The sequence below is a fragment of the Amborella trichopoda genome, chromosome 3 (assembly GCF_054954075.1).
Source record: "Amborella trichopoda isolate Santa Cruz 75 chromosome 3, AtrichopodaSantaCruz75HAP2 v2.0, whole genome shotgun sequence".
Lineage (NCBI taxonomy): Eukaryota > Viridiplantae > Streptophyta > Magnoliopsida > Amborellales > Amborellaceae > Amborella > Amborella trichopoda.
In genome coordinates, this window is record NC_142338.1 from 39,217,465 (window position 1) to 39,280,000 (window position 62,536).

At 40.2% G+C, this 62,536-nt stretch overlaps 1 protein-coding gene across 1 annotated transcript; it reads left to right on the forward strand.

Moving 5' to 3' along the window:
- Window positions 1-28,770: 28,770 nt before the first annotated feature.
- LOC18422615 (bifunctional dihydroflavonol 4-reductase/flavanone 4-reductase) lies at window positions 28,771-54,570 on the forward strand. Its single transcript, XM_020668105.2, has 6 exons — window positions 28,771-28,922; window positions 41,713-41,882; window positions 48,911-49,105; window positions 50,665-50,824; window positions 50,991-51,183; window positions 54,229-54,570. The coding sequence occupies exons 1-6, from the start codon at window positions 28,805-28,807 to the stop codon at window positions 54,404-54,406; spliced, it is 1,014 nt and encodes a 337-aa protein (XP_020523764.1). The 5' UTR covers window positions 28,771-28,804; the 3' UTR covers window positions 54,407-54,570.
- Window positions 54,571-62,536: the final 7,966 nt, after the last annotated feature.

Here is a 62,536-nt window from a genome sequence, read left to right on the forward strand (position 1 = left end):
GTTCCTCGATTAGTGGTATGACAGACTCACCATCCAAGGTTGGTGTATTAGACTCTTGCAACTCGAAAAGAAGCTCTGGGGTATGCATGAATACTAATGAGGCCTTTTGTGCCTTGGCAATGCTGCGGGTGACATGGGGTTGGCGATGACCTGACGATGCCTGTTTGCTTTCTTCGTTAGCAGCTTAATGGTAGGAGGTCCCTCATTAGATGGGAGGGACTACATATCGTCAAACTCAAGAGCGATCTTATCCCCCATGGGTCCTTCCTCTGTATCGGGGAATATCCCAGCCATATTACATGGCCAAACTTCAACAAATCTCTTTAGACTTTATGTTCATGAATCTCGTCAACATCTCAATCAGGGAACAATTGTTTGGTCAGTTGTCTATTGATGCTCTTTCGCAAACATATCAGTCAAGGACCTCACGCCCATGTTTAGAACTGCCTTGACATGCAACCTTTGAGCTCGCATGTATTTCTTTGGTCGTGATTTCGGGATATAGGGAGGCTCACCATCATTTCGGATTAGATTACAAAAGTCCAGGTCACGGAAACAATCAACGGGCATGATCATTGCACAGACTGAGCCGGTTGGTGTTTCGTGGATGGGCAACAGCCAGTCGAAGTTGGAGTACCTGGAACTGGGAGCGTTAATATCATGAAGTCGGTCAATAGTTAGTGTATGAGTGAAGCACCGCGAGCTGATAGGGTTATTATCACAAGGAAGACTAACTGTCAGTTGATGGTTGAAGTATTTCGAACCAGAAGTGTTGACGTCATGAAGACATTCAACAACCAGTGTATGAGTGAAACGCTGCGATCGGGTCAGGTTAGTATCCCAAGGAAGACTGACCGCCGGTCGATGGTTGAAGTACTTGGAACTAGAAGCGTTGACATCACGAAGACTGACCACCTGTTGATGGTTGAAGTACTTGGAACCAAAAGCATTGACATCATGAAGACTCTCAACAGCCAGTGTATGAGTGAAACACCGCGAGCTGGTCGGATTAGTATCACAAAGAAGACTAACCGCGGGTCGATGGTTGAAGTACTTTGAACTAGGAGCATTGAAGTCGCAAGACATTCAACATCCGATTTATGACTGAAACGTCGATAGCCAATCGGATTAGTATCACAAGGAAGACTAACCGTCGGTCGACGGTCGAAGTACTTGGAACCGAGAGCGTGGGCATCGCAAAGACATTCAACAACTAATGTATGAGTGAAACCCCGCGAGCATGTCAGATTAGAATCACAAGGAAGACTAATTGTTGGTCGATGGTTTATTTGGAATCGGGAATGTTGACATCATGAAGACATTCAACAACCAGTGTAAGAGTGAAACGGCATGAACCGGTCGGATTAGTATCAAAAGGATGACTAACCGTCAGTCAATGGTTGAAGTAATTGGAACCAGGAGCGTTGACATTGTGAAGATGTTCAACAGTCGATGTATGAGTAAAACACCACGAGCCGATCAGATTAGTATCACAAAGAAGACTAACCACTGATCGATGGTTGAAGTACTTGGAATTGGGAGCGTTGACATCACAATGATATTCAATAGCTGGTGTATGAGAGAAACACCGCGAGCCGGTTGCATTAGTTTCACAAAGAAGACTAACCACCGGTTGATGGTTGAAATATTTGGAACCAAGAGAGTTGACATCGCGAAGACATTCAACAGTGGGTGTATGAGTTGAGTCGAACACCATGAACCAGTCGGGTAAGCATCACAAGGAAGGCTAACCATGAGTAATAGATGGCGAGCTAAGCGAGTTAGAGTCATGAAGACACCTAACTACCGGCCTATGAGCAATAGAAGGCGAGTTGAGCATGTTAGAGTCATGAAGACTCCTAACAACCGGCCTATGAGAATTAGAATGTGAGCTGAGTATGTTAAAGTCATGATGCCTAACTGTCGGACTAATGAGCAGTCGAATGCGAGCCAAGCATGTTAAAGTTATGAAGACTCATAATTGTCAGCCTATGAGTGGTAGAAGGTGATTCGAGTATGTTACACTCGTGAAGACTCTTAACTGCCAGCATATGAGAATTAAAAGGCGAGCTGAGCATTTTAGACTTACGAAGACTCCTAACCGTCTGGCTATAAGCAATAAAAGGCAAGCCAAGAGAGTTGGAGTCATGAAGACTCCTAACTGCCAGTCTATGAGCAATAGAAGGCGAGCCGAGCATGCTAGAGTCATGAAGACTCCTAACTGCTGGCCTATGAAAATTAAAAGGCGAGCCAAGCATGTTAAAGTCATGAAGACTCCTAACTGCCGGCCTATAAGCAATAGAAGGCGAGCCGAGCATGTTAGATTCATGAAGAGTTCTAACTGGCGTCCTATGAGAATTATAAGGCAAGTCGAGCATGTTAGAGTCATGAGGACTCCTAACTACCGACCTATGAGCAGTGGAAGGCGAGCTAAGTGAGTTAGAGTCATGAAGACTCCTGATTGTCGGCTTATGAACAGTAACTGACGAGCCAAACAAGCTAGAGTCGTGAAAACTCTTAACCGCCACCCTATGGGTAGCAACTAACAAGCCAAGCAAGCTGGAGTCATGAAGACTCTTAACCACTGGCCTATGGGCACCAACTGACGAGACAAGCAAGCTAGAGTCGTGAAGACTCTTATCTGCCAGCTTATGGGCAGCAACTAACAGCCAAGTGAGCTAGATTCTCGAAGACTCTTAACCACTGGTCTATGGGCCACAACAAACAAGATCTTGTGGGCAAAGTTCGCCTTACTCCTGCCAAGACTGTGGTTACCGCTCATAGCTTGTCGATAAGAACTGTGACAAGTCAAGACAACTTGAAGTGGCCTACTGCTCAGGACACGGTCGACTTGCTGTCAAGACAAGTGCCTCAACTTGGCTTTGGATGGTTGCCGACTGCACTTGTGCGTTGACGCCTCTCTTCCCATTGTACTAAGGCTAGCCAATGCTTCACCGAAGGAGGATTGACGCTTGGGTGCAAAGAATGTGAATGGTACTTCCATGGTCCCAACCATGAAAGATGTTGCAACAACAAGCATAAAAAATGGTACCTTTGACGACCTGTGTAAAACACAGGGGATCGATTGTCACGGTAGAAAGAGATCAAAAAGAGAGAGAAAGAGAGACTAATTCGAGAGTGATTGTCCGCAAGGTGATTCCAAGAGAGAAACTATGTATCTTCCTAAACCCTTTGAAGGGTGAACTCATCCCCAGTGGAGTCGCCAGAGATTTGGATGCTCCGAAAAGTGAATTGCCAGATTTAATCAACTAAAAAAACAAGGTTTTAAGAAAAAACAAGACTCCTGGTGAACAACCACAGAACAACACATTCAGGGCTAATTGCGCCCATGCATTCCATGTCACAAAAAAACATGATCTTCATATATCATATAATGGGAACGAATAAGTTTCAGATGTTTAATCCTCTGTTGCAATTTACATCAGCTTGACTTAGTCTGAATACCCCTGATTCAGACCTTGAAACCTATACATTCAATTCTAAGAAGGACAATATACATTCATACATGAATGAAAACAATACCATGGGCATATAGGCTCGTATACCTGAACTTAAACACAGGGGTACAATCGAATGATTTGCTCCTCTTTGAGATCGAAATTCAAATGGGTTTGTAAAACTATAATATCTCTCGATATCATAAGTGACTGAGGAAACAGTCATAGAAGGGAATGATTTTGGTTCTATAGTCACTTTCTCTTTCACACACACATTATCACGTTGATTCAATCCTCTAATTCCAAAAGATTCGAACCCCCCTCTTCATTAAGGAAGGAGTTTTATATAGATTTGTCAAATCTCAACCATGAAAAATTCAATCCTTATCTATCTACTGGTATGTATCCTCAAAATCACGAAGTGATAAGCATGAAAAGTGTGATCCCCCCGAGTATCCTTTGATCGTACGTCTTCAACTTCTTAATTCAGTCTTCAAAGTGATAACTATGTCTTTTAAATGCTCGTACAAGTGTCTATTGATGACAATCACAGATATCAGCTAATGCTCATCTTCAATCTGAATTCACGGATCCCAAATCTAGCAAGGACACCCCATGAGAAAAATCAGGGATTTTGTTATCTCTTATTCAAATTAAGTTAAGCTACTGCATCACAATTTCGACATGCCTTCGTATTTCTTCAATTACTTTTAGATGGTAGATCCATTTATCATGAAATTTGGAGAGATGAAATAGGACTCATATATAAACACAACGATCTAAATTTTTCTATAAATGGATCGCAGATGAGAGAGATTTCATTTGTCAAAATTAACCTATTTTTGTTGGAATTTGCGTCAGCAGAACCAGTATGATACCAACAGATTACGGGTGCTACCTCTTCTAAATGGGAAGTCCTTTAAATTTTAAATTTTTTAAATTGAAAGAAGACTAAAAAAAAATGCACAATCCAAGTCTTACTTTAAATTGATCACAGATGAGAAAGATCTTATCCGTCCAAATTAACCTATTTCTGTTGAAAATTACGTTAGCAAAACCAGTGGATTTCAGGTGCAACCGATTTTAAATGAAAAATGCTTTGAATATGAAATTTGGTGAAAAGATAGAGCAATCATATATAAACACAATAGCCCAAGTCTCACCTAAAATGGATCTCATATGAGAAAGTTATGATCTATCCATGTTACTGTGCTTTTGTTGGAAACTACATCAGCATAACCAATGGATTGCGAATGCAACCGCTTCAAATGTACAAGTTAATAAACTTTGAATATTTTAAATATGATAAAGAATTGAATCATGAATCCAACGGTTCTAGTCTCATGAGAAAATTCCTCATATCGAGAGAGAAATCCCAAATTTGGTAACCAGGTACCATCCTAGCATGCACTGGGGATAAAACTTTTAAGGCTTCAACTGTCGGGTGATGTGAATGATGGGTTAAGCCACCTCCAATGATTATGAAACTTCAAGGAGAGGGTTGTAATACCTCCAACATGGGTCCTTGAGAGTCTCATCTTAATTCTAAAACATGAATATTTGGGGGTATCAGTCAAGGCATATCTTAACTGACGATGGATATAGACATGGGTTAAGCCATGTCCAAGTATTGCCAAAGTTATATCACTCCTGGACTCTAAGGCATATGAGGCCTTAACATATATTTGTTCAGGGGACATGAATTAAGGCAAATCTAAATATTTCCCAAGTTATAATACTCTTGGACATTAAGGCATATGAAGTCTTAACATGTATATCTTTAGGGATTTACTTCAATATATCAACATGTGGTGAGGTTTCCTTTATGCTATGTCTGTTAAAACCCCATATTTTTAACTGAAAGGTTAAAAAAGTCACATCACATCTCACCCAAAACTCCTCCAATATTGAGTAGAGAGGCATCCATGTACTATGGGAGTATATGTATCCCAGAGTTTGATCTCAAATTGAACCATCTTCAAGATCTCTTGTCGTAGACCATATGTTATGATGCACATGCATAACTAATGATGGATTTAAGAAAATATGTATATCAAACCGCATCAAACTCCTCCACGTATAACATGGATAGGCGTATCGGGCCTTAGGAGTATATGTATCTTAGAACTTGTCTCATTATGAGATGACTTTCATATCTTCTATCATCAAATGTAAGTTAAACTTGAACATGCTTAACTGACGAGCTATCATATCTATTATTGGTTTTAAGTCCAAACATATAAAGGCTGACTGACGCATCAGGGTTCCAAAGGAATATTGGGGCCTTCATGGCACAAATCCTAAGTATATCATATCTTCATATCATGGGGTATATCTGAACAAGTGTTATCAAGACCCGTACTCGTATCTTATCGACCTTCTTTTAAGACAGTTATTAAGTGTGACTTAGAAACTCTACTTTATATTGATATCTTCAATCTATCAAGCGTTTGTTAGAACACACTTAGTTTCATATGTGACTAAAAATACACCCAACAACTCTATGCCACAATGGTTATGATCATTACAAGACGACCCTAAACTATATAGAACTTTCGGGTCATGACACTCAATACAGTCATCCAAAAGAAATAAAACAATCTAAGCATGGGGGAAACCCGAAAGGGCCCCATGAGTAAAAGTGGAAAGAGAAATGCAAACATGGCCATGAAGCTACAGGTAAAAATTCCTAGAAAGAAGACTCGAGGTTTGAGAAAACCAATTTAGGCACATTCCCCAAGGACTCATGTGAAAAACCAAAAGGGTATCCATGTCATGTAAAGTGATGTGAGGTGAGAGCGCTAGACAAAGACCCTCCATCACTCCTACCCGACTTGAGAATTGATCGTTTGAAGATACGGTCAGAGATGAACTGCTTTAACTGGGCACATTCATCTTTCTTCATATCCCCACCTTCCATCTTCCCCCTCTTTCACCCTTTCAACCTGTAGCCTAACCACCATACCTCTTTCTCTCTCCTCCCTCTCATCTCTGTCTCTCTCTCTCTATTAATGACCAAGCTGCCAGTCCCTTCATATTAAACTGATGGTCTAACTATCAATCTTCTCCTCTATCTCTCTCTCTTACTCTCTTTGTCCCCTCTCCTATCATCGTCCCATCATGTCTCCTCGATCTCCCTCTATCAATAGCTTAACCTCCAATCGACTCTATCTCTCTCTTCTCTCCCCTTATCATGTTGCCTCCATAACCAGCAATTAAACTGTTAGCCGCCCACCCTTCCTCTCTCATCTCAACTTCTACCCCCTCGATTCAAATGCAATCAAACTCTCTCAAACCCAAGGAATTTCTCTCATCCCTCTCATGAATAAGGGATCTTTCCCATCATTTCTATCTCCCCATAAAAAATAAGAAATATTAAAAAAGAGGGAAGACATGGCCACAAAGTCACAAGTAAAAAAGCTAAAGATGTGATGCAAATCCGAAAGGGACATTATGAGTAAACATAGGAAAAAGGTAGACACAACCATGAAGTCATGGGCAGAAGAGCCTAAATAAAAGGGAGTTGGTGAAAACCATCCTATGGCACCACTCCGATTAAGTTTAGGTGAAAACCTAAAAGGGCACCTTAACAAATAACAGGTTGATGTCAAGCCCATCTCCAAATCAAGATTGCATCTGATAACTTCAACCCCAACAGGGCAGGGCAGGAGGTAAAGGCCTAAAAGGAACCCGACTGTTGGACCCAAATCCAACAGTAGCAGAGCAGGGGGGACCCACTAGGGCACCTGATTGTTGACAAATAATTCACAATCCCAACATAAGGGAGGTAATGTCCCCCAAAAAGTTCACTGATTGCATAAACAAAACCAATTTGAAGAAAATTTCCAACATACCAGGTTCAGGCCCTCAAAGGGCCTCTGAAAGTCAATCAAATCCATATCATGGAAAACCGTGTCTTGTCCTCAAAGGGCCCCCGAATGTCAATCAAACCCAAAATTCTAAAAGAGCGGATTACATGCCCTGAAAAGGCTCCTAACTATCAAACTAGCTCATAATCCTCACTAAGCGGGAAATACAACCCACAAAAGGCCCTCGACTACTAATCATGCCCTGACAGAGCAAGAAATACGCCCCATGATGGCCGCCGACTATCAAATATGAGCTCTGGTAAAGCGGGTCACATGCCCTAATGAGGCTCCCGACTGTCCACCCGATTTGAACCCTCACAAATCAGGTCAAGTGCCCCAAAGGGGCCCCAACTCCCAACCAAACCTTAGTGTTGGAATATATCATAATGGGGACCCCGCTCAATAAAGCCTAGCAAACAGTGGAAATTTTGACAGTCTCAAAATATCCCCAAAACTGGCCACGATCTTCATAAGGACTCTCAAATGCCTCCTATTAAGGTTTGTCGCATTCTAACATATCAAAGGCAATGCAGACTGAGAAACAGTTCTGGTAGAATCAGCCTTTACCACCCAGAAATGGATCTTGTAACTAGACTTATCTTTACGATGTCTCAATTTGCTGTGGGACTACTGCCATTAGGTGTGGCATGGTTGATAACCCATAGGGGTCAAATTTCAACTTAAATGGACATTCCAAGAAGACCTTATAGGCAAAAGAGCAAAACAGGAGGAGCCGCATGCTATTCCCATGCGGCCACCCTGCAACTCCACACCATTAAAGTGACAGTCATGAATAGAATTTTTTATGCTCATATCTCACTCGTCCCAAGTCAGATCATGCTCAAATTTAGTGAACATGTTCGTCTCGTCAAGACGAGCATTTCGATTTGTGGCACGCCTCGTGACAACGCCCGAGCGAGAAGAAAAGCTGGAGAGAAGTTGATGATCTGTGAAGAAAGTGCAGAAAATTTAACAGTGTCGTGCCTCGCTCGAGTGGCCAAATCACGCCGTTCCCAACCCCGATCGATACGAAACTAGTTCCATCACGTGCGTAAGGTCTCGGGCTATATCTAACTCAAATGTCGTACATGATGAACAGTCAGATTCCGCACACAAACCAGATGAACTAACTGTAAATTCTACAAAATTCTAAAGTTGCAAAATCTTCGTCCGGGTACGGAATCGAGCTGTGTTTGTTGCCCCGTGATCATAACGGCATGCTCAGTGTGATTTAGTGAAGAAATCACATAAAAACATTAAGGAACAAGCACACTATTGATCTGAAGTTTCAAGATTCATCTAAAATTTAATTCACATGATCGTGCCTTAAAAACACGATCCATGGCGAAAAGTTGTTATCAAATCGATCATCATATTGAGCCCTACAAGAAAACAATCATCTTTCGATCAACGGGGCATTAGAACAACCCTGGATCAATCATGAAAAATCATGCATGTTCTAGAGCAACACAGGAACTGTTTTGAAATTCCATAAATTGTTAGGAAGGGGCAAATTTATCATTTTTCACCCTATTTTCTAATTTATTTTAATTCAATTAAATCTTAATTTCCAGTAATTAGGTTTAATTTTGATCAATCCACCCATGTTTGGGAAAAATTCTATATATACCATGTACCATCATTGTACGTACAAGGACTCAACCCTTTACAAAAGAGAGTTTTTACTGAATAAAGTTTCTTTTTCTTCTCATTGTTGGGTCACGTTTGGAGAGAGAGAGTAAGGACAGAGAAAATTTTGGTACCTCTAGGCTCAAGGTAAATCTTCTCTCTCTTCCTTTTTCCTTTCTTCTTCTCTCTCTTCCTCTCTTTCTTCTTCCTCTACTTCGTCTGAGCTCCCCTCAGAGGCCATGCACGGCAGTGGCAGTGTCATGCATGCCTCCCCTACGGTCTCACAGGTCGCGCATGGCGATGGCAGTGTCATGCGCGAATTTTTTTCCCCTTCTGTTCATCCATCTTTATCTCCCAGTGAAGCTTATAGACGGCGCTGCTCATCGCCGTCCTTAGATATATCCTTTTTGTCTCAATGAAGAACACAGACAGTGAAACTCGTTGCCGCCCGCAGGGGTTTCCCCAAGTTACACCCCTATCGCAGACGGTGATGCCTATCGCATACAGTGATGCTTATCACCACCGGCGAGAGGTCTCGGCAATACCTATCACCGTCTGCGAGCTTCCTTCACGTGCATGGCACCTATCGCCGTCCGCGAGCCTCCTTCATGCATTCAGTGCTCATAGTCATTCCTCCTGTGTCCCATGCCTATCGCTGTGCACGTCATGAGAACTACCGCCGCACGATTCGTAAGTAGCTATCGTTGCGTGTTCCACGAGAGGCTATTGCCGCCTGCACAGGGGTGCGCTGCCTTCTTGTGTTGCCAACGGCAATGCCTAGCACCCTCCGTAGTTCATTGCTCACCCTCTAGCCAAGAGCAGTAGAGTCTAGCGCCATCCAAGGGTTGTGACACTGCTACTCCACGGTCGTGGGTGGTAACGCCTAGTGCCATCAGGACCCTATCTCTTCTTCGTCTCATGCCTTCATTTCATTATCTTTTCTTCTCCCTTGATTGAGGGTTGACTCAGTCTAACACCACTATATCAACGTCGATTTCAAGTAGTATTGCCGTCGTGCTGGTCTTGAGTACCATGCCCATCTTGCTATCACTCCGAGTCGGTCATTATCCACATTCGAACCTCTGTTTGAACCTTCCCCTTCATCACCCTAACCTCTCACATTCTTAGCCACACGAATGTGCAGTGCCCTAAGACAAGGGTGGGTTCCTCGGCCCACTTGTTTTGCAAATTAACCATAATAGTGTTCTGCAGAAAAACAAGGAGATTGCAGGCCAAGAGAGGTGATTCCGAACCAGCTAAAGCAGCTGGGGGGCTTTCTTCATGGTCTAAGAGGGCGCCCACGCAAGCCAACCCTAGTCAATCTCGAACCCACCTTAAATTCCTCTCTCATCGGTTGGTATACCTTCCCTTGTTCTTAAGTAAGGTTCTTGAGAGAGAGATCTCAAATCCCGGATTCACTAGAAACCCAAGATACGTGCCACCAGATCATCTAGATCCGAAGTGCGAGATCGAGGCCCCTAGCCAGCTTGGTGACTCCATTAGGGACTTATTACCCCTTAGTTGGTTCACTCTTGTTTGATCAGTATCTCCTTTTACCATCTGCATTACCTTCTATGGCACCTGGGTTATTCAACGCTTTCATCTGAGTTGGGGATTTTCTCATCCCTACACTCGCGACCGTCTCAGGGAAGCGAACTACTCAAGCTTCCTTCCCAATCATCCTTCTGAGTCACGACTCATAGTCCGGCTCCCAGGTTCTTTCCTGGGTTATTGCGAGAGGGGACTTAAAGGTCCCTGACTCCCCGCTTCCTCGCCCTAGTGGACGTTCCACCAAGGCCGATTGCATTGGTAGCACATCTACTACCACACACAGCACGCACCCTGCTACTGGCAAGTCCCTTGCCGGCCAGATTGCTAAGGTATGCCGGAAGGCTACCCCAATCGCTTTCGTAAAAGCCAAGCAAGTTGTCGTCGCTCCTAAGGTTTGTCGTAAGGCAAACCCCCATACTCATTTACCACCCCGAATCTCTTCACCTAAAGGCTCGGCACACCGAGGCGGAGACCCTGCAGCCACCACCTGTCACACACATCTAAGGCTCGTGGTCTAACCACTCGAGCCACACCTCGGGGCAACTTCCACGCTGCCTCGAACTCATGTCCAGGACTAGGCCTTCTTGGGCCAAACCTTGCACGTGACATACACTTACATCCCACAGCTCGGGGCAGCGCTAGCTCTTTGCCACCTCGAGCACATGAGGGTCGACCACTTCGTCCTCCCTCCCAGCACACATAGCTTCACCCTGTGTGAGAAATGCTTTTACTCGATCCCTCACAGACACAAGCTTGTGGGTCTCGACCTCCCAAAGTCGAGCCAGTTGATCGAGCCCGGCCTGACCCCAAGTCACCTAGACAGCTAATCCTAAAGGTGCACACGCACGGACTTTGCGAGTTCCTCCTCGCTCCTAACTCAGGAGGAGTCACAAGCTGATCCCTTCTTCTGTCGCTCTTCCCTCACCGGGTAGGCACCTTGAGACCTAGTACTCAAAGGTCATCCCTAAGAGTACCATCTTGAGCCAGCCTCAGATCAGCCGTGCACCCGGGCCCCACAAAGGAATTTGAGGCAACGACCCGATGTTAGACAGAGGTCTCCAGCCTCCAAAGCAGAAACCCAGGTTGCCTCTTGTCATTGGACCCCACTATCTGCTCTAGCTCATAAACATGGCCCTCTTATGCTCAAAGAAAGCGGGGCAGCCCAGGGCTCAAGTTCGGTTCTAGAATGAAGTCCACGGTAGCCTCAAGATTAAGCAGAAGAGAGGCATGCAGATCCTGACCAAAGAAGCCTCCAAGGTAGTTGACGTGACCATCTGCTCATAATCCCTTTTTCCCTCTTCAAATTTCAGAGCCTGAGCAGGTCCAGGAATATTGCTCAGTGATCACTGCCCAAAAGCCACGACCCCATGACCGTTGAGAACGGGGCCTCATCATGTCGGAATACAAGGCTCGAGTCCAGTCGAGGTAACCTGAACCCCTGCAGACTGACTTACCACGCACGACTTGCCAACTTCGACAGTCCAATGTGCCACCTGGCTCTAACCTTTCAGAAGAAACGGATAATGTCATGGTGATCAATGATCCAGATAACGCCCAAGAGGAGCGGATGAACCCGTTCGAGGTAACGATGCAATCCATCCTCGAAAAGATGGAACGTCTAGAAGCCTCCAGGTCCCCTTCTTCTCGCTATGAGACCGATTCCCCAATGGTGAGGACACAGTTTCTAGGCAAACTCCCCCACCAGTCTCCCAAGATAGCTCGGCCTCCCGCACAATCTCACAAACCGACACAGATGCCATGGTGGCCCATAGTCTCAAGAACATGGTCCAAGGCATGCAAGAGGCCCCACTCTACTAGAAGTTGTACCCTTCGTACATTGACCACGTATCATTTCCCCCAAACTATCAAAAAGGGAAACTCCCCCTGTTCAATGGTATTATGTCCCCTCACTAACATACTGCCCAATTTCAAGCTCTCTGTTGGGAGACGGCAACTAACGGGCGACTTCTCCTACGTCAGTTCGTCGAGACTCTCGAAGGGCCAGCCTTCCAGTGGTATGCTCAGCTGTCTCTGAATTCAATGCACACATGGCAAGAAATGGAGTAGTTGTTTTACCGATGCTTCTATGAAGCCTAGAGAAATGTGGAGACCATCGAGCTCCTCACTTTGACTCAGAACCCTAGTGAGCCGGTTGACAAGTTCATCGCCCGATGGAGAGAGCTGACGACCTTTCATGCCACTCCCATGGCTGAGAAGGAAGCGGTCTAGACTTGCATACGAAATATGCTTCTCAAGATCGCCCTGCATGTCGAGGCCTCCAATCCACCCTCCATGTCAAGATCTCCCTGCCTGCCATCCACCCTCCATGTCAGAGTTCATCTCTAAGGCAGTTCGTATTGAGGGATTGTCCAAGCACCATGGAGGCTCTCATCAACAACCCACCGGCTCAAATATTCGCTCCAACAATTGGGGCAACTAGCAAAAGGCGATGATCAATGCAGCTGTCACCGCGACCAACACTAAGAGTGTGGCCCCTCAAACCCTAAATCTCTCCAAGGCACAGATGCCTAAAAACGGAGGCCAGCAACAATCCTATAATAAGGTCCCGCCTCCTAAAAACACTAATCGATGAGACTTCTAGGTCCTGCACCAAAACAAGGTTTACCCCTTCGACAAGGAATGGACTCCTGCACTGCTTCGACTGCTGCTAGAATAGAACATGATCCAGCTGTCAGAGGTCAACACCGCAGAGCCAGCTGGGTAGGAGACAAATGAGAGGTACTGTGTCTATCACAGGAAAGTAGGCTACCCCACTCATGACTGCTATAAGCTCAACGACACTATCAAAGCCTTTATTAACAAGGGTCAGAAAAAGCTCGAAGATTTAAAGAAAGCATTCGAGACAACCGAGGCTTCTCACATAGTGACGATCCAAGAGGGTGATGAGGCACCCGCTATCCTCCATTCATTTCTCTCCATAATGCTCGAAGAATGACTTGTTACTCTCAAGCTGACAAGGCAACCCAAGTTCCTACCTCCAGGAACTGAGAACCTCTGGTGCGTATATCACCAGATACAAGGCCATGACATCAGCGAGTGCACTGGCTTCCATGAGCTCTTGGCATAGAAGATGCAGCAATTCCAAGAAGTTCAAGGTAACCCAGAACAACACCCTCAAGTCCCTGCTCCACCGATGTCAGAGGACCTCCCATCACAAGCCCAGGGAAACACTGAACAAGACCCCCTGCAAGCCCTCTTCGAGGTAATGCTCCAACATGGCCTCATCACTCCTAAGCCCTCTAGGCAGCCGAAGCATCTTGCCTATGGAATGGAGAAACTATGATGCCCATATCACCAAGTATGGGGCCACGAACTGAAAGAGTGCTCCAGGTTTGAGGCTATAGTAGTAGAGAAAGTCCAAAAAGGCCACATTGTTTATGCGATCCTCCTAGAAATTCATCGCTCCCATTCGAGAGGAAGCCCCACTACAGGCCCCTCACGAGAATATGCTAGACCCCCCAGAGCCCTCAACCTCTCAGCCCTGAGAAGTCTACCATGGGTAAAGTAGGCTCAAGTCCCTGACATGTGAGGGAGTCCACCAAGCTAGGGCTACTCACTAGCACGATAGGGCAGTTCAAACACCCCCTCAGGGATCCAAAAGGAGACGACAAGCACCTAGGTCAGCCCGCCGAAGGAATCCCATCCCTCGACCACCAGTCGACGAAGAATTTCTCAGGCCTCTTCCCCCACTGCCAACCTTGCAAGACTTCATCCCAAGCATAGCTCGCCTTATTCTTTCGTTCAATCAGACGGACGTCCCTGAGACATCAATAGATCGAGAGTCCTCCAATATGGGTGACGACGCTAAAAGCACCCGACAATGGTCAAAGCCGAGGAAAGACCTAAAATATCCCGTGCACACGTCCAATTCCGGTGACGACGTAAAAAGCTACCTGGAATGTTCTAACTCTTCTTCTCCTCCCTCATCTTCTATTTTATCCACAAAAGCAGCTCGACAGTGCACAGACTTCGACACGCTAAACAAAGAGTTTGGAAGCACCAGCCTCACCAAGTCACAGCAAATGCGCCTCAGAGAGATGCTGACCCAGGCGGCTGGATTCTCGACGATCATTGGCGCCTTGGCAGCTCGAGCCAAGACCGAGTCATCTTTGAGCTCCTATTACAAAGAGGCCTCCCACATGGTGAAATTCTTGGAAGTACCATCCAGCACGGGGCAAATGAGTCTAAGATTGAAGAAGAAGCTACAGGCCACACCTCAAAAGCTCAAGGTCCTCAAGTTTCCTGATCCTTCACTTTTCCCTAAGCCTAAACCTCAAACCACTATATCCCTATTACAAATCCCCATTACTTCCCGATCAACCAAGACCGCACTGACTGAACAACAAAGTCAGTTAGTGCCACAAACCAAAACCCAACCAAAGCCTGTTCCTAAACCTACCCTACCACCTACACCAGTGATTGGATCAGGAACACAGAAGACTAATGAGAATAAAGTGAAATATGATGTAATTGGGAATTTGAGAAAGCTTTCAACCCTTTTAAGTATCTATGATGCCCTCTTGCTATCTAGAGACTATCGTATGGCTCTCGTTCAAGCTCTTTCTAACTCAGAGGTATACGAGACCGAAGTGGAGCCTATTGAGGTTGACCCAACCATCCTAAGTAGGTGCTTGGCAATCTCCTTTTCCAAAGACGACCTACAATTGGGAGGTAAATTTCACAATCGCCCCCTCTTCGTGAATGGTGAACTACACGCCTAGCCATCAATCAAATCGTGTTGGATGGAGGGTCAACAGTCAACCTGATCCCAAGAAGGATTCTCACTCAATTGGGATTACGATCCGATGACCTCACTCCTACCCACATCACCATGTAAGGGTTCAACCAATCAGGAGAGAAGCCAGCTGTCATGGTGCGCCTTCGTCTCAAGATCGATGGCCTCAATGATTATGCTCTGTTCCATGTAATCGACACTGATACCTCTTACAACATCCTATTTGGCAGCCCTTGGCTCCACGATCAGGGGATGGTTCCTTCCACACTACACCAATGCTTCAAGTACAGTCAAGACGGAAGACAACACAGTCTATGCTGATAAGAGGCCATTTCCTGTAGTTGAGACTCACTATGTCAACGCCAAGTACTATTTCACAGACCTTCCAGTGCCAGAAAAGTCAAAAGATGATGATTGGAAGCCTGTGAGAGAGACAGGATCCTCACCTCACGATGATGTTGAAGATCTGGGGCGAATGATCACGAACATATTCAAAGATGAGGAAAGACAGGGCAAGATCCTCCCTTTGACTCCCATCCACCTAAGTATACCTTTCCACCTCTTTGAGGTCATGGTATCTTCCCCTGGAGACGAAGCTTCCCCCTTTACTTCTATTTCACCAGAACAAAATGACGAGTTAGAAGCAACTTCTGAGCCCAAGGAAGCTCTAGAGGCGGACCTTCTAGCACAAGGTTCACCTATATGCCAGACCAGTAAAAAGGTCCTGCATGTCCCCATTGCTCTTTTAGAAGCAGAATTGGCGCACCAACCACCAAGGAAGGTATTCCAAATTCCACCCTCCTTGAACAAGGGGATCACCAGTAGCCAAGACAGGGTCTTACACCTCTCAGAGGCTCCCAAAGAGGTACAGGAGGACAAGAGTCAACCCTCCATCTCTCAGGAACGAGACCCCATGGTAGAGCTGAGAAGTGAGGTTCGTAGCCTTCAGAATCGGTTGGAGGTTATGCACGTCGCTTCAAAGCATTTGAAGGAGTGTGTCCTTGAGACTAAGACTTATGACATGTTCAAAATTAATGCAACTTGAATCAAAGCCAAGGCTCCCCCAGACTTGAGTATTTACAGCGAATAGGCTCACCAAATCATGAGAACCATGAATTATGAGCCCCTATCCAATCACACACTTAGGGGTGAGGAAGCAACTACTCCCCCATTCGAGGTCATTGAAGCCACAACAGGCTGCCAAAAGATGAAGCAAGGAGTGGGCTTTTATTTTTTGTCTCAAATTATTAAAGGGAGGAAGCAATAAAGAAAAGGGAAGAACAAAAGACATGCTGCACATAGAAAGAGAAAAGAACTATGTCATTCATCAAAAGAGGGCATTACAAGTTTCTTTCCCTTACAATGAGAAGAAATGAAAAGAAAAAGAGAAAGAAGGCATCATTAAAATAGATCAATTGCTTCATTGATCTTTCCCCCATATGTTGCAGCTGATATCTTCGCCCACTCAATTTCACCCTTCAATCCTACCACCAGCTCTGCCTCGTGCTCTATCAAGGCGGTCACTTCTCCCAAGGAATACTCGAGGGCCAAAATCTTGTCAAGAAGCATCTTGTCCATTGCTTTCAAAGTTGCAATCTCCTTCTCCAGCTTGTCAAGCTTCTGCGTCAGCTCTATTGTCTTCGTCCTCAGAGCCATCACCTTGCAATGGCGGGCAACGACCTCTTTAGCAAGGTCGGATCTCTGACAGGCTGCAGCATCCCTTTGCTGCAACTGGGTGTCTACCAGTTCGTGGTGGCACAAAAGTGAGAATTCTAAGAGGGGTAACTGTGAGCCCTCTAGCCGCTGCACAGTTGCTTCTTCACACAAGGCCTTTGTTCTCTACTTTTTTAGCTCATTTGTGAGGCCATCAAAATAGTGGACGAGCTCTAGTACTCCCCCAGCAAGGACGACCTGCCTCAACGACTAGATTGCTCCATCAAGTTCAGTAAGAGGCAGACCCTTCAATCTCTGTATGCCCAAATGAAGCATGTCCATCATTATGTCGGACACCTCGCTCGAGCTAGGCCTAGGCAATACTGCTGGGGTTACTACAATGGAAGGGGTATCAGTCTCCACGGTAGAACTTGAAGGGATGATAGCCATAAGAGTTGATGGCTCTTCCTGACAAACTGTGAAGCTCAAGTTCTCCTGATGCGCAGAAGCGGAGGTGGCCCCAATTCCAACCTGCTCAGTCCTCGCAGCCACCTCACCTGGCTTATCAGCCTCATCATTAGCAGCATTGGCCCCTTCAAGGCCAACATCTTCCCCTTGCCCCTCGTTTTCTGGGGCAGCCGTAGTATGCTCCAAAGAAGTTTTAGCCCCTTCAGAGCCAACTCCTTCTCCCTCCTCCCTCTCTTCTTGAACCGCCATCTCTGCCTTGATAGGTTCAACACCTTCTTTTCCCTTGTCTTCCATGGCAGCCACTTCAGCTACAGGCTTTCCCACATTGCCTACCTCTTCGATAGCTGGGAGAAACGCACTTGATCCTTCGAGGTCAACCCCTTGAAGATGTCTTGGCTCTTCGACCTCTTCTCCATCCACGTCACCTGAAGCAGCGACTTCCTACTGCTCAGGTATCCCCTCTCCAGTCCCAGGGGTATCAGCCTCCTCTATGACCACATTCTCTACAGGGGTAGGCACAGTGACCTCCTGGGCTTCAGAAGCCTTCTTCACCTCAACCGCCTCATCAAGGCTGGCACCACCAGCCCCATTGTTCTCCATCGGGATTGGACCCTGCTTTGTAGCCATGGACATCACTTCCAGGTCCGAAGCAACTTCGATCGGGGCAGTGGGATCTAAGGCACCAGTTTGAGCCTCTGAGGGTAAGAAGAAGGTTCAAGCGAATGACCAGGCAAATCCTCAAGAGCAGAGGGTGATGCAGAAATAGCAAGACACACGCAACCCACTGAAGAAGTCATGGGTGAGGAGCCGTCTTCTGACTCGCAAACCACTGGGATTTTACGCCCTTTACGTTTTGAATCCTTAGCTGCCTTCTTAATCGGAGCGCAAGAAGCTACAAAGGTAGCCCGCTACCTCTTCTTTTTGTTCGCCTGCTTCGGTGGAGCCACCTTCAAGGTGCCTGATTTGGACTAAATGGTGGCCAGCTTGCTATGGGAGAGGCTCCCTATCAACTCATTCAAATCCTGGATCGGACGCCCTTCATGCCCCGGGACCTTGCGGCCTTCCTTCCATTTGAAAATGACAGAGATTTTGTCAAAAATGCTCTCTGTCTTCTTCTCCATATTGAGAAATCGCGGCAAAGACTTGTCCACGGCAGTCTGGTGAGGCCACCCGATCGTGTGCCAATCATGGGAGAAGCCTAGGGTAAAGACTTCACCCAGGGGAGGGGTCATTACCACTGTTGCATTGTATCATGGCTCCAGCGGCTACTCTCCCCTTTCCAAGGGTGATCCATGTCCCAATACCTCTTGTTCGTGATTCTCCACCAGAGCTCGTGGGCCTCAGTTGCTCGTACCGTCCTGTCAAAATGAGGCAACACATATTTATTGACCTTGGTGGCCTCCAAGCATGTGGCCCAAGCAGTGCAAATGTGCCTCGAGATCCACGTCTCCCTGAGGGTTCCCAATTGGTCTTTCTTCCAGCGAGCAGCCCTACTATGTCGTTTCTCGAAGAATACTGAGAAGGAACAGCCTTGATCTAGCCCATGCTGTTGGGCTGAGGATAGTATCTCGCAAGCTTCGCGCTATGGATAGTGCGATAGGCAAGAATTTTGCCTCTAACGCTCAGCATAGACCTCAGTTATTTTGGGCAGGTGCAGTCACCGTCTAGGTGGTGGCTTAGCTCATCAACAAACGTACGCTTTGTTAGGCCTCCAACTGGGAACGCCACCCAAGTCATGTGGAGGTGATTGCTGTAAAACAAGCTGCGAGCATGGCCTGGGGTATGTAAAATTGCTTTCTACCTAACAATCTTCAGCAAAAATGGGCACACGGTTTCCTCCAACTCTCTAGTTCTGAGATATGTGTCTGAAAAATATGCTCCAAGCCAGCCATACCATAATGGACTGGAAAAGGAGTTTTGAAATCTCCTGAGAAGGCCTCGCCATCTACAATGTCATTCCCTCCTTCATTCCCTTGATACTGTCTTCCCTTGGAAATGGCTCCCTAGCCATAATAAATACTGCACAGAACAGGTTGTGCGAGTGCGTACGCCTTCCCCTGTGCCATGTCGTAAGCCACATAGAATGTGTCGGGACGAATGACGTCTGCCCCTTCTGATAGGGTAAATTTACATAAGAAGAGCACCAAGTAAGCGGCCAAGAAGATATGCTTATTCTCCTGCCGCAGCTCGAAAACTGGTGGGGTTTCCTTCTCCCCTTTTCTCTACAACAGACCAACCTCATCCATACAGTCATCGTAGAAGCATGTTATCCATTTGGCGAAGGTGACATGCCCACTTTTGAGCCCATCATAGAGTTGTTGGTAGATCCCAAACAATTCTTGAAGCTCAGCAGGTGGGGCTTCTTTGCCTACCTTTTCCCCTCCAAAAATGACTGCGTTCGGGGGAATAAACTCGTCACACATAACACTTAGGAGACACAGCCCACAAACGAAGTTCAGGTCCATCAACGATATCCCTGCCTCCCCATGAGCAAGTAGCCATGTGTTGCTAACATGACTCCAAGTTTCCAGCAACACTTTGACCATGTTTGAGCAACAGTCATAGTAGCCCGCTGAGCACTGGAGGGCGGCCAGCAAGGAAGCCCGTCTCAAAGTGTTTCTGAAACACCTCAGTACTTTCATGGTCCATGAGGAGTACCCCTTCAGGTACTAATCTTCCCCTTGTACCCGGAAGCCAGCAAAAGACCATTTTATGCTCGGGATTTCCACCATCCTCTTGCCTAGAGTCGGCAAGGCCCCATTGGAGGCTATACTTTGGTGCAAGCAATGCAAGAGGCCTACTCCTTCCTCTACACTTACATTGTCATCATTATCTTCCCTCGTCAGTAGTCGGACAGGGTCGCTAACAAAGTTGACGCTCAAGGGCCACCTCGGTTCACATAAGCTTTCAGTAAGCCAGATTGGCTCACCTCTCACCCATCCCTCACCGGTGAACTCACCAGTGCTAAGCTCCCTTGCACACGAGAGGTTCTTCACATTTGGAATGGAACCTGAAGGCTGGGCCATTAGATCAAAGGCTTCACTGCCAAAGGACGCTAAGAGGCCACGAAGAACTGTGCCCAAAAGGCATATCGCCAACTGGTCACTCAGGGTGTAATGCTGCAAGCTATCGCCGTCTCGCTGCTAAGGGCGTGACTATCACCGTATGCCTGCTAAGATGGTATCGTCGGGAGCCAAAGTAGGGCTATTGCCATAGAAAGCCTTAGCACTCTTCGAAAGTATCCGTAGTCGTGGTACGAAGCTCCATGACCTGCTCAAGCTCACCAAGAGAGCTTCTAAAGGCCTGTCTACTGCAAACTTTGGTCGGAAAACTCTCACTGGAAGTCTCTTCTCAAAAGCTCAAGCTCTCTCTCTCTCTCTCTCTAAAAGCTACTTAACTGTTTTACCCTTCGGTAAAACAGTAAAATGGGGTTTTCCCCCTTTTATACTAAGCAGTGCCACAAACTTCCCTCGACAAATTTGAAAAGACGATGCAATCCTCATCACCTAACGGCCATAAGACCAGGCCAGGGTGGATCGAGCCCGACACCCGAAAAGGCTATTGTCGCGTGCTTCACTTGAAGGCTATCGCCGCGCACTTCACCCAAATGCTATCACCACGCGCTTCGTCAAGGAGCTATCGCCGCATTCTTTGTCAAGGAGCTATCAACGTGCACCTCACCAGGGGCTCTCGCCGCGCACTTCATAAAGAAGCTATCGCCGCACGCTTTGTCAAAGGGTTACCGTCGTGCGCCTCACCAAGGGTTAACACCGTGCGTGCGTCATCTAAGGCTAATGTCTTGTGTGCCATCCAAGGCTCAATATCGTGCGCATGCAACGACACTCCCATCTAGACCATTGTCCCTCAAGAAGTTCATTCCCTGCACCATGATCTCATTCCTCAGGAAGTCCAGTCTCCGGTGATGGCTCTATTCCCCATGGAGACGAATTTCCTCACTACATATTGGTCCTTGCTACATGACCTTAAACTGCACAGCCATGGCCCGTGTTGTATGACCTTAAACTACACAGTCATGGTCCGTGTTGCATGACCTTAAACACACAGCCATGGTCCGTGCTGCATTACCTTAAATTGCACAGCCATGGTCCATGTTGCATGACCTTAAATTGCACAGCCATGGTCCATGCTGCATGATCTTAAACTGCACAGCCATGGTCCATGTTGCATGACCTTAAACTACACAACCATGGTCCATGCTGAATGACAGCCATGGTCCGTGCTGCATGACTTTAAACTGCACAGCCCTGGTCCGTGCTGTATGACCTTAAACTACACAGCCCTGGTCCATGCTATATAACCATAAACTACACGTGCTGTATGACCTTAAACTACACAGCCCTGATCCGTGCTGTATGACCTTAAACTACACAGCCATGGTCCATGCTGCATGCCCTTAAAACTGTGTAGTCCTTGTCCAAGTGCACGACCTTAAACTATATGGTCCAAACTATATGACCCTAAAAAGGTTTAGTTGCATGACCTTAAACTGTATAGTCCTCGTTGCACGACTCAAAATTGTAGGACCATGGTCCAACTGTATGACCTTAAACCATAATGCACGTTCTGGCCGCATGACATTAAAAGGTTTAGCACCATGGTCCAAACTACATGACCTTAAACTGTCGCGGAGGTCTAGTTGCACGACCTTAAACTGCATGGTCTTAGCTGCAGGACTTTAAATTGCATAGCCGTGGTCCAAGCTACAAGACCTTAAAACTGTAACGCACGGCGCGACAAATAGTCCATATGCATAACCTTAACTGTGAGATGGACCACCCCTTCTCCAGATGTATTTTAGCAACATCCTCAATGGAGTATGCAAGGGTCTGCCTTCCCCTTTAACCCCCGATGAGACTGTTTCACACCAACATCCCAGTGAGAGTGACATCCTACTGTGACCCACTATCCCCAAGGAGTTAGGGTCATTCTTATCTTCTCAAGCCCCAGTCGGGTTACACCTATGCTTCGGCCTGTCATCCCCAGTGAAGTTACATCATTATCCCCGTGAAGTCATACTGGCCCTCCTAATCCCCATCGAAGTTCAATTTCGCTTGCTACTCCTCGTAGGGCCACCATCTTCATCTAAATATTGCTTGTGTACAGCCTTAATTATCTTAATCCTCAGGGAGTCAAATTGCTATCCACAAACCTATCCCCCATGCCGCTTCATCTACACGGTGACCCACATAATGGTTTGTGTTGTATGACCTTAAACAGCACAGCCATTGTCCGTGCTGCGTGACCTTAAATTGCATCACCATGGTCCATGCTGCATGATCTTAAACTGCACAGCCATGGTCCATGCTGCATGACCTTAAATTGTACAGCCATGGTCCGTGCTGCATGACCTTAAACTATACAGCCATGGTCCGTGCAGCATGACCTTAAACTGCACAGCCATGGTCCGTGCAGCATAACCTTAAACTACACAGCCATGATCCATGCCGCATGGCCCTAAACTGCACAGCCTCTGTCCGTGTCGCATGTCCTTAAACTGCACAGCCCCGTTCCGTGATGCATGACCTTAAACTACACAACACTGGTCCTTGCTGTATAACTTTAAACTACACAGCCCTGGTTCGTACTGTATGAACTTAAATTACACAGCCATGGTCTGTGCTGCATGACCTTAAAACTGCACAGCCATGGTCCGGGTGCACGACCTTAAACTACATGGTCCAAACTATATGACCCTAAACTGTGGCGAAGTTCTAGTTGCACAACCTTAACTTGCATAGTCCTCATTGCACGACTCAAAACTGTACTACCATGGTTTAGCTGTATGACCTTAAACCATAGTGCACGTCTTGGCCTGACGTTAAAAGGCTTAGCGCCATGGTCCAAACTATATGACCTTAAACTGTAGAGGAGGTCTAGTTGCACGACCTTAAACTGCATGGTCCAATCTGTATGACTTTAAACTACATAACTTTGGTCCAAGCTATAAGACCTTAAAACTGTAACACATAGCTCGACAAATAGTCGATACGCATAACCTTAACTGTGGGATGGACCACCTCTTCGCCAGGTGTATTTCATCAACATCCCCAATGGAGTTAGATGTTTGCAAGGGTCACACCTTCCCCTTTAACCCCCGATGAGACTATTTCACACCAGCATCCCAGTGAGAGTCACATCCTACTGCGACCCACTATCCCCAGGGAGTTAGGGTCATTTTTATCTTCTCAACCTTACACTTGTGCTCTGGTGTGTCGTCCCTAGTGGAGTTACATCATTATCCTCGTGGAGTCACACTGGCCTCTTGATCCCCAGCGAAGTTCACTTTTGCTTGTCACTCCTCGTAGGGCCACCCTGTTCAACTGAATCTCTCTTGCGTATAGCCTTAATTATCTGTATCCTCAAGGAGTCAGATTGCTATCCACAGACCTATCCCCCATGCAGCGTCATCTACATGGCGACCCACACCATGGTCCGTGTTGTATGACCTTATACTACGCAGCCATGGTACGTGCTACATGACCTTAAACTATATAGCCATGGTCCAAACTACATGACCTTAAACTGTAGCGGAGGTTTAGTTGCACGACCTTAAACTATATGATCCTAGTTGCAGGACTTTAAACTGCATATCCACAGTCCAAGCATTATGACCTTAAATCATAGTGCACGTCCTGGCCGCATAACGCTAAACTGCTTTGCCCAGGTCTAGAAGGCATGACCTTAAATACATCCTCACACATACGCATACCGTTTTTACGTGCATCTCCATGCACGCCTTCCCTAACCGACCCATTCGTGTGCACACACCACCTTCATTACCTCCCCAGTGAATTCATTTACTTCATCTTTCACCATTCCCTAGTGAGTCTTACCCATGCTCATAAAACGGTGAACCATTCTACCATCCATACTCACCGTCGGCTAGTGGGTCACCATTTTTCATCCACTTTTCATACGTAGCCTCGCACCATCTCCTCAAAGTGAGTCGAAACCATCACTAGACTCACTCCATGGCCTCCACAGTCCACCATTCATCACCACTACGGTCCAGTTGTACGACCCTAAACTATAGTGAACGTCCTAGCCGCATGACTTTAAAAGGCTTCGCACAGGTCCCGAAGGCGTGACCCTAAACACGCCTTCACAAAAAAAAAGGGGCATGGTGTGCACCTGAACAATGGAACGCCATGAGTAAAATGACAGATGGGCATGGTCATAAAACCATGAGTAAAAGAGTTTCGTGAAAATAAAAATCTAGGCATGGTGACGACCCCAAAAAGGGTACCGTGAGAAAAAACAAATGAAAAGGGTAGACATGACCACGAGGTCATGGGTAAAAGAACCCAAAAATAAAAGAAGTCAGAGAAAACCATCTTTACGATGCCACTTTCCCTTCTTCAAGTGAAAACTCGCAAAGGGTGCTTGGACCGACAAAGCAGATGGACGCAGTACCACAGCCTCAACCGACACCCAATTTGTCGGACAGTCATAAACCTGGCTAATGAGGTCTACCTAAAACCCAAATCCCCCAGCATCCAATCACATCATAAAATGGCTCATCTGGGAATGAGAGCCTCAAAAGATCTCTCATGCTTCAACATCAACAAACAAACAAGAGTACTTGAGGGTGAGGACGATGACTGAAAGATCCCTCCAAAAATGCTAAAAACCATCATGAAGACAAGAAACTAACAAAGCCAGGGCCTAACCTGCCAAAGACATCAGGGTTATTCCTCGCCATGAGATCGCCTTACCAAAAGCCTTCCTTAGCTGACAGGCCCAGACCTTTTAGACCCGGTAGGATGGGGCCCATAAGTCTGCGTTGCCAAAATTCCCTTAGTCAATAGACCCAAACTTTTGGGATAGGTCAGAAGCTCCCAACTGAACCGCACTAGATGAGACCTATAGAGATACTCTGAACATCAAAAGCAAACTTAGTGTAGCAGCGAACAATGCCAACCAAAAGTTCATAACATTTGGCCTCTAGATAGGCTAGATTATGCTCAATGAGGTTCCTACAAAATCCTCAAGCTTCATAATGGCAAATAGTCCCTCGAGGGTGAGGACTTCGACAGGATCCATCAAAAGTTTTTCTCCCCCTAAAAGTCTCCACGAATGGACCCGTACATTGCATCCAAACGTCAAAGCATCCTAGTCACAGCATTGCGTGGATCTTCTCAACATTCACGTAGTCTTGTGGAGAAATTTCTCAAATGATTCTATTTCTTGATTCTGTCGAAGCACAACAATTGGCAGGGCATGCTGTTGGAAGATATTTTTCATCATCATAGGGCCCCCGCTCAATAAAGCCTAGCAAATATTGGAAATTCTGGCAGTCTCATAATAGCTCCAGAACTGGCCAAAATCTTGATAACAACTCTCAAAGGCCTCTTGTCAATTTTCATCGTATTTCGACATGTCTAAGGCGGTGCAGACTGAGAATTAGTTCCAACAAAATTAGCCTCTAGCACCCTGAAACGGACCCTGTAACTAGATTTATCTTTTTGGTGTCTCAACTTGTTATGGGACCACTACCATTTGATCCGAAATATTTGAAAACCCCCAGGGGTCAAATTTCAGCTTAGACATTCCAAGAACAAGTTATAGGCAAAAGAGCAAAACAAGAGGAGTCGCACGCTATTCCCGTGCAACCACCCTGCAACTCCACACCGTTGAAGAGACAGTCACAAACAGTGACTTTCAACTCTCATATCTCACCCGTCCCAAGTCGGATTGCGCTCAAATTTAGTGAGCATGTTCGTCTCATCAAGACGAGCATTACAATATGTAGCACGCCCCGAGACAACACCCGAGCACGAAGAAAAACTAGAGAGAAATTGCTGATGCATGAAAAAAGTGCGGGAAATTTAACAGCGTCGTGCCTTGCTCAAGTGGCCAAATCGCACCGCTCACGAGCCCGATCGATGCAAGACCAGTTCCATCGCGTGCGTAAGGTCTCGAGCTATCTCTTACTCGAGCCCCATACATGATGAACAGTTAGATTCTGCACACAAAGCCGATGAAGGGAATGCATGTTCGATCTTCGAAATTCCAAATTCTAGCCAAAATTCCAAAGTTGCAAAATCTTCATCCAGGCACGGCGTTTGTTGCCCCGTGATTGTAACAACATGCTCAATATGATCTAGGGAAGAAATCACAGAAAAACATCAAGAAATGAGCACACTCTCGATTCGAAGTTTCAAGATTCAACCAAAGTTCAAATCACATAATCATGCCCTAAAAATACGGTCCATGGCTCAAAGTTGGTATCAAATCCATCGTCATGCCAAGCCCTACAATAAAACAATCATCTTTCAATCAACCGGGCATCAGAACAACCCTGAATCATCCATGAAAAATCATGTCCATTCTAGGGCAACACATGGACTGTTATGGAATTCCACAAATTATTAGGAAAGGGCAAATCTGTCATTTTTTACCCTAATTTCTAATTTCTTTTAATTCAATTAAATCTTAATTTTCAGCAATTAGGTTTAATTTTGATCGATCCACCCATATTTGGGGCAAATTCAAGCTTTTGGGAAAATCAGTTTACGTGAGCTCTTTGCCCTCCAACGACCATAAGTCAATATGGGACCATCGAGCTCAAACATGGTGCATTTTGATCGTGACTTGATTATCTTCAATTTCACGTAAGAAAAGCCATGATTGGGGTCCAGGAAGGTACTCATCCAAGGCTTGAAAGTGCACACATTTTTTGAGATAATAGGATAGTGGTCTTCCTACAACTTGCTGGAATCACAACTCGGTCGATTGGAGGTCATTTCGCATGATTCTTGATGTAAAATGATTATGTCAACATCCCCTTCTATCGCCAACAAAAGAATCACAATTAAGCTCGAAATTTTCAAAGTAATAGATCAAAGAAGACAAGCAAGCCTGCAAAAAAAACTATGAAACACGAAAACATCATCAAATCTACATGGCTCTTCGCAAATCACATATCAAAACGATCACCTCAAGACGATCTATGTTTTTCCAAGGATAGATCCTCCATTCCAGTATTGGAACCAAACGAAGACCCCATGCCATGTGGGTGGGAAGAGACCCTTTTGAGGGACCTATTTGACAATTTTGAGTTTTGTGCACAGCCTTTTCAGTCATTTTTTCCTTTACACAAATTATTCTTTTATTTGTGTAATGTTTATTTTTACTCATTTCCTATGGGTTTTGAGCATCCACCCTAGTTCAAAGGGGGAGGACATTTTTTATTCTTTAGGAGGCTCTTCCGCTGTGGCACCTGGGCGAGGTTTGACCCAACCGACCTTTTGTGGATTCCTTCAATGTGTCTTGGCTACTCACCAAGCACCTTTTTTTCTCATATACCCCCCTATGGGAGGTGCTGCTGGAATTCTGTCAGTTTTCAGTCGACAGGATTCCGGTCGACACTCTCTCTAGCCACTAGTCTATCCTACACTCAAACCAAGCCAACCCATTACAAAACCCTACGCATTCTAGCCCATCCAAGGCCCACACGTGCTACTCACTGAACCTAACACTAATCAACCCAAACCAAACCCAAAACGAACCCAAACTAACACAAACCAAACCCTAAGAGTACATAGGACATCATCCATGGAGAGTGTGCAACTTCGAGGACATTGCGGTAGCAAGGAGCGTGAGGGAGTTGAGTCAAATCGTAGTCCATCAAGCGACTTCAGCAACGCTACACTGGGATCTTAGAGTGCAAAACTTTTGGATGCATCTGAATCCTAACATTCAATGTAATTATTACCTCTGATTTAAATTTGTTGGTTAACCATCACATTGCACCGCACACATTATCTACGCATACACCGCACGAGAATTGGGGTCACCCACATGCACACACATGTGCACACAAGCAAAGCAAGCATGGAGCGAGAATGCGGGGTCTGGCCGGCCATAAAGCAATGGCACAAGAATTTTGATACTGTATTGATATCAAATAGTTTCAAAAAGAATGGGGCACACAAATGTGTGTATTGTAAAGTAGTTAGCTCTATTTGTGTCATCATATATTTATAAGTAGATGATATATTAATTTTCAGCCTTAATTTGAAAATAGTGGCAGAAATTTGAAATTCCCATCTAGAACACTTTACATGTTTCTTTATTTATTTTCTTGGGTAAATTTTTTTAAGTTTAATTTTCCATTAACTTGGCCGATTTACAAGGAACCGGCCGTGAATGAGCTATGGAGAATAAGAATCTTGGACGGCTTTGAGAAGGATTTTTGGTATCATGATTAGAAGAATGTTGTCTTTGTACTTTCTCTAGAAACCAAGCCAATGAAACCACTCAACATTTGTTTAAGGGCCTTTGTGACGTATATCTCAACAAGGAAATCCGTCTTTAAGAGAGAGAGAGGCCCCTATAAATTTGTAAGAGAGAGAGAGCTAGTGTTGTTACATTAGATCTGTGAGAGAGAGCGAGAGATGAGTGAAGGCGAGGGCACGGTGTGCGTCACAGGGGCCGCTGGATTCGTCGGATCATGGCTAGTGAAGCGTCTTCTAGAGGAGGGATACGTCGTGAGGGCCACCGTCCGAGACACAAGTACGTTCGTTATGTGAAGGTTTATTATACTGCATGTTTGGCCTAGAAGTCCTATTTCTCTTCAGAAAATTGATTCTTATGTATGACTTCGTCAACCCGCCCCGGTCGAAGTGGAATCAAACCCTTGGAGCAGGCTGATCTGGTTTTAACCAGTTTTTGTGGTCAAGTTCCAAGCTGTTGAAAAACATTCAAAAAACATGTTAAAAAATTCAAAAAAAAAAGGAAACTTATTTGGAATGTGTTCTCTTATTTGAAATGTGTTCTCTAATATTTTTCTATCAATTTAGCTTTGGGAAGTGCTTGGGCATGAATACTTATTTTTACATTTTTCCCTTTGGATTATTTTTAAAGTACCTCTAGATTATTTCAATCATACCCCCATTCACAAATTCCCTTTTTCAAGTCCATTTTTTAACTATTCTTTTACTTTACTTAGATGTGTTATGTTTAAGTTTACCCTAAACATGTCATATTTTTTGGAATTTTTATACATTTTATTTTTATTAATATTTTTGTCCCAGTTTTTTTTGGGTTATCGAGAGCCGATTCCGGGTAACTTGGCCCTGCCCATGTTTGGGTTCCTAGCCCAGTTTGTGTAATTGAACACTACAAATGACCCAATCTACTCACCAAATGCTTTTTTCTATATGAATATTATTGGGACTAGTGTAGGAAACCATGAACCGAGAATGGGACCTGGCTGGGCTGGGTCCAGGTACCCTAGAACCGGTCTAGGTAATTGGCCAGGTCAGACAGTTACTAGCTAGGCAAACAAATGTTTAAAAAATAAAAATAAAAATTAGACACATCCCAAAAAATTATGAAAAATATGTTTAAAGTAAAATTAAACAAAACACATCTAGATGATGTTAAAAAAGTGGTGACAAATATAATTTGAATACACAATTTTTTACTAAGCATATTTTAGAAATAATCTAAAAAATTTGGCAAAAAGTATTGATAGCCAAACCACGTTGTCCAATGATTAAAAAGGTATAAAACCATATTGTAAATAAATTTGTTACTTTTTATATATTTTTAATAATTTTTTGTAATTTTGGTTTTGAACTTGGGAATTTGACTACCAAAACCACGCTTAACCGGACCCGCCTGTAGCCGGGCCTAGTTCGACCCAATCGATTTGTCTAACACTGAAAGGAGACCATAACAAATTTTATATCCAATGGAATGGGGTATATGCGTAAAGTGTCGGATAAAATTTTCCTGAGCTTGGGAAATCTGAACACTAAAGCGCTTTGTATGTTTTCTTTGTAGGATAAACCGTCTCGTCTAAGATCATGAAAAGATCATTTTTTTTTTTGGTGGAGGTCATGAAAATATCATTATTTTAGCCGGTGTATTGGGACTGGACTAGACCAAGGCACTCGTCCATGTTCTGTTTTTTACAAAAAAAATTTACAATTTGACATCTAATGTGTAGAAAGATTGATGCCTTTAATGTTTTTCTTTGTATGATAAACCGCTTCGTTCAATGGTCATGAAAATATCATCTTTTTTTGGGTGGAAATCAGGAAAATATCATCATTTTAGCCAATGTATCAGGATTCGGTTCGGCGAAGGCACTTGTCCACCGGCCGATGCGAGTTGATTGTTTTCAAATCAGTATTTCAAAAATGGAACCAGCCTTGGAAACCGGCAAAGGGTAATCGGTAAACCATCCAATTCAACCGGCCTAACTAAGCAAGTCCCGATCGGTCAAAAAAGTATTAAAAAATAAAAAATATAAAAAATATATTTAAAGTACGGTTAAGAAAGGCACATCCAAATTAAATTGAAAATTAGTGAAAAACTAGATTATAAATAATCGATTTGTGCACAGTAGTATTTTTGAAATTTTTCAAAAATAATCGAAAAATGTAAAAAAACAAAATATTCATGGCCATAACACTTCCAGTCTTTGCAAAAATGATTAGAAAAACATTAAAAACTCATTCCAAATAAACCCCTTTCTATTTTTAGATTTTTTAAAACTCTTTTAAAATACCCAACCGAATTAGCAAAAATCCGAACCAGCCAGTACTCGTTTCTAATCTAACGGACCGGTTCCGAGTTGAACCGACTGAATTTACTAACATTAGTTTAAATGGCGCGTTGGTTAGTTGTGAGGCACTCTTTCAAGAGGTGTGTGATCGAACCCCAACCTTGTCTTTTTTTTCCCTTTTTTTTTTTTTTTTTTAGTTTTTAGTTTTTTGTTCTGTTTTCTTTTTCTATTGTTTTATTTTTTTTTGTAAACCTCCCATTTAAAAATAAAATATATAGATATGTATGGGATTGTAAATCATGATACCATTTACCATTATTACAAGGAAGTTATAATCACTCCTAGCCATTAGATTTCAAATTAGATGGCTTAGGATGTATTACGAAGTTTAATAAAAAACAAATTGAACCTTTAATCTAGTCAATGACATACTTAGGTCTACCCAATTTAAAATCTAACGGACAAGAATGGTTATGATCTCCTTGTACTAAAAATTAATACTCTCTTTCCATATTTTTTCATATGTTATAGACGGATGTACGGGGAGTCTTATGAAGGGATTCGAACCCCATAAATACTAGAAACAAGCCATGTGCAATAACCACTAAGATGTTTAGTGGTTTTTCAAATTAAAATAGGGGATTATATATTATGAGACCATTTATCTTTATTACAAGGACGTCACAATTGCTTTTAGTCATTAGATGTCAAAGTGGATGGCTTTGAATGTTTCATAGATTTCGAGAAATTTTTTTTTTTTTTTTTAACTTTGAATTTAGTCAGTAACATATATCACAACCACTCGATTTGAAGTTTGACCGACAATGGTAAGTGTAACCATGTAAAAGATCTCTTTGTGTACATTTCCTTAAAAGTATAACATAATGCTATTTATAACAAATTCAAGGTGTACAGCCCAGCGAACTTGGTCGAGCCCGGGTACTTTGCTTTTTGCAATGGTAGTATATCAAGGTACATGACACACCAAATGTGTTGTTTTTGGGTTCAGTAAAACCAACGATGGAATCTAAAACCGCACAATGAAGAACTTATGTGCGACAATAGGGTCATGAATTGTGTTACAGTGGCACTCCTCACGATATAGGTGACCTCCACTTCTTTTTACCTAAAACGTGAGCAAAGTTATCGAGACCGGACTGGACTTGTTAGCTTGATTTGTCTTGGCTGGTCTGGCTTAAAACGAAAATGAAATTTCGTCTAAAATCTGTGAAAAATAATGTTTTGCTTGGTTTTGCTAATTAGATAAGCCGCTCTTTTACTGGTTCAACATACCAATAAAATGGGATCTCTTTTTAATATATTTTAAATTTTTAGACTATTATACTTCTACTTCCATTTTAGTTTTTTTAAAGAGTTTCATTTGCATAAGGTTGCAGCCTTAAATAATCAAAGTAAGTTGCACTGCCAATTTTTATGTACTTTTAATGTGTGTCAAAAACTCTCAGGATGTCCTAAAAATCTATCTGTGTCTTTAATTATAAAATTTCAAACTTCAAAAATGGTTTAGATCAAATTGATCTATAAACAAATGATAATCTTGAAAATGGACAATTCAGATAATATGTTGCAAGAGGCATTATTTTTAAAATTTGAAATCTTCTTCTTCTGTTTTTGTTTTTTCATTTCTATGTCTCCATATTGAGATGATCAATTAGAGGGTATTCTAACACCGCAACAGCTTTTTCCAATGGTTTCGCACCTTAATTCTATAGTTCAAAGTTGCAACCTTATATAATTTTTTTCTTTTTTCTAAATCCAATACAACTGATTTATTCGGTGTTTGAACTGGTTTCAAGTGGGCTAGAACCCTCACCAGTTTGATGGTCGGTCCAACTATGATATAACTTAGGTGTGAGAGGGATCGTGGTGAAGATATCCAAAGTATAAACACACTATTGGTTAGCACTCTTGCTTTATTGTGGTCTTAAACCTCCAACAGTGATTAATTTCCAGCAAGCTCTGATTTGTCTCTGGAAGAAGAAGACCAAAAGTTTATATAGAAAGAAAGAAACATGAAAATAAACGACTAGGGAGAAAAACAAAATTGAGTCATCACCCTTAATGATCCAAGGAAGGACTGGCAATGGGCAAGGGCTCGGCTTACCTTTGAAAAACTAGTGCTTGGGCCAAGAATTGGGACCGGAGGACCAGACCAAGACTGAGCCACTACGAACCAAGGATAGGGCAGGGGGTGGGTGGGGCCAAGACCATGCAAGGGCTGGGCAGGCCAAGCCCTTTGTTTCCTTTCTTTTTTATTTATTTATTTCCTTTTTACCCTTCAAGTATATTAGTCCCAGTTAGTCCCAGCCCTGCCAAACCAAGATGAGGCATGGGCCAGGGCATTTTGGGCTCGGATGCTTTGAAATTTATTAAATATAGAAGAATAAATTTTGGAAATTCGTGGGTGAAGAAGGACGAACGTATAGGGTTCTTGGGAACATCGAGCTTGCGAAAACAGGAATCCCAAATATTAGGATCCCACTCAAGATCATATACGTGATTGACTAAATGCAAAGTAGATGAATACAACTATAAATCGCATACAAGAAATATAGTAAACATAAAAATCACATCACAACAATACACAATATATATGGTTCACCCCAAGAGGGCTACATCTACAGGCACGGCAAATTGAAATCCACTATAACATTGAAAATTACATCACAGATTTTTGACATAGAGCTACCTCTCTAACCCTCAAGAAAGTCCAGTTGAGCAAATCCTTTTAGACCCGCTCTCCTGATCGGTACAATCTGCCTATCTTTGATATCTATTTTACAATTAATCCGTTGTCCAAGAAGAGACTCATCTCTATTCCCACAGCTAAACCATTGTCCAAAAAGAGATCATTGAGAGTAATCGAGACTTTCTCTCACTAAAATGAGAAACCACCCAAAATTTTTATGGGAACAGCTTCTCTACAAGAAACTAGTATCTCAATCTATAGGAAGTACATCCATGGTGTTTCTCTCTATATAAAACTTTCTTTTCTTGAAGGGGAGGCCTTGACTCTGATGCAAAGGCTTCTCTCTGCCTCTCTCTTTAGAGGATGCCACATTTTCCATATGGTGACCCAAATAGGACACACATAGTCTTTCATCTTTCATCCCATATGTATAAGGTTATGAGTCCACACTGAATAGAAAACTTTCTATAAGTGTTACATATATCTAAAAAACGAAGAGATATATCCAGAGTCCAAATCTTTTTTTATTTCTATTTCGTTTAGGAAACTTATCATTATCAATCTAAGTCCCACATAATATGGGATTTTCTTATGTGGGCGATTTTGGATAATCACCATATCCAACAAAACAAAGGATAGTTCTTTGAAATTTTTTATGGTTAACCAAAAAATATCATCAATCTTTTTATTTTAGGTATGAGAAACTTCACTATTACAAGAAAATATATGCCCCCTTAATGATTAGGATTAGTACAAATTTACCTTTTTTTTTTGGACTAAATATTACATATTGTATATGTCTAAGTCTGTTAGATAAATTTATCCTTGGGATATGACAAAAGATTGATCGCTATCTTGGCTTCACAACTATACAAGATCTAGAGCACTAAAGTTGTCTTTTTCTAGAGAAAAAAAAGTTAAAAAAAGAGAGTCAAGGGCCTAAAAGTAGTGTGCAAAAACTCCGTGCTTTGCAACATCAAAGCACTCATGAGGGCTCTGCAACGAGACAAAAGCACTTAGTTTTAAATTGCTTTTTATGTCTTACATGTAGTGGCTTAAAAACGGATCAGTGCCCCGGATCGGGCACCCCAAAAATCCATCTGGATCGGTGATCGACGATCTGGATCGAGAATCGGCCGAATCGATCGAATTAATCTTTTTAAAAAATCTAAAAAAATTATTAAAAGTAATTATAAATGTTGTTTTTTAGGAATCCAATAAGAAATTGGGGTACTACATTATTAACTTTCATTTTTTTCATCAATATGCGAATATTAAGATGGTCTTTCCCTGTATGAACTTATGTTAACTATTAAATTTACATCAGATATAAGAAAAATCATGGAATTATCATGGATGAAGTATATAATCATACATGAACTACAATAAAGAATTGATTAAATCGATGAAAAAATAGCCACCAAAATCTCGAATTGGTGGAAAACCCTAATCCGCTAAAAAAGATCCAAATTATTACAATCTAACTAATTATAATCCAAAATTATTACAACATAACTAATTATAATCCAAAATTATTACAACCTAACTAACTATAAAATTATATACTGAAATTGAAAATTGTTGGTTTATATTTTATAGTTATTTTATTATACAGATAATGACAAATCCAAAATATCTTATAATATCATCTAATTTAAAATGTATTATTGACAACTATAAGAAAAAATAGTACATTACATAATTCATAATACAAATAAATTAAAATAAATAAAATAAAAGATTAGATTATCAATGTAGAAATAAATTATAAAGTGGTATGAGTTAGTGTTATTTTTCTATCTTAAAATATCATCTAACCTAATATTTTTTAATATTCAATAAACTATAATTAGAAATATTTTTTTTTTAATATCCTATGAGTTAGTACTAATTTTTAATCTCAATTAACTACTTAATTAATTATTAATCATATAAGGAAATAATCTCGTGAGATAATAGCCTAATAGAGTTTTTATGTTTTATTTGGGTAGGTAAATTTAAATTTTTTCGGTGAAAGATAAGGGTGGTGAGCACCCAATTATTATTTTTAATCATTTTTTTCATTTTCTTATCATATAATTTAATTACTATCATCGGGCATGCACCGTCGGGCACACCATTGGCTTTTTATGTTTAAATTTCAAACGATATTAAAACCTCACGATGTTACGGTCTTAGTAAAACGCAAATGTGTATACATAAGAATTGTCCCCTATCGAAGATATGTTTGATGAAGAAACCCTATAAAAGAAGTAACCCAATTGTTTGTGTTAGCTGATTATGTGAAGAGGACCTCGTATAAGTGGGTTGGTGTAAGGGAATTGGAGCATGTTGATGTAAACGGGTGGGGGGCATGTAATTTACTTTTTTAATAAAAAAGTTGAACAATAAAAAAAAAGAAAAAAAAATTATTGCCTCAATCAGGGTAATTCAAAATTTTTAATAGAAAAGCTGAAAAATCAAAAAAATAAAATAAAAAAATATTGCCTCAATCAGGGCAATCAGGATGAGTCCGCCGTTTCAACTCTACATTTGTCCCACTTTCGATATTTCATAGGAATCGGCACGAGTGGCCGATAACTGAAAAATAAAAAATCATGACGAGTCCGCCGTTTCAACTCTAGATTCATCCGATTTTCGGTATTTCATTGTAAGCAGGTGGGGGCCATGTAATTCAAATTTTTAATAGAAAAACTGAAAAATCAAAAAAAGAAAAAATTTATTTCATCAATCAGGCTAATAATGACAAGTCCGCCGTTTCAAATCTAGATTTCGTCCGATTTTCGGTATTTCATAGGAATCGGCAAGAAGAGGCCGATAACTAAAAAATAAAAAAAATAAAAAAAATTATTGCGTCAATCAGGGCAATCATGACGAGTCCGCCATTTCAACTTTAAATTCGTCTTATTTTCAGTATTTTGTAAGAATCGACATGGGATGGCCGATTCTCGAATCAACCAAAAATCATGGGTCGACTCGCCGTTTTCTAAACCCCTGGTTTCCCAAACAATTGGAAGTTGTGCCGTACCTGCGAAGCCAGTAGTAGCAAGCACAAAAAATTGGATGGGTTTATTTTTTTTGGTTGTTGCGAAGCACTCTCAAACTAAAAGTGTGCTTTGTCGCGAGAAAGTGGCCTTTCAACTTGATCATTCAATGCCTTAGAATGATGACGAGTTATGTGATTCCTAGCTTTAACAGTCATTAAAAAAACTCATTAGTTTACATGTGGCGACCCATCATACTCGTTCAATTCATGGAGGCTTTTGGGCTTCCAAAAAGTGCATTGTTGAAAACTTAAATAAATAATTGATTAAGGTGGGATCATCACTACACGTGAATTGGCACGTATTTGTGCTTCCAAATGGTACACAGCGCAATGACACATGGTGGACATGAACCATATGTGTTGACACTACTAAAAATGCATATGACACTCCTATGGAGTGTCCAATGATATCTCTCTTTTTTTTTAGACACGTTGCATTTTTGGAATGTGGTGCTCCTTTGTTTAGAATGGGGTTTGTATAGAGCTGAGGCTCTAAACAAACAAATTAGAGCCTACTTTCAAATAGTATCAAGAAATGCAGTTTCAACATTGGAAATTTTTGTGAAAGCTTTCAAATATATTTTTATATTTATTTATAAAGTTTAAAGCTTCAAAAATAATGTAGATCTATATATCTATGAATACTTGAAAATCTTAAAAATTGACGGTCCAAAAATACGTTATAAAATACACTATTTTTAAACCTTGAAATTTATTTTTTCTCAGGTCCATACTTCTTGATGTCGAGCTGATCAATTTGAAGATATTTGAGTATCAAAACAACCACTTCTAGTGAAATTTTTTAAGTAGGCTCAAATTTGATTGTTTAGAGGCTCGGCGCTATATAAACTTTTCTCTTAAAAGTATTTTATTTTAAAAATCAAAACTTTTACAAATAAAAATAGTTTGGATTTAATTTTTTTTATTTATTTTCTTATCTAAGATCTACGTTAGTCTATTCCTATAAACAATAATACGCTTTTATCTCGTATACTAACAAACCTTCTAATGTTTCTTCCTCTCCAAGACCTAATTTCTCTCAGTCCAAGTCATTCCAAGTCATGGACCCATGGATCTTCATCGCACATCTTCTCCAAAGTTTCCCTCTTCTCTTTTTGTTATGCTTTGTAAGGTCTTTTTAGTTCACTAGTGTTTTTTGTTTTGCTATTTATAGCATGAATCATATCCGTGATTTGCATCATTTTACTTGTATTGCCTTAGCACTTGAGTTTTATAAGTTTTGGATGCCCGTAATTGTATTTGATAGTCCTTAAAGTTTTCGTACATTTATCTACAAAGTGCAGTACTTGCTTTTGCCTCAAATTTTTAACACTAATGTTTTGATAGCTTGTATTTGTTCTAGCTCCTGAAGAGGCAAGATGCTTATAAATCTAACCAATGTCAATATTAGGATGTAGGCATCAATGAAGACGACATAGGTGGATCCATTAAAATTAACATTGAGAACATAGTATGTGAGGAACCCGTCTTAGAAAAAGATAGATCTATTAAGGGTTCGAGTGATATAGTCATATAATTTTTGATGAATACGTTATGATCCAATTCAATAGCTATGTAAAGAGAGTGATACATATTGAATTTACAATTAGAAAATACTTTTTAGCTTTCTTTCATGTTATTATAATGCAACCTTAGATCGGATTATAATAAATTTTTGATGAATGAAATTCTTATTCGCGAAGTAACATATTTTGGACTACTAATTTAATTAAATTTTTGTTATGCTTTATTACTGTTATGACATTTGAATTGTTGTATATGTAAGTGAAGATATGCACTATAAATAATTTTCAATATATATATATATATATATATATATATATATATATATATATATATATATATATATATATATATATATATATATATATATATATATATATATATATATATATAGATAGATGGGTTATATATGGGTGCGGTTTCTATAATGTTGCAACCTTAAACAATCCAATTAAAGCACACCTCCAAATTTTATCATAACATGCAATTTTGTTGTAAAATTTATTTAGGATTATCTTAAAAACTATTTTCATATCTAATTAAAAAATTTTAAACTCCAAAACTGGCTAAAATCAAGTAGATCTATAAACATATGAAAATCTTGAAAATAGGCGGTCTAGATAATATGTTGCAAGAAGCACTATTTTTGGGACTCAAAAACTTTTTTTTTAATATTCATACATCTTGATGTCGAGATGATCAATTATAGGGTTTTTCAACATTAAAACAGCCTTTCCAATAGATTTTTGAGGTGCATATGTGATTCTACATTTTAAGGTTGCAACCTTATATAAACTTTTCCCTATATATATTTATAGACGTATGCATATATGTAGATATTCATATATTGCACATGTGTGAAATATATATGACAATTTTTGGGATTAGTGTTTCGAACACATCCATTTTTATGTAATGTAGCCCCCTTCTAGTTTGATGCTCGGTTTCATTTTGATTTCATGAATTTCTGCAAAATAGGAATTCTCATTTTAAAAAGGGTGTGGTTTGTATAAGGTGCAACCTTATACAATCCATTTAAGGTGAACCTCCAAAGCTCATCAAAAGATATAATTTGGTATCGAAAATTTCAATGATGACCCGATAAACTATTTTCACATCTAATTATGAAATTTAAAACTCAACAAATGGTACAAATTGAGCTGATCTACAAACACATAAAAATCTTGAGAATGAACGATTTAAATAATATATTACAAGATACACTATTTGTAATACTTTAATATATTTTTTCCACATTCGTACATGTCAAGGTATTTAATTAGAGTTTTTCACTATTAGAATGACTTTTTACGATGGATTTTGAGTCGGGCCCTTTTTCTGCAGTTTAGGGTTGCAACCTTATATATCTTTACAAAATATTTTAGCAGTTGGTATCATAATTAGTACCGCTTGATTTTCATAAAATGGCAGGCTATAGGGGAATGATAGAAAAATTAAAAGATAGTGTGAATTTTGGAAATAAATTTAAATATTGCAAACTAGATAAAAGTAGTTAGGAAAGAAAGCAACTAAAGAAGTAATATTGAAGGACTCAAAATTATCTACAGAATATATTATTTGAATTCAAATTTTATAAAAACTTTATGATATTAATGTTTCATGGATATTAAGGTCGAACTTAGGCTCTGACACCCTAAAGTTCCGAGCCCAATACCCCTAGTTACTCGAACCAGTCTGAATCCTATGCAAAAAAATTAATAAATTTTCTATTAATCATAAAAAAATGGGAGACACGATTTAGGGTTTTTTTTTGGCAAGGTGGTCTGCTTCCCAATCCAGGTCAACTCAACATTTCCCTAGTTGGACTGGCCAAAATCAAGACCCTTCAATACTTGTGCTATTAGTGAGCGTGTATACAACATAGAATAAATAAGAATTTGACTACAAAATACCTCATGACTCTTCATTTTCCTTATAGATTTCTTAATAATCTCCTCTATTATTTCTCCAAACTCTCAAGTGTAAAATCTCATTTACTTAGAAATTCATGTGATTTATTACCTAAATCTGGTGATAGAGTTCCCAAAAAGGATTTATACCCAATATCTCTTGAATGATTTTTATTATGTTTTCGTAATTCTTGATTTTAGAAATTAATTCATTTTGGAGAAGAACTAGAAAGGGATTTTATATGATACTTATCAAAGAAAAATAAGAATCACCCTAATATCATTCAGTTTATCCAAAAACGCTCTACAGGAAAAGAGCAAACGCTTATATAGAAAATAAAATAGTTACAAAAATAGTATTAAATGAACTATAAATGAAAAAATAAAAAAGAAATATTTGTTTAAAAATATCATCTAATTTCGAAGTTATGCATGCCATTAACTATATATTGCTTAAGGAGAAAGAGTAGGGGCTGTTAATTTTGAATTTTCTCTATGGCTCCTTTTTCTAGGTAATTTTCTAAAATCTCTCTCTACAATTAAGTAAATCCTCTTTTGCCATATATCGCTTTTTCAAGAAGAATTGCTACCAAATAGGATGTCCCAACTAAATAACAAGTTTCATTCCTCAAGTTTTCCTAGAATTTCTCTTTCTCTAAACTCTATCAAGTTAAAATAGAACAATTCACAAAATAGAAACTCTTCTCAAACAACTAAATATTTATCTCGACAAATAGCAACTTATATTAAAAGATTAGAAAATAGTTGCGGTTTCAGAAAATAAAAATAAATACAAGAAACTAATTGAATTTTAACTAGCCCATAAAAAGAAATAATATTTGATAGAATTAGAATTCATCTTTGAAAACATTAATTTGAATTGAAGTTGATAGAACAGTTAAAAATATATATTCCACAATTTGATTAAAGGGTGACATTTGTATAATGTGCCCATCTTATACAGGAACACGTCTAGAATTTGCTAGAAGATGTAGTTTTGGTGTTGTAAACCTTTCAATTTCTTGAAAATCCTTGTTCAACCGTAATGAATTTATATTTTCAAAAATTATCTAGATCATGAAAATCTATAAATATTTGAAAATCTTGAAAATAGAAGGTCCTGACAGCGTGTTACATGGTGCATTATTTTTAGGACTTTTTTTATTTATTTTCATATATTTCGAGGTCGAGATGATCAATTGGAAAGTCTCCCAACTTCAGAACACTCCTTTCTATTGATTTTTGAGGTGCACCTCACTTCTATAGTATAAGCTTGCAACCTTGTATAAATGTTTTCCTTGATTAAATATATTTAAAATATTCTTCATTTAAGGTTGAGCATCATGCTACAAAGGTTCCATTAGTTAGTTTCCATAAAAGAGTGCAAGGTGAGAATGATAGACATTACAACACTGCATCTTGATACAAAAAAAAAAACTGAGTGTGAGTGTGTGTGACTATAGTTGATATTATACAAGGTATTAAAATTGGATTAGTTTTCTTCTTGATTCTCTATTCTTCAAACTAAGAATTGCTTTTTCTATCATTAACATTTCAATTTGGTAAATGCTAACATTTTTTCTGCCATTGGTTTATAGTGAACATGAAGAAGACAAAGCATCTTCTTGATTTCCCAAAGGCAAGTGAGAGGCTAACCCTATGGCAGGCTGACCTTAGAGATGAGGGAAGCTTTGATGAAGCTATCAAAGGTTGTCATGGAGTTTTCCATGTTGCCACACCAATGGATTTACAACCTAAAGACCCTGAGGTGAGCTTCATTTCCTAGTCATTTTCATAGAAATGTACCATTTTCAAATGAAGTCTAGTGATATGGGACACTACACTCCCTAAGATGCTTTGTCTTAAGTATGAACAAATTCATTTCATCTAGAACTCTGAAGTTACCCTCTACCTTCAAGAATGAATGGTGTTTGTCCCAGTGATTTACCTTAAACCATAGACCCATTGTCCATGATATATAGATCGCGTAAAAGAACTCTGTGATTTTTTAATGTTTGAAGTTTTAGTAATGCTAAGAAGATGATTACAACAAAACAATTACACCAGCAAAAAATAAGATACTAGCAATTCAGGCAGAGTCAACCATTTTAGCGAACCCATTCACTAGATCATTTGCCTCCCTATAAATATGTATGAAGGAGATATTCATCGAGGTAATAACACCTATGATCCTTAGCCGAGTAGTCTTCAACTTCCAAGGTACCCTATGTTAATTTTTGCACCACGTAATGGCATTAAGGGAATCTCCTCCCACCATAAACAAAATTCTAAATGCTTTTTCTTTAGAATTTATATCCCCTGCAGGATAGAAGAAAGTTCTGCTTCATTAGTACTCATTATCCTACAAGGCCCAAGATATGATAAAACTATATTACCATACCAATCCCTAGAATATTTCCCATGCCTTCTGGGCTCAGATTTTCGAAGGAATTCCCATAAAATTCAATTTGACTTAACCAACTATAACGGAGTCCACACACACTTGAATCTAGGCTTAGAAAAGAGATATTTACTAGTCCCCAAATTTAAAACAAAATCCATCTTAGAAATTTCCCGATCTTCTTTGGTTATTGACAACCAATTCAAAACAATGTGTTGCATTTTTTAGTTAACTCTATTGAGATCTTAGGACACTGTTGGGTGTACTTTTATCACAAACAAGACCAGGATTGTTGATCTGGTTGTTGATGATTTATACTTTGCCTTACGAAAAGTATGAACACTTAGTCCCAATGAAAGACTAAGAATAAAACCACTTGGAGATATACAGTGAACCAACGGAGGATGAGTATGGTTCTCGCCATTCAAGTGTGTCGTGTTTGACTATGATCTGAGCATGGCTTAGTATATAGATTTCGAGAATAGGCCAAGGATTATCTCAACGACATTCTAAACCTCCTCAAAGGGTTTAACCCATCTCAGTCTCAACAACAATCTAAAGCTGCTCAGATATGGGTTAACCATCTCAGTCTTAAAGGAAGTATAAAGCTGCCTAGAGATGGTTTAACTTATCTCAGTCTCAACGGCAGTCTAAAGCTGCCTATAGATGACTTAACCCATCTCAGTTTCAACATCAATCTAAAGCTGTTCAGAGATGGCTTAACCCATCCCATCCTCAACAGTCATCTAAAGCTACTTAGAGATGGCTTAACCCATCGCAATCTCTCAAGCTATCCAAAGATGACTTAACCCATCTTAGTCTCAACAACAGTCTAAAGCTACCCAGAGATGGCTTAACTCATCTCAGTCTCAACAATAGTCTAAATCTATCCAAAGATGGCTTTATCCATCTCGGTTTCAACAGCAGTCTAAAGCTGCTCAAAGATAGCTTAACCCATCTCAGTCTCAATGGCAGTTTAAAATTGCCTAGAGATAGCTTAATTTTAGTTTCAACAGCAATCTAAATTGCTCAAAGATGGCTTAACCCATCTCAGTCTCAATGGCGGTCTAAAGCTGCCCAAAGATTGGTCTCATCAGCTGTCTAAAGCTTTCCAGAGATGACTTAACCCATCTCAGTTTCAACAGTATTCTAAAGCTACCTAAAGATGGCTTGTCCCATCTCATATTTAATAATAATCTTGAATTGTCCAACGATAGCTTAACCCATCGACATTATCATTTTTTGACAGTTAAAACCTTAAAATTTTTAGAGTCAATTGATTTCCGCAAAGATGAGAATTGTTTCTTAGGGAATAAGGAATTCTCTCGTCCAATCGGCGTTGTTAAACTATAGGCTCTTTGCTCTTATCACCCTTAAAGGTTAGTATGGATTAAGTTGGAACAATGAAAGTGGCTACAGCCCACCACCATTAACATTGATGATAACGATGAATATCCGATTCTGCTCCTGAAAAATCTTGTGTTCCAAGGTTCAAGAAGCGCCAACGATTGCATTTGTGAAGATAACCTAACAAAAAGATCAGCAGCATGAGAAGATAAACACAAAAGGTAACCGAAGGTAAACACAAGAAGGTAAACCCCATATGAAGATAAAGATCACACGCTCTAAGATTTATGCTTCAAATGAGTAGGTAAACTCATATGAAGATGGATGGTGAAGATTCGAAGATTCGAAATGTATGACTATCCATAAATCAACGCTATAAAAAGGGATGCTCCTCGGTTGAAGAAGATGTCTCACTTTTGAGAGACACAATTTAGTAGGAGAGATAAGGAATTCTTCAGAGGTTGTGCTTAGGCGAGAACCAAGACTAGAACAGAGAGTACTATTCGATACGTGAGGAGAGAGGGATAATTGTCTCTTATGATTCGCTTGAGACCCATTCCCTTTTGAAGACCAGACTCAAATAATAACAAGTCCCTACTTACATGTATATGGGCCGATATGCCCTCAACGTTATTTTTTCCCTTTAACATGCATGTATTTTATTCTTTAGAAATGGATGTATAGGTTTCAAAGTCAGAATCAAAAGTGTTCGACGTATTTTAATTCTTCAAGTTAATGTAAATGTAATAGAGGATTAAATTTTAGGAATTGCTTAGTACCCAGTATAAATAATAAAGCTTATGTTTCTGATATGAAGTGCACGAGTGAATTTGGCCTCGAATGTGATGTCCTCTGGTTTTCCATCTGCAGTCTAATGTTTGTTTAAACATTTCGTATTTCTTTTCAACACGTCCACATTTTGGAGCGACCAAATATATGTCGACTCCACTGGGGAGTTATTTACCTTTCATCTCTGATAGAGTCTAGGAAGTCAAAACTCTCTCGATTGGTATCGATTCACGATATTTTTTACTTTACTCTCCTGTCATCGCTATTTACCCTGACGAGTAAACCTCTGCGTTAATCACAAGTCATCAGAGGTAACCATAGCTGTAGTAATGACACCTTTCTAGGTGGGAACAATGGAGGTTCCACTGTATGCCTCCCTAATCAAGGGTTAACCTACTTTTCCTAAGGCTGTGGCTATTTGGCATATTGAAAAAGCAGTGACTGGAGTGCAAGAAGCCAAGTCACGAACCTCAAAGCCTTGGGCAATGAGGAAATCTCGCCCTCAAGTAGGTTTAGTCCCAGTCAGCAGATCTTTTAGGGTAGTTTTGACTTACCCCAAGCAACATCTGCAAGTAAAGCCCAACAGCGGTGCGATCGCTCACAATATCCCAAGAAAAGTACGGTCGTTGCGACCTGCAACCCCAGTCGTCCATACGCTAAAGAAAAGTGGTCGGGCCATTCCTACAAAGGCTAAGTCACAATCTAAGCCATCTCGGCATCCCGTGCCTATTTCCCAAGGCTCCTGCTTCTTGCCTTTGATCATACAAGTTCCTCGCTTAGCTGTTAATGCAGCCTAGACGCCGAAGGTTAGACGTTCATATGGACTTACCTCACTCGACTCACGTGGCACTCATTGACTAACAGTTAGGAATCTTCGCAATGCCAACTTGCTTAGATCACCGTATACAACCCAGATACCGACGATAGGTTGTTCCTATGGACCTAACTCGTCTGACTCATGCGAAACCCATCGGCTGGGAGTTAGGAATCCTCACGATGCTAACTTGCCTAGATTGTGTATGCAACCCAGACACTGGCGATAGATGTTCCTATGGACCTAACGCGCCTGACATATGCGACGTCCATCAGCTGGTGGTTAGGAATCCTTGCGATGCTAACGTTCCTACTTTGTTATATGCAGCCCAGATTCAGGCGGTCAGACATTCCTATGGACCTAACTTGCCCGACTCATGCAACACCCATCGGCTGGCGGTTAGGAATTCTGGCGATGCTAACTTTGCCTAGATCGTCATATATAACCTAGATTGCCGACGGTCAGACGGTCTCATGATGCCGATCCTCTCGATTCACCTGATATTCATCGGCCATCGGCTATAAGTTCTCACAAAGATAAGCTACCCAAGTCATCTCGTATTGTTCATTCACATATCACCGCAGTAGAATGTGATTTGAGGCAAGGAAATTACAAGCCTCCTTGTGTTCTCAAGACAGAGTCCAAAAAGTACAAACAAGCCCAAAAGGTGCATGATAAAATAGTTCTCAAGCATGTACACAAAGTTCTTATTCAGTACGTCCTGAACAAAGCAAGAGAAGTCATGCGAGCAGATCAGTGTCGTACATGACCACAACAAGGCTGCAAACCGGGATCAATCTATAACAAGGTCTCACACAACCTAAGAGATTCATTTTTCGAGGTATGGCCGTGTAACATGATTGTGGTAACCACCCAAAATCTCGAGGAAAATGAAAACACCCAAGAGACAAGATCGCCCTGGGTTATGATGATGTCTCATCCCTCTCATCAAATGAGGAGCTCCCACATGCTGAGCCTCTTGCAAAGAAGGCAAGGCATCATATAGCCATCGAAATTCTACACACCACGTGCAGTATCTCTAAAGCACGGAAGGATTCCCTTATTCTTCCGTTATCTTTCTCTTTAAAATTCCCTGAATTCACTACGCCAATCTCGGACAATGAATCCACTGGACCATTTGAACAAGACCCTATCATAAGCGTGTTGATGATGGGAGCAACGAAAGACCAGCGTGAAATTGAAGAAATGGAACGCCATAGGGCGATGTTGCCTAGAAAGAAGCAGAGTTACGAGCATAGACAACCGAGCTGAAGACGTTGAGAGCCGCTAGAAAGGCTCCTAATCCCAATGGACCTTCGGGACAACAGTCCATGAATCCAGCCATGGAGAACCAATCAGCCCCCACACCTATGCCACTCCAATCTCTATCTAACACTGCCTTAATGGAGGAGACAGTGCAAAACTTAGTGATGGAGAAACTACAACCATATTCTGGGGGTACAAACCCTTGACACTTATCAAAAACTATACCCAGTGTATGTTGATGCAATGCCATATCCCGCAAGAAATCAGCGGCCCAAATTCCCAAAGTTTGATGGGCAAGGCTCCCCTCATCAAAACTTGGCCCACTTCATTTCTGTGTGTGCGGACTCAACCAGTAACGGGAACCTCCTGATGCGACAATTTGTACAATCACTATCAGGACCAACTTTCGCTTAGTACTCACGACTACTTCTTGAGACCATATTTACATGGAAGCAAATATAAGAAGCATTCCTGGCAAGGTTTCACAACACATAAAGGGTGGTCCACTTGGTTGAACTCCTCAATGTGAAGCAGAGGGATCATGAACATGTGCAAGACTATATCACTCGATGGCAAAATATTAGCATAAGGTAGGCAACCCACCCCGCTCCCTAAGAACCAAGAGGTGCTCATGTGCATTAAAAACATGAGATTTGACATTGCAGTATACATGCACGCTTCCAAATCCCAGAACTTCAACGACTTGGTAACTAATGCTGTTAACCTAGAAAGTCTTATGGAAGGTTTTGGCCTAGGCCGAAGTCAATAATCATTAGGAGGAATGCAGATAGAGGTAAAGCTAAAGCTGCTCAATCCAAAACTTCCATGACTACTTCGACGATCACCCAAATTGGGGGAGAGGACTTAATTATACACCACCCAAAAGTTATGACTCTCCACAACCGACTCGACTTTCACAAGGAAGAGGAGGAAGAGGTGGATACCACAGACACATCGATAGGGAGTAATCCTTCTATAAAGACTAGGTTTATGAGATCTTCGAAAAGCAATTCCATGTGGAGTCACCCAAATAGTCAAATGCCTAAAAAACCTATAAATTTAAAAAAACAAAAACAAAAGAAATATTAATAAAAGAAAACTCATTAAAAACCAAACTAAACCCTAAAGAGCACTAAAAGTTTAAAAACAATAAATAAAATATAAAAGATGGAATTTTGACTAATTTATTTATAGATGGAAATAATTCAAATAATTCCAAAAAATAGCTAAATATAAAATAGAGAAAGTAGTAAAAAAGTTCATAAATCATCAATAAAAATCATCAAAATTTATAGGAACATGTTTATACATTTCTTTACTAAACAAATATAATTTTTAGGAAACATTACAAATAACACCCAGACTTTCTATGCAAGTTGCCCCCATTCAAACCTCTTTTCTCAATTTTTTACCCAAAATACACTTTTCTAGCAAATACCCCCAAGTAAAAAAAGTATAATTTTTTGACGAAAATACCTTTTTTCAAACATAAAAATTTAATTTGGGCCGGACATTCATGTGACCTTACATGGGCTGCCGGACAGCTCTTTGACATTGTCGGACCCCTTTGAACTAAGGAAAAGTGTCGAACCGCTCTTTGACATTGCCGGACCGCACTTTGGGCCTATTGTCACATCGAATGGGTCTGCTGTCGGACCGCTCTTTGTCAATATCAGACCGCATGGGCCTATTGCCAGATCGTTCTTTGTCAGTGCCAGACCGCCACCTGTACTGTCGAACTGCCACTGGTAATTACTGAACCGACATTACACTGTCGGACCGCCACTGGTTTTACTGAACCGACATTACACTGTAGGACAGCCCTAAGAATACGCTAGACCGCCTTTTCATGAGAAAGATGAGAGAGAGACATGGGTCAAATTTAAACTTTCTTTTATTTTTTTTGGGGTTGGGTGGTATTTGCTAAGAAAATATATTTTGGAGTAAAAAATGAGAAAAAAAGTTAAGTTGGGGATGACTTGCATAAAAAGTCTAGTCTTGAGGGTTATTTATAACTTTCCTTAATTTTTATGAATATTTTGACTTTTTCCATTTAAAGTCCATCTGCAAGGCTAATGATTTCATTATTATATTCTCTGTAATATCTATCGGCTACATACGTAATATCCTTATTTTATTTATTATTGATTTATTGACGTTTTGTTGGGGTTTTATGAAGAACGAGGTGATAAAACCGGCTGTTAATGGAGTATTGAGCATTATGCGTGCATGCCTCAAGGCCAAAACCGTTAAGCGCGTGGTCTTCACTTCATCAAGTGCGGCTGTTTGTATTGGGGAGCAACAATCCGATTATTATGATGAGAGTTGTTGGAGCGACATTGAGTTTTGCACGCGTTCCAAGCCAAACGGATGGGTAGATGCTTCTTCTCTCCTTTAAATATGCACACTTACGAAGTAATTGTTGACATGTAATATGCACACTTACGAAGTAATTTGTAGAAATGTAATATGCACACTTACGAAGTAATTTGTAGAAATGTAATGGTGGTAGCATCCCCACACCCAGATTTTACATCACGGTATCCATTTCTACTGTTAACATCGGTAATTAACACTTTTAAAATGTAACTCTCCCAATCTATTGAAAAAACGTATATTTTGAAGAAAATGTAACTCTCGCAATCTAATCTATTGAAAAAATGAATATTTTGAAAAAATGTAGCTTCCCCAATCTATTGAAAAAACCAATATTTTGAAAAGGTGTAACTCCCCCAATTTATTGAAAAAATGAATCTATTGAAAAACCGGATAGGGCGTCTATCTTTTTTTCTCCACTGAAATACTAAAAAAAAAACAGAAAACCTTGTCTTCTCTTCCCCGCTAAATTACTCAAAAAAAAAAAAAAATACACCTTGTTTTCTCTTCTTCTCTAAATTACTCAGAAATGTGGTTTCAATATTGGAAATATTTGTGATAGCCTTAAAATATATTTTCATCTTTAATTGTAAAATTTAAAGCTTCAAAAATAGCATAGATCGAATAAAATTATGAAAACATGAAAATCTTGGGAATTGACAGTCCAAAAATGTATTACATGATGCACTATTTCTAAAACTTGAAATCCATTTTTTTCTCATGTCCATGCATCTTGATGTCGAGATGATCTATTTGAGGAGAGAATGGGGTTGAGATCGTGGTGGTAGCACCACTTGTGCCTCGACTAAAGTCTAGGCTTCCATTATCACCTAATGCATTAAAAAACCACTAACGATTTAAAAAAAGGAAAATTTCGTATAGAACCTCAACTCTTCATATTATTTCTTAGTAGACCCTCTTTCTATTTTTCTTTCAAGCGGCATAGTGAAATCCCGTACCCCCTCATCTCTTATCTCCCTCTTTTATTGACTTTTGACAATAAAAATTAGCCCCAACAAATCTTTTTATGCCATTTTATCCCAAAAACTTTTTTAATCATCTTTTTCCATTTCCACACATCAAAAATATTTTTGGGTTAAAATGGTATAAAAAGATTTGTTGGAGCTAATTTTTATGGTCAAAAATCAATAAAAGAAGGAGATAAGTGATGAGGGGGTATGGTGAAATCTTTAGCGGTCTTCTTATGCCGCTTGAAAGAAAACGGAAGGAGGGTCTACTATAAAATAATATGAGGAATTAGGATTCTATTCGAAATTTTCCCTTTAAAAAATAGGTAGGGGCTCGTCATCCCCACTAAATTACTCAAAAAAAAAAAAAAAATTGATCTATTTGAGGATATTTGGACGTCAAAACAACCTCTTCTAGTGAAAATTTTGAGGTGGGCTCTAAATTTGATTGCATAGAGCCTGGGCTCTATACAAACTTTTTCCTTAACAATAACGTCATGGCCATGAGATGTGGGCATGTGTACTTCTAGAACCTTGATCACAAAATACGTTTGTGGACTAATTTTTTGCTCCAAAATTTGGGGTATAGATGTATGTTGTTTCGAAAACACTTGCTGAGAAAGCTGCAATGAAGTTTGCTGAGGAGAATAACATGGACCTCGTGACAATTGCACCCTCTATAGTTGTTGGGCCCTTCATCGTGCCAACCATGCACATTAGCATACTCATTGCCTTAGCCCTTATCACAAGTATGCCATTTATTTTCTTCATTTACTTTCTTGAATATTAGTAATTGCCCAAAAAAAGGGAGAGAAACATGAAATGGAAGGAAATGAACTTCTTGTAGCATACTACCAAGTTTTGTTTGCAGTTTTGTTGCCCTAAAGAGATTGAGGTATTGGTGGTTCTCTGTAGGAGATGAAGCTCTGTACTTCATTTTGAAACAGAATTGGATGGTACATTTGGATGATTTATGCAATGCTCATATCTTCCTCATGGAGCATCCTGATGCCAAGGGTCGGTACATTTGCTCTTCGCATGATTTCACCATCATTCAGTTGTCGAAAATGATGAAAGAAAGATACCCCGAGTATGACATCCCTACTGAGTTAAGAATCTCTATCTCTCTCTCACACACACATTTTTTTTCCTGTTTTGCTAGGGTTGAGTTATCTCGACAATAATCCATATTTCGAACTGTATCACGAACTTCGCAAAAAGGAATTCCCCACAAGCGCTATAAAATCATCCCTCTTGTAACATGCAGTACATATTTTGAAAACAAACTAACTCTGTGTATGAACATTACATATAGGAATAGTAAACACAACATGCAATATATTGTCCTATTAAATAAGGGACTGTATACTGTGACAATATTTATCTTTATTACAAGGAGGTCCAATGGCTACTGACCATTAGATATCAAATTAGATGACTTGGGGTATATCATAAAATCTGAGATTTTTTTTTTTTTAACTTTGAGTATAGTCGATAACATACAACCACCTGATTTGAAATCTAATAGACAACAATAATAATGACCATGGCTTAAAAGTAAATGGTCTCTTTGTATACTTCTCCTTTTCGTAAAAAGTATAGTTTGCATAAGGCTGCAACCTTAAACAATCCAATTCAGACGCATTTCTAAGTTTTATTATAAATGTAATTTTGATATAAAATCTTAGGATGACTTGAGAATATATTTTCACCTCTAATTATAAAATTTTAAACTTTAAAAATGGTTCAAATCAAGTAGATCTATAAACACTTAAATTTTTTTAAAATGGACAGTCAAGACAATGTCTTGCAAGATATATTAGTTCGTGGACTTGAAATCTATTTTTCTTTTCATATTCATACATCTCGATTTCGAGATCATCAATTAAAGGGTTTTCCAATATTCAAACAACATTTTATGATGAATTTTTTAGGCGTATCTTTATGATAGATTTTTTTAGGCGCATCTTTAATTCTACATTTTAAGGTTGAAACCTTATATAAACTTTTTCCTTTAGTAAAAGGGTTCTTCTTTTAGTACAAGGGTGATCCTTTAAATGTTCATGTGAGGATGACAATGGGCTGGGCCAGTCTTGACCTTGGCCCGGACCTTGTTCCCCTAGGGCCAGCCCAGACCTTGTTAGGGTCGGGCCGGGCCAAAAACAAATGAAGCAAACAATAATTAAACAAAAAGAGTAATAAAAAACACCAAAAAAAAAAAAAAAAGGTTGGGCTGGTTCGAACCGAACCGGCACTAACCCTAGCCCTGGCCTCAAGCAACAGTTTGTGACCCACGCCCTATTTTTTTAAGGATGGGCTGCTGGCCCATTGCCAGCCCTACGTTCGTGAGGATATCTGTGTCATTCTCCATTACGCCTGATAAATTTTATCTCGGATGTTTTTTGTGCTATAATGCATTTAAAAAGGATGCTCATCATAGCACATCCACTTAAAAGTCAAAAGTACATTATAAAACATATAGCATCGGTACCTATTCCAAAGGAGTATGCCTCAAGCAGGGTTTTAAAACAGATCGGTGTACCGGATCCGTGAATTGGTGATTCGGATCGAGAATCGACTGAATCAGAAAATTAAGTTTTGAAAAAAATCTAAAAGAAATACTAAAATTCATTATAAGTACTGCTTTTTATGAATCCAATAAGAAATGGGGGTACTATATTATTAACTCTCATTTTTTTTTATCAATATGTGAATATTAAGATCTTATTTCCCTGAAATGGGGGTACTACATTATTAACTTTCATTTTTTTTATCAATATGTAAATATTGAGATGTTATTTCCCTGTATGAACTTATGTTAACCAATAAATTTACATCACACAAAAAAAAAAATCATAGAAATATCATGGATGAAGTATATAATCATACATAGTCTATAATAAATAATGGATTAAATCGATAAAAAATGGCAACCAAAATCTCTAATTGGCGCAAAACCTCAATCTGCTAAAAAAACACAAATTATTATAGCCTAACTAACTATAATCCAAAATAATTACAACCTAACTAACTATTATATTATATACTGAAATTGAAATTGTTGGTTTAAATTTTATAGTTATTTTATTATATAAATAATAATAAATCCAAAATATCTTATAATATTATCTAATTTAAAATGTATTATTGACAACTACAATAAAAAATATCACATTACACAATTTATAATGCAAATAAATTAAAATAAATAAAATAAAATATTTGGTTATCAATATATAATAAATTCTAAAGTGGTATGAGTCCGTGCTATTTTTCTCTATTAAAATATCCTCTAAATTAATATTTTTTAATATTCAATAAACTAGAATTAGTATTATTTTTTATTTTATAATATCCTATGAGCTAGTACTAATTTTTAATTTTAATTAACTACTTAATTAATTATTAATCATATAATGAAATAATCCCATGAGATAATAGCCTAATAGAGTTTTTATGTTTTATTTGGGTAGGTAAATTTAAAATTCTTTGGTGAAAGATAGGGATGGTGAACACCCAATTATTATTTTAATCAAAAAAAAATTTATCATATAATTTAATTACCATCATCGGATGTACAAACGGGTGTACACCGTCGAGAGTACACCGTCGAGAGTACACCGTCGAGCGCACACCGTCGGGCGTATATTATTCATGATGGGCGGGTACACCGTTGGGGCTTTCCATGTTTAAACTTTAAATTTTAAACTTGGCATTAGTTAGACTTTTAGTACTACACCGTCGGGTTCAATTCGAAGTCGAATTGGGATAGGTGAACCAAAAATCCCGCCCGTTTCGTGAAACGCCCGACGTGCGTTTGGTAAAAAGCAACGTTATAAAGGGCGATGTTCTACATCGGAGAGATGATGTTTACTGGGGGACCGTGTGATTCGTCTGTAGAAGTTTGACGGTGCTGACCTTAGTGAGGCTGTCAACCCTCCGGAATTCGTGGATGACGATGACGATGTCAGTCGGGCCTTGAATCGCCCGAAAATGGGCAATTCGTTTTTGAAACCACCCGAGTTCCGCTATCGCGCTAGAATTGGCACCCGTGTTGACCCGGGCCATTCCGGGTCACCTCGACCGGTTTTTCAACCCCTGGATTTCAAGTAAGAGCAAATAAATAAAAATAAATTCTTTGTTTCTTTTGTAGGTTTGAAGGCGTTGATGAGACAGTAAGACCCATAAGGCTCCCATCTAAGAGACTTGAAGATCTTGGATTTGAGTTCAAGCACACAATGGAGGAAATGTTGGATGGGGCGATCAATTCATGCCGTGAGAAAATGCTGATGCCTTTCACTGCAATGGAGAGAGAGAGAGAGAGAGAGTGAATGATATGATATGTTATGAATGAGTGCTTGAGGCTACCTATCTAGCATTCCCTTATGGACAAGGGTCATCATTATTTTGAAATCCTTTCTTTAATGAGTTAGATCCATAAACCTCATGACACATTTAATAGAGAACAATTGTGAGAGGTACAAACACTTCTGCAGCACATCATTAGTCTATCTCTTTTTTTTTTCCTTTTTTTTTGACATGTTAACTGTGGGAATGGAGGGCGGAACGTTATGTTGAAGCATCGGCCCCCCAACCAGTAATGCCCCACCCCCATTCCCATTTGCAATATTTAACATTTACTAAATTGTAATTGTCTTAATAAGAAAACATTTTAATTGGTTTTGTTGATATGAGGGTGCATCCCTAGTGTGAGGGTACACTCAAGTGGACCACGCCCTTTCATGTTTGACTTACGTTATTACATGAAAAGAGGTGGGGAGAGGTTGTATCTTTTCATGAGGGGGTTACCCTCCCATGAATGGCATGCATCATGCACCATAAAGGTGCCCATTCATGAGGAGATTACTCCCACATGAATGAGATGACCCTTTCTCTCATTATAAAAAGGGGAGAGGTGGAGGTCTCTACACAACACAACACACATGAAAAAGTGTGAGAGCATAGTCTTGAGAGAGAGAAAGAGTGAGAGAGAGAGAGAGAGTGAGAGAGAGAGAGAGAGTACAATCCCTCTCTTATTTGAGAGCTAAGGAGAGATCCGGCCCTGAGAGATAAATAGTTATGCGTGAGAGTCGAGCTTGTACTGCTCCGATCGCATTTTGTGAAAGTATTCGTGGGCTTCTACCTCACTCGGGATTTGAGGTGTGGAATAGACTTCGGCAGCTCTAGTAGTTGTTGAACGTCCCTACTTAAGTTGATCGTTCATCTTCATATTCGTTCATAAAAATTGTTGTGCACTAAGGTATGTTGCCCGATTTTCGATTGTTTTATTTTGCTTTTGCTTCGACCGTTGGATCGTATTTTGTCAATATTGGTATCAAAGCCATCGTGGAACCAGGTTCCCGATTATACCCGCATTATCATTCCTGCCTTACATGTGAAGGCTTAGCGATGGTTGGCCTATGATGTTGCAAAGTGCACATGATGGTGATATTAAGACCATAGACATGTGTACCATGTAACCTTATATACCAACCACATAGTCGTGTTGGCTTTATGCATGGGCTATGCAAGTTGAGGCATCCTAAACCATGAGCATCATGGCTAACTAATCATGATAGGCCTCATATGATAAGCCGTGCATGGAGGGTCTTACTCTTTTTCTTTTTCCTTTTTTGCATTTTAAGGCCGCATAAAAGGGCATTTTTTTTTGTGGGAGTGCATTTAGGAAGGTGCACCGCTTGCAAATTGTAAGGTATTTAAGATACTAGATCTAAGAAATTAACTTGGTATTGATTACAAGCAAGAGTTCAATGTGGCCACGCGAAATTTTCATATCAAGACTTTTAAGGGTCAAGATTTTTTTTCAAGTAATTAGACAATTAACAACCGTAAAAAAGAAATTATAAGTGCAATCATGGATCAAAAAAACCATGAAACATCCTTATTAATTGGTACAATTTTGTTGTTTTGATTTACAATGGCTTATAAAAATGTGATTACGGATCTCACAAAAGGTGAAATGTTGAGTGGGAGCAATTTTCCTATGTAGCATAGAAAAATGCAATACCTTCTAAATGAGCAATGTACACTTGAACACCTAACTACCATTAAGCAAAGTCCTGAACAATTTGCCACTGAAGAACTTCTCAATGAGTATGAGGCATGAAACAATGCTGACCGTAGCACTTGCTTTACTTTGCTAAATGCTATGGTTGATGACCTTATTCATGAATTCGAGGGATTCACTACGACGAAGGTCATGGGGGATGCGCTTCAGCATAAGTATGTTGGCACTTCCGCTGCTATGTTACGAGCCTTTTCTATGGCTTTTGAGACATATAAAATACTTCCAAATGTGTTGATGACACACCATGTCTGAAAAATATCTCAAATGATACATGACCTAGAGGCCGCTGGAAACAAACTCCGTCACGAGCAACAGATGATCGGAGTGCTTAGGGCTCTTCCAGAATCTTGGAAAAACATAAAGTCATTGATGTTGCATAATGAAGCTGTAACAACTTTTTCCCAACTTTCTCATCACCTTTAGATAGAGGCTGAGTTCCGCTAATCTTCTGGAGCTAGAACCGCTCTAATTGCTCAATCAAGCAGGCCTTGAGGCCATAAACCTCGAGGTAAGTTTAAGAATTGGACACCTCAATGGAAGAAGCAACCTAAATTAGAGGCTAAGGAAAAGAAAAAGGTCAGGCATGGATGCGAGAGACGCATAAAGGGAAAATATAAAATAACTTGCTACAATTGAAAGAATAAGAGCCACTATGTACGCGAATGTCCAGAACCTAAAAAGGTACAAACTGATTTTTCTAGCTATGCAAATGTTTGCACTCAGGTACTTGTTGCTCATTCACAATTTACTGGGTGGATTGTGGATTCAAGAGCGACAAGGCATATAACAAGGGATCGAGAGGGGTTCGTTGAGCTCCAAATTTTGCCGGTTGGAAGTCAAAAGATCGTCATGGGGAATTGCGTATCAGAGGATGTGCTAGGCGTTTGACGTTACCAACTCCGATTCCAAAGTGGACGGACCCTTCTTCTCCATGACGTTCTTTATGCTCCCAGAATAAGAAAAAGTTTACTTTCAGTTCTATGTCTAGTTACAGACGGTTGCTTTATCAGTTTCATGCTTAATTATGCTACATTTACATTCCCATATGGTTTTCACTGTTATGGCCAGATTTTTAATGACTTGTTTATTTTGGATAATAATGATATTAATTTTTCCCTTCCTTTTACCTATATGACATCGTCATCCTTTTCCACTTCTTCTATTACTCACAACTCCATATTATGACATGCTAAGCTTGCTCATATAAGAAAAGATAGGATGATCTGATTAGCCAAAATATGATTGTTGCCTTTATCCAAAATAGACATGTCTATCTGTGAACCATTTATAGTTGGAAAATCAACTAGAAAGCCATTTCTTAATGCAAAGAGAGCAATCGGTCTTCTGGATATAATACGTTCTAACATTTGTGGTCCATTTAATGAGACTGCCTATAATGGTTCTTGTTATTTTATCACATTTATCGATGATTATTCTCTCTACGGGTATGTATGCCTAATCTGGCATAAATCACAAGAAATAGATTGCTTTCGCCATTTTATGTTAGAGGTTGAAAATCAGTTGGACAAAAGAATTAAGGTTCTTTACACTGATCGAGGACGAGAATACTTATCTGATCAATTTAAGCAGCTTTGTGAGAATAAGGGAATCCAATGATAAGAGACGATGTCCTATAGTCCATAACAAAATAGTGTTGCGGAAAGAAGGAATCATACTCTGTTGGACATGGTGAGGTCTATGATGGCTCACGCCAACCTCCCAATATCATTTTGGGGAGATGCATTCTTAACTACGTTGTATGTCCTAAATGGAGTACCATCAAAATCCGTTCTCAAGACCCCTTATGAGTTATGGATAGGTAGAAAACCAGATCTTTCTCACTTACATCCTTGGGGGTCACCTGCATATGTTCACTTCCCTTCTCAATCGATAGGGAAATTAGACTGATTGTCTCTCGAGTGCATTTTTGTCAGATATTCTGAGCACCCGAAGCGATATGTGCTCTGTAAAAAACGTGATGGTGGGATGATAAAGGAAATAGAATCTCGCGATGTAAATTTTATAGAGACGAAATTCCCTAACAAGAAGTAGTCTCGTATGTTTGAAGAGTTCTATGAAGAGCCTGAATCTCAAACAGACATTGAGATAGTTCCTTTATTTGAGGGTACTAGTGGAGTTTTCCCATGATTGTCAATGACAGTGGGAGTGAGCCACTGATTGAGAATGAACATATGACCCATATTGAATCACCGACTATGCTAGGGACACCTATTAAGAGTGAATCACATGTCGAACTTTGAATGAGTCAACGTGGGAAAGTTCCTCATAGACACTTCGAAGTAAAGGGTCTCACATACATTTTACTTGATGCTGATGAGCTTAGCTCATTTCAAGAGGCCTTGAATTCTCCTGTTATGGACCAGTAGATGTCTGCTATGAAAGACGAGCTTAGTTCTATGGAGAAGAATCAAGTCCGGGAACTTGTGGACCTACAGCCTAATAGAAGATCGATTGAAAACAAATGGGTTGAAAATCAAGAGGAAGGCAAATGAAACCATAGATAACTATAAAGCTCGCTTAGTGGCAAAAAGGTTCACCCAAATTGAAAGAGTGGACTACGATGAGACATTCTCCCCGGTGGTGAGAATGACCTCGATTCGTCTAATCCTAGCAATCGTCACACATATGGACCTAGAACTCTTCCAAATGGATGTGAAGACTGCTTTTTAAAAGGTGACTTGATGGAAGAGATATATATGGAGCAACCTAAAGGTTTTGTAGCCTCTGGCTTTGAGCGTAAAGTGTGCAAGCTCAATAAGTCCATATATGGTCTAAAACAATCATCAAGACAATGGTATATCAAATTTCATATGGCTATAATGACTTATAGTTTTGAAATGCTTCAAGAAGACTATTGTGTATACATTAAGAAGTATAAGAAAATCATTCAGTTATTGCCTTTGTATGTCGACGATATTTTATTAGTTGAGAATTATCTGGAGCAACTTGTTACCACGAGGGAGTGATTTTCCTCCAAATTTGAGATGAAGGACATAGGTGAGGCAAGTTACATACTTGGTGTTAAGATACATCAAAATTGCTTTCAAAAGTTTCTTATTATGTCACAAGAAACATATATCCAAAGGATTCTTAAGCGATTTCATATGTAAGACTCGAAACTCATAAATACTCCAGTTAAGAAAGGGCATACTATAAGTCTTAACTTGTATCTGCAGACAGATGCTGAAATGAACAAAATGTCTCGTGTTCCATATGCAAGCGCAGTTGGTAATTTGATGTACGTGATGCTCTGCACGGATCCAGATATTGTCAATGCAATGGGTCTCGTTAGCCGATACCAGAGTAATCCAGGACAAGGTCATTGACAAGTGAAGAGGATTTTTCGATACCTTCGAGGAACCTCGAGGCAAATGTTATGTTTCCAAGAAACCGCTTTGCAGTTACGGGGATATAGTGATGTTGATTGGGCAGCAAACCTAGATGAGCGTAAATCAACTTCAGGTTATATCTTCTTGCTAAGAGGAGGTGCAATCTCATGGTCTAGCAAGAAGCAGTCGTGTGTCACTCTCTCCACTATGGAGTTTGAATACATTGCTTGTAGTGGAGCAGTTCACGAAGCCTTATAGTTGAGAAGATTCCTAAAGAACTTGGGTATTGTCGCGACTGGTAATGAGTCTGTCACTGTATTTTGTGATAATACAACGGCACTTGCTTTTGTAAAAGACCCAAAGTACCATGGAAAGTCAAAACATATTGATGATATATATCACTATATTCGAGACATTGTTGCACATGGATAGGTGGTGTTAACTCATATTCCTACAATTAAAATGGTGGCAGATCCCTTGACTAAGGTAATTGTCAGGGCCACACATCAGACTCATATAAGAATTATGAGCCTCAGGACCATATGAGTTTATGTTACACTATAGGATCTTGATACCCTATTATAATTGAATATGGATGTTATTTTACGTTATAATGGATGGTTTGTGCACTTTAATAAGCCCAGGCACACAATAGTGTGAGATTATTATTTAATTTGTGGGCAGGTCAAAGCTCACTACTTCCACGAGCTACCCTCAATATTTGGGATATTGGAGGATGAGATATACACATGGTGTATTTATTACCTCAACCAAAGGTTCGAGATGAGATTCTATAAAGGAATTGACATGATCTATTCAATTGACGTCCTGAAGATCATGTAACCTATAAGTAGCAAGGGATGAACATCAAGGATGTTCAAGTTGACGCATGGATGTGATTGTGGGGCGTTGGGTGATGACCGGTTGCATGGCTACGAAAAAACTATAACCTGCATGGTATGGATTCTGACGCACATTTGATGTGATCCACCATGACGTGTGATTCATACCACACGTGTTATATTAGTGACCAAAACACCTACTTGTGTGGAAAAAGATGATCATGTTCCTTTTTGTCACTGTGTGAGACTAATAAGTAAGTGACCCATGATGCCCTCATAGACCTTAGGCTGTATTAGAAAAATTTACTTCAATCATTCACTTTGGCATGTACTCTTTAGGGTCAAGTATGAGACTCGTCTGTGACATTGTTAAGACAATGGTCAGGGTCAAAGTAGAATAATGTATGTTGTAAGAGAAGACCATTTGATATCACACTTTGTTTTGGTACCATAAGAAAACAGTACACATTACGCACGCATTGAAATTAATTGTGGTCACCACACGTCTCAATTAAGGGCACCTAGTATTAACTTGAAATTTTGGTCACCACATGTCTCAATCAGGCGCACCTAGTAAAGATACAAAATAATAATATGACATTTTAATTTAAAAACAAATTGACCAAAATACTCCAAGATATTTTGGACAATTTTTTCTTTTCAAATTCCTTTTAGTCTGCCTTGATGTGTAGCATGCACACATGCAAACTTTTAAGGTAAGCCCAATATGTAAAAAGGTATAAAATTAAAATACAAAAGTAAAATCGTGACTCTCTATTTTCTTTCCTTATGTTTATGCATAGATCTACATTAATGTCTGAGTACGATCAACTCAAATTCATGTAAAACGAGTAAAATTAGTAGATCGATAGTGAAGTGGCTCAAATTATAGACCTAGAAGCCAGCTGTAGATTCTACCTACGAGATCTTTAGAAGGCTAAAACCTCCAACTAAAATCTTGAAATGTATAAATAACTAAAAATCAAAGAAACAATAAATTGGAAATAAAAAAGAAGAGAATACTTACCTCGAGGGACCCAAAGCCCAAAGTTTTAGGCTCGGATTAGGCCGTCATTCACCACCATGATCCTAATTGCTGGAGATTACTGTAAATTAGTTGGGTTATTATAAATTTAGAGTTCTAGGGTTGAAAAGGGCCTTAAGGTTCCTATGGATAATATTTCTCTAAAGATTTCTAATGATAGAAGGTTTTCTATGGTTTTTTGGGTTTCCTAGATTTTTGTACAAATTTTTAGTAGTTTTCTATATTTTCGAGGATTTTTCTTAATTTTTTAGGTTTTTTCTTGATTTTCCAGGGTTTTCAAGGTTTTTCCCTAATTGTTATGATTTTCTAGGGAATTTTTTGCTATTTTTTATTTTTCACGTATTTTGCAAGGATTTTTAGTGTATTTTCTGGAATTTTTGTAAGGGTATTTATAGGCTTAGCCTAGGGGTAAGATTGATATTTATATGATTAATCTTGAAGCTGTAATCCAATTGGGAGAAGAGTATTTTGGTCATTTTTAGGTCTATCCCATTCAAAAACCGACTTGATCAAGCCTATCTACGAGCTTCTAGAAAGTTTGCACCGCATGTAGACCTGATGGGCTACGCGAGGCACGTGACATGCATGGCCATGGGCGACTCGAGTGTCTGCGGCTCGCGCGGCCCATGCACCACCCCTGGAGCCTCACACAAGTGTCCTTGTTTGAAATTTTATATTAACAATCTTGTACGGAGCCCTATCTCTGAAACGATGAGTCCGATTTTGATGATTCTTGGACTATTGGAAAGATATTGGTCTTCTACAACTTATGCTAGATTTTTCTAGTTCGAAGGGATCTAGGCTCACTATGGTTCGTTAGTGTGGTCCTTATGACTCAAAATTAAGTTATCTAGAATTTCTCCTAGCCAGATTTTCTAGGAGAGGTGTCTATAGTTACCCCTCTATGCCATTCACTTGGGATACCGGTTGAATGGTACAAAAGTAAACACCCAAAACAAGATGGAAAGAAATAAGGGATCATCCTTTTTAATCACCAATACACTTTTGAAAGGTCGTATGCCGATCGATTTCTTATCCGTAAGGCATGGAACGGAAACTGCACTGTCTTAGAGGCAGATGCATTGAAAAGTATCCAACAATCGATATCCGAGGTGACAGCCAATAGGATATGTATT

Excerpts from the sequence above, each read along its gene's own strand:
- LOC18422615 (XM_020668105.2), top strand. The coding sequence starts at position 28,805 with ATGAGTGAAGGCGAGGGCACGGTGTGCGTCACAGGGGCCGCTGGATTC. Across the intron at positions 28,923-41,712 it reads GGCCACCGTCCGAGACACAA|TGAACATGAAGAAGACAAAG; the intron begins GTACGTTCGTTA and ends ATTGGTTTATAG. Across the intron at positions 49,106-50,664 it reads GTTCCAAGCCAAACGGATGG|ATGTATGTTGTTTCGAAAAC; the intron begins GTAGATGCTTCT and ends TTTGGGGTATAG.